Source organism: Procambarus clarkii, chromosome 91, assembly GCF_040958095.1.
Source record: "Procambarus clarkii isolate CNS0578487 chromosome 91, FALCON_Pclarkii_2.0, whole genome shotgun sequence".
Classification (NCBI taxonomy): domain Eukaryota; kingdom Metazoa; phylum Arthropoda; class Malacostraca; order Decapoda; family Cambaridae; genus Procambarus; species Procambarus clarkii.
Genome location: NC_091240.1, coordinates 1756348 through 1828436, shown reverse-complemented (window position 1 = coordinate 1828436; position 72089 = coordinate 1756348). Strand labels below are relative to the sequence as shown.

The window sequence follows — 72089 nt, the reverse complement described above, 5'->3', positions numbered from 1 at the left end:
TACTCAACACCTTCCACTTGCTTATTATCTGCACTATTTATAGATACTTGTATCTCTCTTGCTCATCGGTGTTTTCAACTCCCACCTGTGCCCTTTCGCTTTATTTCTTCCCTTGTCTGGAAAAGTAACATGTGGACAAGGACATCAGTGAGGAAGAAATTATACTGCTCAAACAGTTTCAGATATTTTGTATAAATGAAGTATTGCTCTCTTTAGACAGCCAAGGTTTTATGTAAAGAATTTTATTGCTATAGTGTTGGTCTGATGCACTCACAAAGTCGTGCTCAGAGTATTTGTGATCGATGTCAGTATTCATGCTTGTTATTTCACATAAATTATTGTATCTTGCAAATCTGTTTTATTCTTTAATATTAGATATCACTATAGTATATAAACAATTATTAATTTTTTGATGAGTTATTCATTATGGTCATGTTAATACCTAAAAAAAAAAGTAGGGGATTTTTACAGTAGCTTAAATAAATACCAGAGCCATATAATTAGTTATCAAGATAATTTTGGCAATGTGCATTAACATTTATCATGAAATTTATTGGGTTTAAATATATTTTTCAGGTGTATGGAATCATCACAGGCTTTAGATAAGCCTACGTGTGAGCAAACTTTACCTTTGTGCTCGGCAATTCCGCGAAGTAGCACACCCATTGAAGACTCCTCAAGATTGGATTGTTTTACTGCAGATACTACTGTGAAAGATTCAACTACAGAGTGTGAAGCAGACTCATCGGTTGAGTTTTCTAACACGTGCGTATCGGACAACAATGAGGAGGAGGATGATGGCAGTGATGATGGTGATGTTTCAGGAGAGAGTGGGGGTGAGGCCACATCACCACCACAAAGTAGGAAAAGCTACTGCATGGTAATGTAGAATTGCTGAAGTTGACATAATCATTTGGTTTATAAAAGTATTGCTAAGGATATAGTTTTTCCCTAGTTGGGGCTTGATTTTTAGAAGGTTCAGGCAATCCTCTCTCACCCCCAAGCATATATCTTTTCATAGAAAATGTATTCCTTTAGAGGTGAAATAAGTTAACATTTATCTTAATGAAGGTATTTAAGAGTGCCCCTCACTAAGTGCTCAACATGAATATGTTGAATGAGGCTTTGTTTACTCATACCATGCCGTCCATTCATGACAACACTTGCCATTAAAATTATAAATACTATTTTATTTGCATTTTGACGAGTTGAAGTATCATGCGTGTCATAAGTTGAGCTATGTATTGATTCAACATGTGGCTTGGCCATCAGTCTACTGGATACAAGGGGCAATTTGATCTCATTATTGGAAGACAGGAGTAAGAGTTACTGTAACAGTTCACCTCATCAATGTAAACTGAGCATATATATACTGGGAGCTGTTATATGCAGTAGTGCCCAACTACTTGGGGCTGGACGGTAGAAAGACGGTCTCGCTTCTTGCAGGTCGGCATTCAATCCCGGACCGTCCATGTGGTTGGGCACCATTCCTTTTCCCTCATCCTATCATAAATGTTTATACTGATCCCTTTCAAGTGCTATATAGTTGTAATGGCTTGGCACTTTCTCCTGATAGTTCCCTTCTATGCAGTAGTTCAAGAATATGGTTATAATAATTACCATTTTCATGTGGTAAGTTTTCTAAATCTGTATAATAGACTTAAGGTCTCACAAGACAAGCCTGGTGCCAGTGGGTAGAAGAACTCCCAGAACCCCCATCCAGGTATAATATTATACTCCAAATTAGTTTTTTTTTTTTTGTATGGCATAAATCACATTAGGAGGTTCCCAACTTAAGTAGTTGCTCTTTTTGTCATGGATGTTTGTGATTCTTTTTATTTTTATTTATTTTTCATTTTGTTTTATATATTTATATATACAAGAGTTCTTACATTCTTGTACAAAAGTGTGCATATTATTTATAGTGGATTGTTTTCATCTTATTTCACTTATATAATACAATAGGGGTCAGTTTTAATTTAATTTTCACAAGCATTGCAGATTTGTATACAAAAACTATCAGTTTTGAAATTCATTGCAGGGAAAAAGAAAGAAGCTTGCATATCATTCTCCATTTTTAATTGTCTGGAAAAAAATTTAACTTTTATTTTGTGCTTGTAAAACAAGTTCACATTTTCTTACGTGAAATGAGCAGCAACTTTTAGATGGGCAGAAATGGCATATGGTAGCCTGAAACTGTAGTTGTGAAGTAATGTTTTTAGATTATATCTTTATTGTAGTTTTAAATGGATCCATTGGTCATATTAGGTGACAATTTTTCTGTCACCGGATAATTTTCTAAAATATTAAATGTGAAAGGACTGCACAAAGTGCTAACTGAAGTTTTTGTTATTTTCATCAATACATTTATTAAATTGTCTTTTTCCTGTCTGGGGAGTAAAAGAAATGGCTGTTGCCAACAGTGTTTATTCTGCAAAAACAAAAATGAGAATTCTTATCATATATTAGCTTGACTAGTGCTGTATGTTTAAATTCTTGCAGCAACATTTTCTGTGTCCAAATGGCCCATTTATAATTTTTAGTATGCAATGTACAATTGCTATAGTTATGTATGGAAAAGTTATTGATGTCGGAGTCCATTAGTCTTGTTTGGCCATAATTGTTAGTGACATTTGACTTATTGCATTTAGGTTTTTTGTAATGGGTCCTTAATCACAAATGCCTAGTTTTAGAGATGAGAGATGCTCTGGATGGAAGTTATCACTGAAGTTACTGCACATCTCTTGATAATCACAAAATAGCCGATAGCATACATTGGGGAAGATTTTTTTTTCTGGCTAAAGGAATTACGTATTACGTAAGTAAATGTACTGTTGCCTACTGTCCAAATCTTAGTCTGTGTACAGTTATTTAAGTTTAAATCATGCCTAACATTATCCAAGAATATTTAAATTGTTTAGAACAAGTTGGCCCATGACATTTATCTATTTAATATTTTTGGTAATTGTTTTTTGTGGATAAGCGAGTTCAAAGACGGCTTGTGCCCATGGATCCATTACTGTTGAAGTAAACCAAGGCATCTCGTTCATGGTTGATGGTTCCATACTTGGAATACAATTACACTGCAGGGTTACTTGGTGTCCCCATTTAGTGGAGAACCATATTGCCTTCTCAACAAAATCTACTGTAGTTAAGTAGAGATACTAGTGATAAACTTGTAAATATGTAAATGTTAGGTCAGGAGAAGAGCTTATGATGACAATGTACCTGTAAGGACTTCACAGTTGAATTGTAATTACTGTCATTCATGCCTTCCTAAGGATGGTAATTTCCCATAGAGAAAAAGGCATCAATGAATTTATGTACAAATACTGTATTTATGCTTGATCATTGTCACAATCATTATAACTCAAACTAAACTAAGGTCAGATTTTTGGTTGTCATATTGGAGGTGCTTTTATCATCTGAGTAAATGATTTAGTAGTAAGTACTATAGACTATTGAAATGTTGTTGATGCTGGCACATATAAACATGTGACACAATAAAATACACCAACATTTTATGTGCAGTGTACTCTACTTGCTTCAATATTTTATGGGTTTTGTTTTTTACTGCTGATGGCACGCATCTTGGATATTTTGTAGTTGTCTTACGGTTTCCTGTGTGTTTGTAGGGGATATGCTCCAGCTCTTACCCAGTCACTTAGCTATTAGTTTTCTGGTTAGATGACTCGGGTCTTTTATGCTCTGTCATAACTACATTTTGAAGTTTGTCACTACCTCCACAATAAAGAAATTCCTCTTTATGAATCTGTGGAATGATGGTTTTGCAGTGACTGCAATTGCATGCAACATCCCCAATTTACGTGTGAAGAATGGCTCAACAAAGCTGTTGATGCCTTGTTATCAAGGCAAACCATTTACAAGAGCAGCTGTACCCCGACCAGAACACAGCTAGTCGAATGTGGGATCCAATATAGGTATCCTTTCTCAGACAGGTGTGAACCCTAGTTATGATCCACTGGGTTGTTAGTCTCTTCAGTGTAATGAGCAATCTAGAGGACTTCTCACAGGTCCATACATTATTAACTATAATTTTAATGTGATTAGAGACTTCTTGGGGGTTTGGAATACCCCTGAACTAAGGCAGTGCTTTAATGCAAGTAAGAGTAGCAGTACTTTGGGTGATTTGGCATAAACATGTGCATAAATGTGAACAGTGGTTTACACTTAACACTAAGTACAAGACACAGGATTACTTTAATAAAAAGTATCACATCAATAGCTATGCACCCACACACAGCATGAATCATTTCCCACTGTGCTGGTATGATGAGACTGCAGAGTCAGTCATATCACTTGCCTATTAAAAATGCAGTCACACAACTAGTATATTAACCACTCTTACTTTCGATACAACACATTCCCACAACAAGCCTAATCTGATGTGTTTAATCAGTCAATTGTGGGCTGTATCAGGGGGGGGGGTTGTAGTTCTATTATCAGTGGCCCCCCCCCTTCCCCCAATAAAATAAAATAAATACTTTACTATTCCCTGCTACTACTTTCACCAGTGTAGCACACACGAGTCACCCTGTAAAGATCTTACATGTGAAGAAGGGGTTCAACGTCACCTTATTTGGAGAATCGGCTCAAATCTGGCCCATTGTCAAGAGTACACATTCCGCTGAGCCACTATGACTCAACCTCTCTCCTTGCTTTGGGATGACCTCCTTCCAGTTCCCCTTTATGATATTATGTCTGCTGTTGAATCACCTGCACCTGTTTCTCTCGTTCTAGAAATTGTCACCAGGACAAATGCAAAAACAAATTCTCTACAAATATTTATTACAAAAATACAAAGAAAGAAATAACAGCACATTACCATCAGGTCCAACAAACTAGCATCACGCTTATAAAATACCAGTGCGCCAACTAATAAAGTACACTAGGATTCTACTTAATCTTCGCCAACAACCTCCCCCCCCTTTCCCTAGCTGTTTGGGCTAGGCAACGTGTATATAATTTAACTCGAACAAGATAAAATGAACGTTCTCACCTTGCACTGCATCATTCATAACATATGAATTCATGCACTCCCTCAAATAATAATGATGTCCATATAACTCTCTCCATTACGCCTTGAAAATCATTCTTAGGGGGGGGGGGGGTCCATCTACACATGGGTCCTCGAATTAAGTAGGTACTCTTGGAAGCTCCTATGTTGCTGCTTCCTTCATTAGCGACGACTCCCATTGTAAGATATTTTTCTACGCCTACCTCCCTTAGGAGGTGGACTACAAGTTTAAAGTCTGCTCACGGCAGTTAAGCATGAGTCCAGTAGAAAAAAGAAAAGCGGGAGCAAACCGCCAGGCCTCCACCACCAAGGGTGAAAACCTGTCCACAATAGGCCGCTGGCTCCTCCTAGTTAAACAGGACGTTAAAACTAATAAAGGGTAACCGACGGGTTCTCACAATCAAATATTTATATTTGATGTGGCGCTATGAATTGGAATTCGAATTCCCAAGAACAGCCGCCTTATCAAGATCACATCAACATTTAATAATATGCAGAAATATGGTGGAATAATATGGTTGAAGGGTTGACATCAAAAACCGTTTTCTACAACATAACAATTTATTAATAACAAGAGACTAAACTACTACATTACCGAGTTTACGTTACGTTAATGTCAATCCAGTGGCACGATAACAAACAGCTAAATAGCAACCCTTGCTGTGAGGCTGCATACTGAACTAACCTGAACACAGGTGTGCCCACTGATGACGCAATATTGCAAAACAAAGAAAAATATCACAGACTAAGTTACACCACAGCGAATGGTTACGTTATTGTACATCAAGTGGCATTTGCAACACAGCTATTCAACAGCCCCTCGAGAAGTGACAGCAGGCTCCATCTTGCTGACACTTCGGGCTGACAACATGAACTAACTGAACAAATGAAGGATATCCACTGAAGACAAAGACACAAGCAGGCAATCAATAGTGTCTCGGTTTCCCTGACAGCTACTATAATCACAAACTTAGGGGTCCTCCCGCCCCCCAGGAGAGACCCACGTAACTAGGCGGGAGTCCAACAGTGACTCCCCCCTATCACAACCCAGTGTGGATACTCTTTGCAACTCCCCAGTAACAAAGACAGGCAAGGCGGGATTCTGGGACACAGCTCCACAGATCCCTAGATGACTCTACTCTCGTCACCAGACGACAACCAAAAGAACTTGCCTTAAGTGATTAATTACGTTAATTGACTGATCGCAGCAGTCAGCAACAAAGTACTACGGTAATCACAAACAATTGTCTCACACTAGACAACAACAGGATGATACTCTACGTTAATCTTTAACACTTGTCTCTCTCTTGTTAACAATAACTCAACATATTGCACCACACTTGACTCCTTGCAAGTATTCAGTGAGTAATTCTCAATTAAGGTCAAATGGACCACTAATTACATCCCCATTGAGTTACGTTAACTAAGCCTACCCTAACTTGGTAGCTTCTCCACAGTCTGTGTCAAAAAATTACTAGTGAGTGTTAATTACCCTAATTAAGTCCCTAATTACTTCTGAGCCATTAATTAACTGTCACCAGGACCGATAATTAATCATCCATAAATACATCTCACTCCGCACTGCCTAAGCAGGTCTCATCAAACACTGTGAATTCACGGGAAAGGAGTTAATTACCCTAATTAACAAGATGTGCCAATAATCCACTGTCCTCAGACAGGATATAATTAATACAACGATTTATGCTAGCTCCATGACCTCGCTTTACCGAGTCACCGGAGCTCTCCAATGTTAATTACTCCACTGATTAACCTGAGCCACTAATTGCTATACCCCTGAAAGGTAATTAGTCTCGAGCATATTACGTTAACACAAGTACTGACAGATCCTCTCCCACTACGTGAATTCATGATGAGAAGGCTAATTACATAATTAGCTAGAGTGGTCAATTAGTTGTCACATGGACAATTAATTGCTCCCGAGACGTATCTCATTCTCGCTCAACACTGTTCTTTCATTACAGCCCTCACTCACTCCACAATACTAAGTGTGCACCCCTTATCCAGTTAATTACCCCTTACTTAACTCACTGAATCCTTAAGTCCTCAACACAACTTAAAGAAACAAAGTAACCCCAGCGTTACATAAGTCACACTATAATGGCATGCAACATCATACAAGCACTGCCCACATATGGTTGCGGCTACTGCAACTCGCTAATTACTGTGCCCACACAATAATGACACACGGTTGTGCAACACACAAAAGTATACTAATATTACTGCCCCCCTCTTTTTCTTGCACCCGATTGCAAAGGAATACTGTGAACACGCACACATACCTCAGCCAGGCAATTAACCCATCAATTGCCTGCTCTCATTAAGTACTGAGAATTCCCCTGAATAATCCTAGAGGTCCCTTAAACCCTCAACACAGTTCCTGGGGCAATAATATTGTATAAACTGAAACAATACTGCACAAACCTGCAACACAATGATGCCGTCAGCATACCCCACATGCTAATGACATCATTAGGCAATACAGCTGTCACTCAGCTGCTTTTCTAGCCTGGCGAGGCTCTGAGATAACTCTTGCCGGGAATTTCCACCGGTACCCATCACACTGTAATAGTATTCATTTCTACTGCCCTCTTTCCCTTATCTTTCCTCATTTCCCAAGTTACTACCACACTAGCTGACAACACTTAGCTGGCTTGCTCCTCATGCGTCGACAAGATGTGGCCCTAGGCTGTCCCGGGAAAGTGGCCAAGGCATGTGGCCACAGCGCCCCTCCCGAGCTGAGAGAGGGGGGTGGGTGGCCTGGCGCGCGGGCAGGCGGCTGGGTGGCCTGGGGTGGCCACGGGTAGCGCATGACGTCATAGCACCCCACCGGCTGAGCTGGCGGGCGGGGTGGGGGTAGGGTTTGGCCGATCGGGTGGCCGCGGGCTGGCAGGCTGCCGCCCACAGGAGTACCCACGCAGCTGGGGCTAATTACATCCCCATTGAGCTAGAACCTGCCTTGTTCTACACTGGGGTGACAATGGCCGGCGGCGTCCCCACACTGACGCAGCCTGGCGGAATGCAAAGTCCAACCTGGGCCTGTAATATCACACTCACTTACACTGCCCAACATCAATTGTCCATTGCCACTAGACAGGATACTCGGCCCACCTGTTACACCATGAGGCTCTGCCAGCCTGCCTCATGGGTTCACACAGTCAACCATCTCTTAGCTTTTTACTGTTTCTTCCGTAAATCCTTGTCCCCAATTCACTTTATTGGGCCTTGACACAACCCCTGATGGCAGGAGTGCCACCAATCGAGTAATTTGGACGACAGAAGCGATTAACAGGGGGTGGAGGTGGCCGGCGTGCCACCCCCACCAAACACTCCTTCCTTCCCTGGCCGCCCAATTCAAACTGAAACTCTGGCGGGCGGGAAAACTCAAATACCCCTACCTCCTCCCTACCTTGCCTAGACCAATCAGCTTGAAGCCGGCACGGCTCCTCGTGCCTCAACCAGTCACAGGCCTCCGTTGCCCTCGGGCGTCCTGTGACGTCACAAGGAGGGAGAGGCCTATGACAGTGGCCTACTGTCTCACATGGTGGGGGGGGGGGAAGGCAACGTTCACCCCACTGTCCCTCCCCTCCCCCTGTAAAACCGTTGGGAGAGTCAAGTACCTCCCTACACCACTTCACTCTCAACTCCCATCCTATTTCACAGAAACAGGAAAATTTCTGTAATTCTCTCTACAGAGCAATCACAGACTTCTAACTACTCACAAATGATAGTTCGTAACATAAGCTTTCATTCAACACCCAACAAGCATATGTTATTTTGAAAGCTTCAGTTTCTAGAGTGACTAGCCTAATCTAGAAACTAGGAAAACTAGCTGAGGGATCTAGATCCCTCACAAGTTACACCACAGCGAATGGTTACGTTATTGTCCATCAAGTGGCATTTGCAACACAGCTATTCAACAGCCCCTCGAGAAGCGACAGCAGAATCCATCTTGCTGACACTTCGGGCTGACAACATGAACTAACTGAACAAATGAAGGATATCCACTGAAGACACAAGCATGCAATCAATAGTGTCACGGTTTCCCTGACAGCTACTATAATCACAAGCTTAGGGGTCCTCCCGCCCCACAGGAGAGACCCACGTAACTAGGCGGGTAGTCCAACAGTGACTCCCCCTATCACAACCCAGTGTGAACTCTTTGCAACTCCCTACAAGGAGTTGCACTGTACGGTTTCTGTACATCCCCAGTCATCCCTGGCCAATAGAACGATGACTGAATTCGTTCACTGGTCTTAGCATGTCCCATGTGACCCCCCATTACTCCCTCATGACCGAGAGTAAACACAGCTAGGCGGTGCTCTTTGGGGACCAGTAATTGTTCCCAAGTGTCCTGGGGTGTTTCCACCCTGCGCACTAGCTTACCCTTAACCTCCAAGTATTTATACTTGCGCTTATTCATGGTGAAGACCCTACCCTCTGCGGCATGCTCTCTCATTTTCCTGAGTGTGGGGTCTTCCCTTTGGGCTTCCTGGAATTCTTTAGCACTTACTCCTTTCAAAGAATGTAGTTTCAGCGGCTGGACCACTTTGGTGGGTTGCGCACTCATTGCGCGTGTGGTCACCGCGGCTACTAAAGCCTTGTTCCCCCTGGGAGCAACAGTGACACCCTCAGTCACCAGGGGTCTTCCCCCTCTCCTCTTATCTACCTCCGAGACGGTGACCCTTGCCCACCCCCGGGGTTGGCGGGACCTGGCTGGATCAGCTGATCGAGCCCCCACCCACCTTGAGTTTCTTCCCATTTTCTGTTGGCAGAAAGGAGCAGGCTTTCCCCATTTTCCTTGCGCCTGCTGCCTCTGTTCCTTAGCTGGGGAGGCAGCCATGGCTTGGCTACCAGCTGACTGGCGCGTGACGTCACCTCCAGCTGGTGTGAGTCCCGTTCTCTGTGAGTCACTTCCACAGGACCGACTCTTACTATTTGACACTCTAGGGGCGTTGCCTGTCTCGTTCCCAGGCTCGACAAGGCTCTCTCAGACCATATGAGTAGTAGCTCCCCTGTCTCGAAAGACCTTGGTCCACTTACCATTAACTAAATCTTTTGCTGTCTCCAGGGTGTGCTCCAGAGGATCACCTCCCTCGTGGGCACCCAGACCAGCAATTTGTGCGTGTGTTCCCCCCTTTTCTGCACGCTTGCTCTTCTTACACTGTGCTGCCTTGTGACCTGGTTGGCCGCAAGTAAAACAGCGGGGTCCACTGACCTTGTGTGGCTTATGGCTTATCTCATTCTCCTTGAGTTTAGCACGGAGCGCAGGTTCCACTGCCTCCAAGAACTGTTCCCTAGTCATCAGTTCAAACAACGTATTGTCTTCCGGAACGACGGCGTTGTTCAACTCAAGATAGCGCTTGAGGCTCGACTGCAGCCTCTGCAACATTGCCCGGTACGTTTCCCCTTGACGTACTCTAATCTGACGGAATGCCCTCATCATTCCATCGGCCGAAATGCCATAGCCTTTCATTAAGGCTCGCTTCAGGGCATCATAATCGTTGCACATGGGAGTTCCCAAACCCTGGTATATACTTAATGCCCTTCCCTTCAACAATGAAGCTAGCGCTTGGGCCCAAGTTGACCTACTCCACTTCCCTTCCGTTGCTCTGCGTTCGAAGCAGTCAATGTATGCATCCATTGAATCCACTTGCTCATCGAAAGCTATAAGATTAGGCATTTTTATCTTAACAACTGGCCCCTCTGGGCCGGGCTCTGTGGGTTGGGTTTGGCTTCCCTTCCCAGCTGTGGCTTGCACCCTTGCAATCTCCAACTGGTTCTCTCTCTCCCGATGGGTATTCCACATTTCCATCACAAACTTAGACATCCCAGTTGCTGAGAGACCCATTAACCTAGCTTGTTCTCGCAGCATGTCTACAGTGAATCCCGCCTGGGGTTGTACAGTCCCCATTCTGGCCATTCTTTTGATAACCTGTCAAGGAAATAAAATCTCACAGTTCTGGCGAAATTTTCCCTGCTCTCTCGTGCACTGAATTAAGTACGAAATTGCATAGTGCACCGTGATTCAACTTTCTGAATATAACTTTTCCACAGTCGTGTTGGGTGTCGTTGGACAGCCCATGACATTTGCTAGCCATTGATGTCATTCTGATCGCTGTATCAGGTCTGTGAAGGAAATTACAGGAGGGAGTTGATTTCAGGGAATTTTTGTACAAGTCAAGTGTAGAGAGGGAGGTATGGGGGTTAACGGCCGTAGACCATCCCCCCTATCACGTGTCCACCTCGTGTGAGGGGGGGTAGCGTCATGGGGCAGGTGCGCGATTGGCTGAGGGTCTGGGGCCTCAGAAATGCTGAACCGTGATTGGCCAAGACGCTGAGGGGTACCGCATTGTACTCCCAGGCATGATATTGGCGGGAAGGACATTCTTACCTAAGACGTTGCTGCCTGAGGACAGGACATTTCCCGTGCTAGGCCAAGCATCGGGAAATACCGCCTGCAACGTTACCAAAGTCACGCCTACATCTTGCTATCTTTCCGTGTGCCGTGCGTAAGAATCCGGTAATCGGAAAGGGGCTTGTATTGAGCCGTGTGAACTTGTCATCTAGCCGCGTAATTGTGGGTCGCCATCTTAGAGGAAGTGGACAGAGTGTGAGGCGTTAATTATCGGGCTACAAAAACGACATCCGCCGTCGATCATATCTGTGCTTGAAGATACTGCTGTGAGACGTGCCAGAAAAGGTTTCAGTGTTATGAGAGAAACCTTAAATGTTATAATTCTGAGGAACAGTGAAGGACTCTCTCGGGTCTCGTGTACCGTGTAACACCGTGTACCGTCGTATCCTGGGGTACCATGTCAAGTGGAAAGGGCGTGGTACCGCATCCCTGCTGTTGTGCGCAACCCTGGCTTGCCTAAGCCGGTGTGTCTGCGCCATCCTGGTCTCTGTGTGTGTGTAGAGCTAACCCCGTGGTCTAGGACCCTGTGCTCCACCTGACCACGTGTAGGAAGTGAGGACGCCTACGTCATCATCCAGCAGCAGCAGTGGGAGTGTGATTGACGTGTATGTGTGAGTGAAAGAGGGGCCCCACATCATTGATGTAAGTACACTGTTTCAGTTTGGGTAATAAAACTCTGAAGCTGGGTTCGCCCCCAGTGGTCCGTCTGTCCTCTGTCCCTGGGACAACCTGGGGAGGTGAATGGGAATTGGAGACGTGTGAGTCTACCCTGTTTGTCATCAAGTTGAGGATTGGGCCCAACTGTGATTTTTGACGTGTGTGAAGACACCTAGTGACACATTCAGAGGTAAAGTGAGTTATTTACTTCTATTTTTTTTCCTATGTGCCGTGTATGTATTCGCTGTAATTTGATTCCCTTTTTCAGCAGTGAAAAGTGGTAACAGGGAGATTTCCCTTGGTTATATATTTTACTGTTGTGTTGTGGTAAAGTGTGAATTATTGGTGGATAAGTTACTGGGGTAAGTCATTTACAAGTTTTGCCGTGAGTGGCAAGGATGTACTGTGTTGTACCGTGTGTAAACCGTAGACAAGTTTGACCTTGGTGGAAGGCGTTGTGCACTGTGAAGGATTCCGTGAGAATTAAAGTCAGTTAACGTCACCGGGGGTCACGATTTACTTAACGAGGTCACTTGTTCGTTGAACATTGTTGTGATTAACGTAGGGACGTGTAAAGGCAACAGTCACAGTGAAGTTCACGCAGTGGAGGAATTGTCAAGTGAAGACTAACGTAGTGTTAACGAGTTAACGAGCTGTCGTTAATTGAGTAATTAACGTAAGGGGTTGACGGTCTGTGATGATCGGAGTCAATTGCGCTGTAATTAAGCTGTTGTAATTCGTTGGACTGATCAGCTCTGTCGGCGGACAGGGTGATTAAGCACTCGTAGCTAATTAAAGATAATTAGTAATCGCCACTTAGTGAATTCACCAGGTGTTGATGTTGTTGTTTACACGGAGTATTGGAACATTGTGTGTGGTACAGTAGTCTACCCTCGTTAAGGTAATCTTGTCGTAAGACCGGAAGTGAACTGTCAGTTGAGAGACAGTAGGCTTTATCAATACTCGTCTGAATTAATAGGCTGTTGTATTCAGTAATTAATTGGGAATTACTCACCGAATGCTTGACTTTCAAGTTGATGTAATTAATTGATTTACGAGTTATTGATGCCATTTAAGTGTCGTTGAGACACGTGTGTGTTAACATAATTGTTTAAATTCAATTAGAGTAACTTTTGTTTTGTTTGTCCTGAGAGACAAGTGTTAACGTAAGATTTTTTTTATAAGGGGTTATCATTCTTGGATTAACCGCCTTGTTACTTGGTACCTCGTTGTGGGCAGCGAGTGCCAGTCAAGTCTTTGTGATTATAGTATTGGTCACCGTGAAGCCGTGACAATATTGATTGCAAGCTTGCGTCACCAGTGGGCACCACTTTGTTCAGTTAGTGTCATTGTTCAGTCAGCGACGACGGGATAAGGAGACCGTGGGTCCATCAGGCTGTTGATTAGCTGTACTTTAATGTGCCACTGGAGTGACAGTAAAGTAACGTAAATTCACTGTGTAGTAGTTTTAGTTCTTGTTTTGTGAATAAATTGTTTTGTTATAGAAACAGTCGTTTACGTCAAACCTTCCAATATTACTACCCCACATTTCATGTTCTGCAACGCTTTGCCTGCTTATGTTCATATTAAGTCTGTATCTAAAGCTCGAGTTCATTGCACAGCACCACACTTCTATAAATAAGAGGTGAGAATCCGTCGGCTACCCTTTATTAGTTTGTTAACTAGGAGGAGCCAGCGACCTAAGTGACAGGTGTTACCCGTGTGGTTTCGCCTGGCGGTTTGCTCCCGCGGTCCTATGATCTTAGGCTTTAAGATTAAATATCTGCCACTGGCAGCTCTTGCTGTTTAAGGTCTGCCTCTCTTGCGAGGTAGTTGCGATTAACGTAACATCAATAGGACTCAATTCTTTTGATAACCTGTCAAAGAATAAAAATCTCAGTTCTGGCGCCCAACGTGGGGCTGTGTCACTTGGGTTCGAGCCCATGCACGGACTTTTGATCATTAAAGTAAAAAGTCTCAAATTGCAGAACATTGTGGAACAGTATTGTTGGGGGTGTGTTGTCACAGTTGTCACAAGTAGGTACACACACCAACACACACTGTCAGTATGTCTGTGGATTACAGGAAATAGTACGTGTATCTGTATGTGTCTGTCCATGGCAGGATGCCAGATGATGCGGTTAGTAAGACGGAGAGGGAATGCCGTCAGTACGTGATGGGACACAGGGCCCGGGTGGAGGAGATATGCCAGGCATGGGTCGGTCAGGAGTTGCCAGCACTCCGTAACACTAGGGACACGTCAGAGAGAGAAGCGTCACCTGAAAGGCTTAACGCTAGTTACGCTTCGGCGAACGAAACGCCGGCCAGTGATTTAGGGGATGAGGAAAATCCCCTAGCCGACTTTCGTGTAGTGGACGTGGTAGGAGGCGATAGAAGTAGTACGCCTCAGGATCTTAGTGGGAGGTCGCGCCCTCACCAAAGAATTCCAATAGAAACCTTCGTGGAAGGTAATGTTGCATCAGCAGGTAGGTTGATGCAGGAATCGCCGGCCAGAATGGGGACTGTACAACCCCAGGCGGGATTCACTTTAGACATGCTGCGAGAACAAGCTAGGCTAATGGGTCTCTCAGCAGATGGGATGTCTAAGTTTGTGATGGAAATGTGGAATACCCATCAGGAGAGAGAGTACCAGTTGGAGATTGCAAAGGTGCAATCCACAGCTGGGAAGGGAAGCCAAACCCAACCCGCAGAGCCCGGCCCAGAGGGGCCAGTTGTTAAGATAAAAATGCCTAATCTTATAGCTTTCGATGAGTAAGTGGATTCAATGGATGCATACATTGACCGCTTCGAACGCAGAGCAACGGAAGGGAAGTGGAGTAGGTCAACTTGGGCCCAAGCGCTAGCTTCATTGTTGAAGGGAAGGGCATTAAGTATATACCAGGGTTTAGGAACTCCCATGTGCAACGATTATGATGCCCTGAAACGAGCCTTAATGAAAGGCTATGGCATTTCGGCCGATGGAATGATGAGGGCATTCCGTCAGATTAGAGTACGTCAAGGGGAAACGTACCGGGCAATGTTGCAGAGGCTGCAGTCGAGCCTCAAGCGCTATCTTGAGTTGAACAACGCCGTCGTTCCGGAAGACAATACGTTGTTTGAGCTGATGACTAGAGAACAGTTCTTGGAGGCAGTGGAACCTGCGCTCCAGGCTAAACTCAAGGAGAATGAGATAGTCTCTAATGAGGCTATGGCAGAATGTGCCGACAGGTGGGCTGAGGCACACAGACCTAGACAAGGAGGTTCATCTGTGAACCGACGTCATGACCAAGCCTCAGGGAGTGGGGCTAGGCCTAAAGAGAGTAAGTCTAGAGTAAGCCATAAGCCACACAAGGTCAGTGGACCTTGCTGTTTTACTTGCGGCCAGCCAGGTCACAAGGCAGCACAGTGTAAGAAGAGCAGCGTGCAGAAAAGGGGGGAACACACGCACAAATTGCTGGTCTGGGTGCCCACGAGGGAGGTGATCCTCTGGAGCACACCCTGGAGACAGAAAAAGGTTTAGTTAATGGTAAGTGGACCAAGGTCTTTCGAGACAGGGGAGCTACTACTCATATGGTCCGAGAGAGCCTTGTCGAGCCTGGGAACGAGACAGGCAGAACCATTCATGTAAGATACTCTGATGGTACACAGATAGATATGATCGAGGTATCCCTGACTGTTGACACACCATATGTAAAAGGTAAAATACGAGCGGTGAAATGCAAGGACGCTGTATACGGGTTGTTGTTGGGAAACGCCCCTGGAGTGTCAAATAGTAAGAGTCGGTCCTGTGGAAGTGACTCACAGAGAACGGGACTCACACCAGCTGGAGGTGACGTCACTCGCCAGTCAGCTGGTAGCCAAGCCATGGCTGCCTCCCCAGCTAAGGAACAGAGGCAGCAGGCGCAAGGAAAACGGGGAAAGCCTGCCCCTTTCTGCCAACAGAAAACGGGAAGAAACTCAAGGAGGTGGGTGGGGGCTCGATCAGCTGATCCAGCCAGGTCCCGCTAACCCCGGGGGTGGGCAAGGGTCACCGCCTCGGAGGTAGATAAGAGGAGAGGGGGAAGACCCCTGGTGACTGAGGGTGTCACTGCTGCTCCCAGGGGGAACAAGGCTTTAGTAGCCGCGGTGACCACACGCGCAATGAGTGCGCAACCCACCAGAATAAGCGCAAGTATAAGTACTTGGAGGTTAAGGGTAAGCTAGTGCGCAGGGTGGAAACACCCCAGGACACTTGGGAACAATTACTGGTCCCCAAAGAGCATCGCCTAGCTGTGTTTACTCTCGGTCATGAGGGAGTAATGGGGGGCCACATGGGACATGCTAAGACCAGTGAACGAATTCAGTCATCGTTCTATTGGCCAGGGATGACTGGGGACGTACAGCGGTACACTCGGTCGTGTGACGCCTGTCAACGCACCGCTGACAGAGGTAAGGTGCAGCCAGGGAAGCTGAAGCCTTTCCCCATCATTGATCAACCATTTAAGATGGTCAGTGTAGATATAATTGGCCCGATTGAGCCGAGGGCATCAGACGGCAGTAGATATATCCTGACCATGGTAGATCATGCTACTCGGTATCCAGAGGCGGCACCTTTGAAGAATATCGAGACCGTCACATTGGCGGAAGCATTGGTCGGATTCTTCAGTCGCTTAGGTATACCGGAGAAGATACACAGCGACAGGGGGGCACAGTTCACCAGTGAGATGATGGCGGAAGTAGCTAGGCTACTCATGTTGCAGCCATCATTCACCACACCTTATCATGCTATGGGAAATGGGTTGGTGGAACGGTTTAATGGTACCCTAAGAGAATGCTCAGGAAGATGTGCATAGAGCAACCCAAGGAGTGGCCAAGGTACATTAACCCGGTACTGTTTGCCTACAGGGAAGTACCCCAGGCAAGTACCCGGTTCTCGCCGTTCGAGCTCCTGTATGGCCGCACGGTAAAGGGACCGCTGCATGTGTTGAAGAATCTATGGGAGGAGGAAGACTGTACCCAAGAAACCAAGACGACGTATGAGTACGTCATAGATTTGAGGAACCGTCTAGAAGAGACGTGTAAGTGGGCCAGGGAGGAACTCGCCAAGGCTAAGGAGTACCAGAAGAGCAGGTACGACCAGAAGACCAGGGAGAGGAAGTTTAAGGTGGGAGATAAAGTACTCCTACTCCTCCCTACAAGCAGGAACAAGCTCCTGCTGCAGTGGAAGGGACCCTTCACCATCACTGAGTGCAGTCACTCATTGACGTACGTCGTATGCGTAAGGGGGGTCAATAAGAAGTACCATGTTAACATGTTAAAACGCTATGAGGAACGCGAGGATGCGTCATCAAGGTCGGAGGAGAGTGAAGATAGTGTCTCTCCGGGTAGTCCATCCCAGGGTGTTGCTAGTGTGTCCGGTATGACACAGACTGAAGCCGGAGCTGCAGAGCTTGGGGTTCAGCTTAGCTTCGAGGCGTCGAGCCGGCTAGAGCCTGGCCCTGGAGCCGAGCACTCTGCACCTAAGTCAGGTAACACTACCCAGGACGAATCAGAGGAGTCACCCCAAGTCTCTCAGGGCGACGACGCATAGAAAACGGAGTCTCCACCCACCACTACCCAGCCGGAAGTGAGCTGTCAGTGTGTGTGACAGCTCGTGCACAGTGCACCATCGAGCTGGTAAAATGGTGGGGTGTATTTCGCTTCCAGTGAAATAAACCCTTAGTGGGAGGTTGATGTCAGGAGACATATTTTCCCTGCTCTCTCGTGCACTGAATTAAGTATGAAATTGCATAGTGCACCGGTGATGTGCACCGTGATTCAACTTTCTGAATATAACTTTTCCACAGTCGTGTTGGGTGTCGTTGGACAGCCCATGACATTTGCTAGCCATTGATGTCATTCTGATCGCTGTATCAGGTCTGTGAAGGAAATTACAGGAGGGAGTTGATTTCAGGGAATTTTCTCAATTCTTTTGATAACCTGTCAAAGAATAAAAATCTCACAGTTCTCACTTGTCTCTCAGGACAAACAAAACAAAAGTTACTCTAATTGAATTTAAACAATTATGTTAACACACACGTGTCTCAACGACACTTAAATGGCATCAATAACTCGTAAATCAATTAATTACATCAACTTGAAAGTCAAGCATTCGGTGAGTAATTCCCAATTAATTACTGAATACAACAGCCTATTAATTCAGACGAGTATTGACAAAGCCTACTGTCTCTCAACTGACAGTTCACTTCCCGTCTTACGACAAGATTACCTTAACGAGGGTAGACTACTGTACCACACACAATGTTCCAATACTCCGTGTAAAAAACAACATCAACACCTGGTGAATTCACTAAGTGGCGATTACTAATTATCTTTAATTAGCTACGAGTGCTTAATCACTCTGTCCGCAGACAGAGCTGATCAGTCCAACGAATTACAACAGCTTAATTACAGCGCAATTGACTCCGATCATAACAGACTGTCAACCCCTTACGTTAATCCCTCAATTAACGACAGCTCGTTAAATCGTTAACACTACGTTAGTCTTCACTTGACAATTCCTCCACTGCGTGAACTTCACTGTGACTGTTGCCTTTACACGTCCCTACGTTAATCACAACAATGTTCAACGAACAAGTGACCTCGTTAAGTAAATCGTGACCCCCGGTGACGTTAACTGATTTTAATTCTCACGGAATCCTTCACAGTACACAACGCCTTCCACCAAGGTCAAACTTGTCTACGGTTTACACACGGTACAACACAGTACATCACAGTACAACACAGTACATCCTTGCCACTCACGGCAAAACTTGTAAATGACTTCCCTCAGTAAATTATCCACCAATAATTCATACTTTACCACAACACAACAGTAAAATATATAACCAAGGGAAATCTCCCTGTTACCACTTTTCACTGCTGAAAAAAAGGGAATCAAATTACAGCGAATACATACACGACACATAGAAAAATAATAGAAGTAAATAACTCACTTTACCTCTGAATGTGTCACTAGGTGTCTTCACACACGTCAAAAATCACAGTTGGGCCCAATCCTCAACTTGATGACAAACAGGGTAGACTCACACGTCTCCAATTCCCATTCACCTCCCCAGGTTGTCCCAGGGACAGAGGACAGACGGACCACTGGGGGCGAACCCAGCTTCAGAGTTTTATTACCCAAACTGAAACAGTGTACTTACATCAATGATGTGGGGCCCCTCTTTCACTCACACATACACGTCAATCACACTCCCACTGCTGCTGCTGGATGATGACGTAGGCGTCCTCACTTCCTACACGTGGTCAGGTGGAGCACAGGGTCCTAGACCACGGGGTTAGCTCTACACACACACAGAGACCAGGATGGCGCAGACACACCGGCTTAGGCAAGCCAGGGTTGCGCACAACAGCAGGGATGCGGTACCACGCCCTTTCCACTTGACATGGTACCCCAGGATACGACGGTACACGGTGTTACACGGTACACGAGATGGAGTCCTTCACTGTTCCTCAGAATTATAACATTTAAGGTTTCTCTCATAACACTGAAACCTTTTCTGGCACGTCTCACAGCAGTATCTTCAAGCACAGATACGATCGACGGCGGATGTCGTTTTTGTAGCCCGATAATTAACGCCTCACACTCAGTCCAGTTCCTCTAAGATGGCGTCCCACAATTACGCGGCTAGATGACAAGTTCACACGGCTCGATACAAGCCCCTTTCCGATTACCGGATTCTTACGCACGGCACACGGGAAGATAGCAAGATGTAGGCGTGACTTTGGTAACGTTGCAGGCGGTATTTCCCGATGCTTGGCCTAGCACGGGAAATGTCCTGTCCTCAGGCAGCAACGTCTTAGGTAAGAATGTCCTTCCCGCCAATATCATGCCTGGGGTACCCATGCGGTACCCCTCAGCGTCTTGGCCAATCACGGTTCAGCATTTCTGAGGCCCCAGGCCCTCAGCCAATCGCGCACCTGCCCCATGATGCTACCCCCCCCCCCCCCCCCCCCCACACGAGGTGGACACGTGATAGGGGGGGTGGTCCGGCCGTTAACCCCCATACCTCCCTCTCTACACTTGACTTGTACAAAAATTCCCTGAAATCAACTCCCTCCTGTAATTTCCTTCACAGACCTGATACAGCGATCAGAATGACATCAATGGCTAGCAAATGTCATGGGCTGTCCAACGACACCCAACACGACTGTGGAAAAGTTATATTCAGAAAGTTGAATCACGGTGCACATCACCGGTGCACTATGCTATTTCGTACTTTATTCAGTGCACAAGAGAGCAGGGAAAATATGTCTCCTGACACCTCTCATCCTATTTCACAGAAACAGGAAATTTTCTGTAGTTCTCTCTACAGAGCAATCACAGACCTCTAACCAGTCCCAACCGACAGTCCTTAACATAAGCTTTCATTCAACACCCCACAAGTATATGTTAGTTTGAAAGCTTCAGTTTCTAGAGTCCCTAGAGCGACTAGCCTAATCTAGAAACTAGGAAAACTAGCTGATGGAATCTAGATTCCCTCACACCCATCAATCAGGTACCACTGCTACTTCAGTTCCACTACATAGGCTTCTTCATACATATGAAGTTCCTCTACACAGGCTTCACAATACATATGTAGGGTCCACTACACAAGCTTCACAATACACATGTAGGTCCACTGTACAAACCTCACCATACATGTGGACTTCTGCTGTACAAACCTGTAATCCCATTACCACACAATAAAAACATATTCTATCAAAACATAAATAACATTATATGTAATTTTCACCTTCTGGTGTCTTACTCTGCGTGCTGGTCCTACTGCAGGGAAGGGGGTCCTCCCCAGTTTTTGGGTGCATTCAACCCGCATTTCTCCTAACTTCCCTCAGTCAGTCTCTGACCCCGGGCGAGCGAACATGTCACTCTCGCCTCCATAATGACAAATCATCTCAAACTTATTATACACTATCATCTCATTATTTTCATTATCTCTGACCTACATTCACAAATGTCCTATACGATTGCTGGGCACATGATCAAACTATAACAAGCAATATTAAGTGTTTTGGTTGTGGTCGTAGCTTGCTTGTCAGTGGGAAGGAATGGCGTACCAAACACCTGTGGTCTTTTCTTTACTAACTTAAATATAATATACGCTGGGCCACGTAACAACTATTGTGAGTGTGTGTAGGGAGAACAAAGGCTCGCACTGAACTCCCCATGGAGTGTGGTCCTCTGCCGTACCTCGAACTCACATAGGCAACGAGCATCTGGTTGATGAACTTCTTGGTTGTGTCCCTAACTGACATTCATGTACAGTGTGACTTTATTTATAGTGGCCTTAAACAAGCTTTGAGATGTCTAACGCCATCTCGGACATGCAAAAATATAGCGTACATGGTATAAATGCAATTCTAAGACTAAGCTATCCATGGAGCATCATGACTAACTAAATGTCTGCACATACTAGAGGCAATAGGTCCACATCCAGGTAGAGGCAGAGTAGTCGTAGGATGTAGAGGCAGTGGACCAGAAGCTTTGCACAAGGATCATGATGTTCAGTCACAGTGTTACCTGTTAAGCAGATTATAAATGGTAGACTCTAACATAGGCATGATATAGTATATAGTATAAGTGACATTACTAAAGAATGGAGTGCACAGATGTGGCAGAAACACGAGGACCTAAACAGTGAATGTAAGAGACGTGATAAAATTGAAAATATGAACTAAGGTTAACTATAAGTATATCATTATATACATTTGAGGCACATGAAAGAACAGATGTATAAAATCTACTGAGAAAGGTAATGAACATATCAGTTTTATTTTCTCGTAAAATCCCAATGGATATGCTGTGGGAATGTTTAATAAAAGTGTCTAGCACATATAATGGTTGGGTACTCATTCAGGACTAGCTCCCTCGTAAAATATTAACTAAAGTTAGTTGGAAACTGTAAAAGTTAGTAGGCATAAGTTTGTTACTTGGTCTATAATATTGTAAGCATTGGCCTTATAGCTAGATGTAAAATCTATGAGTGTTAGTTGCTAGTTCTTCAGAAACATAGTCATCCTCTGCTACATACTGACAAGTCCGGAAATGGGTAGCTAATATAACGCATCCATTGTCCTTTACAGTCTGGAACACCAGTCACACAACTGTGCACAGACTTTTGTTGGTGTACTGTCGAGATAACGGGTCTGGCCCAAAGGTTGTAAATGTGAGTACCAGGTGTTGTGGTACCATTGTTCGTGTCTGTGACTGGAGTGGGTGTCACAGTGATAGGGTCAGTCACTATATTGTCACTTGCAGGTACTGGGTTGTCATTGTCAACAGCCAGTTGAGCTAATTTCAGGTGATTGAGATGTTCATTTACATTCTCATCTGTAGCTAGGTTTTCCATTTTGTACTTGTTACCTGTGATATGCTCAAAAACTCTGTAGGGTACAAGAAACTTTTCAGTCAGCTTGTACATGGGACCATCTCTTCGCTGGTTGAGGATCATTATTAGAGATCCCGGTCTTATTTTTATAGGTTTAGCATGAGCGTTTTGTAATCGAATGAAATCGTCGGTAGCTTTAGATGGGCGTTCCTTGACTCTGGAATACCAATTGAGTGTGTCTTTGTTTTACTGTAACATAATCATCATAGTTGTAAAGTGGCACAGGAGACGAGGATATGAGAGCGTTAGGAGATCTCGTGTCTGTCCCAAAAAACACAAAGTGAAGTGTATCTCCTATTGTGGAGTTGACAAAGGAGTTTATCGAGCTTTGGACGACGGGCATAAGTTCATCCCATTTGTAACTGTCCCAATTGACTGTGAGTGCATCAAGGACTTTATTATTTGTTCTTTCAGCAAGGCCATTGCTAACTTGTTGATAAGGCATTATGTTACACTTTTCAATGTTGTACAGTTTAGCCAGTTGTTCCAGAACAGAATTATTGAATTCCGAGCCGTAATCAGTAAGTATAACCCTAGGTGGACCATACCTGCTAATTATATTATCATAAAATGCACTAGCTATTGTTTCTACAGTTTTATTTGGAATTGGACCAGTTCACAGTATCTAGAAAAGTTATCTATCATAACTAGATGTTTATTGCCTCTGGAAATTTCAGCAAAGTTCATTAGCAAGTCCATAGAAATGCAATCCCAAGGTGCATAAGTCGTAGGGTGAGTCTGAATCGGGTTTGGGCCAGCAACATGGCCTCTGTGAGCTAGGTAGGTTAGACATTGATCCACATCAATGGATCAATCTGTTTTGGCATTTTGGGCCAGTAGTACTTGGGGCGAGTCTGCTTTATGGTGCGGTTCTTGCCAGAATGCACACTGTGTGGGGCATCATGGGCAAGCTTCAACACGATAGGTACTATCGACACAGGAATAACAAGTTGATGTATCATTCTGACAGAAGAGTCAAGCATAACCTTGCAGTGGAGCACATGATTTAAGAGTACTAGTTCCCTGAGTGGCACGGGAGGCTTGACTGTAAGAGTCCTGTTCGGATTCATCAGAAAGCTTATGATCGGTGCCCACATTGGATCTTGCAAATCTAATAATGGGTATTCAACATGAATAGAAGCGGCATAGCGGTAGTGGGCATCAGCAACTAGTTGTGTGTTCTCGGGCAATTCACAGGCTAACAGCTCTAAGTTACTCTCGGAATGTGAGTAAGGCCATAGGGGCAGCTGTGTGAGCGAGACCTAAGTGATCCAAGACGATATCAGTAGTCCATAAGCCACTGAAAGTTTATATTGTGCCCATAGTAGTCTACAGTTTATTCTACTAAACAAATAACAAAGGGTACTTAACTACAGCTGAAGACTGATGGTGCTGCAATCAATTTAACGAGGTGGGGATTTACCTACAAAAAAAAAAGTAAAATTTAATAGTTCATTTAGGAAACTACCAAGCCTGTAGAATAAAAATAATATCAACTAAAGTCAAGATGCTCCTCAGCACCATTAAATTTTGTACAGTTTAGGCAACCCAGTGGTCCCTAAGGGTTACACGTCCTCCCAGGGCTCAACCAGCTGTCGGCCCTCACTAGAGTTCACGTAGCCGCACACGTCACATCTCGGTGTCTGCGAGGCACAACCTGCCTCGCAGACAGGATAAGTAAGTTACTAAGCTCAAGCCGGTACACATGATGAACCCAACCCCCCAAAGTCTCCCCACACTAGTAATGTTCAATGCTAGTGAGAGATTGACTATAGTCACATGTCTGACACAGACAAATGTACACACAGGTGGTGGTGTACATACACAGGAGGCTCTTGTTTATAGGTTCACACATGGTCACTCATTGTATCACTGTTTAACCACACATGGTTCATAAACTGATGACACAGAGTTACGCAAGCCATAAAATAACTGCCTCTCGCTCAACGCATGAGTCTTGAAATACTGATTTAGGCACTAGGGGAGACCACAAAACAGGTCTCTGTATACACACAGTGTGTGTTTACTTTGTGTATTGGGGATGTGTTGTACTTTGTGGTTGTGCATACGAAGTATATACTTCACAAACAGAGTGGTAGACGGTTGGAACAAGTTAGGTGAGAAGGTGGTGGAGGCCAAGACCGTCAGTAGTTTCAAAGCGTTATATGACAGAGTGCTGGGAAGACGGGATACCACGAGCATAGCTCTCATCCTGTAACTACACTTAGGTAATTACACATTGCACAACAGTGGAGTCGGTTTTCCTACATCTGTCTGTCGGTATTTTTGCAGTACAGGTATGTTCCTCCAATCACCTGCAAATATCAGTCTTGGCACTTACAGATGGAAAAGGTACTGTAACTCCAAGGGAAGAGACCGTTAGTTACAAAGACACAGCCTCGCCCTTCAATCGTCACAGCCCGAATGATCTTATTGGAGCCATTGACATTGTTTTGGGTACTCCCTGATGTCATATGCCTGTCAGCCAACCAGAACCCTAAGCCTACTCAGCTTGGCTCTCCACTGGGCATGGCACTTGTACTCACTTTCTTCCCAGAGCTAGATACTGTACTGAGGTGTCTCACCAGATAACATCAGAGTTCCCTCTTGAGCCACAAGGCTCTGAAATGGAAAGTTGGGGGGTATTGTGGTCAAGGGGGAGAGAAGTCAGTAGGCTAAGTGCCTTCACTGACAACTGCTACCTTGTAGGTCAAAATATCCCCTTGCCCTTGTGTACACTACCCCCTGCTACAGTCTCTTCTCAGTTGATTGAAGCTCAATGAAATGATATAGGTCAACATAGACAGCATCATATCTAAATATTTTGATATGCACATTTCCAGAAGAGAAAATGATTACTGTTGTAAATTATAAAAGTTTCCATACTGAGGGATTGATGTTTGGGTAACAAATACTGTTGAGTATGTTCACATGCACCCCGACTATCCCTGCTACCGTTTTCTTCATGCCTTCTCTAAAAGGCAGACTAACTGTAATTGATGCGTAGTACAGTATAATGAGGTGACAACTGAACATTGGAGTGCAACATGTGATATGATTCATGCTACAAAGGTATCAGGCCATTCTCAGGTCTGTCTTATTATGCACATACTGCACTAAGCAAACGCTTGCTTGGTTTTTTCAAAATATTACTATTGTAAATTCATAGCTGTTATCAGTGGGAATTAAATATATTATCCAAGTATTTATGATTGACTTGTATATGTGATACTGTATTTGGATGATGATGATTGTTTGTTTGTTGTGGCTTGCTGCTGTGAACGTTGTCAACATTCACAAACCCAACCATCACTACACTTCTGACGATGCTTGGTAGTGTGTCAATATTGTAATACAGTACTTGCCTATATGCTTTCAATTTAAAGTTTACCTTGTATATTATTTGTGGATTTGAAAGGTGATAGAACAAAAAAAAGTACCTGAAATTTTTTAACTTTTTTTATTATTTTTTTTTATATATATATATACTGTATAGTTGAGTTTATTTTATATCTTAAGTAATTTTGCACTTGTTTAGTGCTGTACTTATAAAAGTAACATTTCGACTATGAAATAGTGAAGTATGAATAAATACTGTACAGACACGCACGTTTTATTCAGTGATCCTAATTACAGCCAAGCTGTTTAGTTTTGAATTTCATGGTATTGAGTTATGTATTTTTCCTCCTCCAGGTGATTGCTTTAATTTTCATTATACTGTTTATACAGTATGGAATTCGTAATACCTGTACTATAATTTCTTGACTACTTCTATTTAAAAGCAATTTTTTAATGATTAGTAGTTAGCCATTGAATGTAAACATTATTTCAGGTTTGATGATGTATTCTGGAAGTTCTAATCAAGTAAGATGTTAAAGAACCTTGATAAATTAAAAAAAAAAGATAAGTTTGTTAGTTGTTTTGCTTCTTCTAGAAACAAAATCAAGTACATGTATGTCAAACGTGTGTGCTGCAACCCTTCTATGCCTGAATGCTCTTGTTACTTCATCTGCACCCTGAGCACACATCTTTCACAGTTTAAGCTAAAAGTATTTCATGTCTATTGGCAAAATACTCAGCTTTTGTATGTTATTTACATTGAAGAAGTGCTTTCAGGTCCTTTTAGCGTAGGATGCTTGTGAATGTCAGTACAGTAGATATCTTTTATTTATAGTTCCAAGTAGACCGGAATAGGTTTAGATGTGTTTGGACATAACTGTAATGGGCTTTTTACTTGGGCATTCACCTACACAACACCCTTGCGGTTACCGTTCAATACCACTTTGAATTGTTAAGATGACATTTGGCAGTTATGCCCTAATAATTCTTGCTAGTGCAAGGTGTGACACAAAGGAATACAGTACCTCTACCTCAGTAATAAGTGTATTAAGTTTGGACATGGTGATGCAACTTATCAGTGAAGTGTTTCTTTACCCGTTATGTGTGCGGCAAATCCAGCCATACAAAGTCTCAGTGTTCTTTCCACACACTGCATTAACTAGGATATGTCTACCTTACCTTCTCGGTTTTGTATGCATTGTAAGTGTGAGCAGGCCATCCTCAACATAGACATCATGTCGAGCTTGGCCTCAGGCCGGGTTCGGGAAGTAGAAGAACTCCGGAGACCCTCTCCAGGTAAGATGTATTCTTTCCCCCAAGGCAAGATGCCAGGTCCATCATCTTAGTCTCAACATGACTTGTTCCTGTGTGGCACGTCAGGACCCTCCAGTCCACTTTCCTGATCTCTAGGTTCCGGCTTCTGCTGTGTCCAATGCAACGGCCCACCTTCCTCTACTGCTCCACCTCAGTCTGATGCTGTGAGTATTTCTCTTTATTTGTCCTTTCATTCCTTCCTTCTCTATCCTACACACCTAATGTTTCCTGACCTCTTCCCTCTTTTTGGCATCCGATGCAAGCCCCCCCTCAAACCCCAGTCCTCGTCCTTCTCGTTTGCCCTCTTCTTTGTCTTCTCATCCTACATGGACTCATTCAGGCCGATGACCCCCCTTGATTTTCCTGTTTGAAATGGAGGACATTGTGCAATTTACTGCATCTACCACTCTGTGCTTCTTTTTCTGGCCTGAAACAAGCCTGTTTCCTCCCACACTTTCTCCCGAAAGGGTAAGACTGCTTTGGTACTTGACCCACCCATTGCCACCACATACATTCCTGTGTCTGGTGCCTCTCTCACTTCAGAACCTGCTGCCATTTCCATCCTTGAACTACTTGCCCAATTGCACTACACTGCCACATTTTCTCTCACTGAACCCTGCCTGTGCTCTCTACCCTGCCCTAGACAGCCCATCACCAACATCCCTCTAATCTTGCTTTCTCTCTGATCTTTCTTGCTCAACTTTAAAAGTTTGTACCTTTAGGTCACTTGTCTCGAGATAGAATCCTTGGTGAATGTGATACCTTTTATGTAGCTTGCCTTGTGTCCTTTGGTTTTTGTATTTGCATCTTGAATGATCTTGAGTGCTGATATAAAGGGAAAATCAACACATTTAATTTGAATACAAATAATGGCTCTTGCCAAAGGATGTCATGTCCATAGGTACGATGAAGCTAGCTAGCTATGCCCACAATTATGAAATATGCAAATGGCCAATAACATGACAAAGTTTAAGAGTTCAAGCAGTCATTCCAAAAGCAGCTGTCAGTAATTAAAAGTTTTTATAGATATTGAGGCAGTAGTTAAGACAATCTATCAGATTATTCATGAAATAGCCATCTTGGAAGCCTTTCATGACATATAATAATGCATGTTGATGGCTTTAGAATTGATTTGCCAAGATAAAAAGTAAGCTTTTGGAAATATTTGATTTGCTTTGCCAAAGGGATCTGTAAATTATCAAAATATTAAGTAAATGCCTTTAAAACCTTTACTTAATTTTTTATTGTAATTGATAAAGTACAAATGAAATTGAAGCAGCAGTTTCATCTTTACTATATAGAAGATATACCGTACTGACTTTAATTTCCCCTAGACAGACTGCTCCATTTATCAGAATACATTCTTCATTGGTTTGAACAAGTACCAGAATTTCTTCAGCTAGAAATATTGCAATGAGTGTTTTAAAGGAAAAGTTTTTGAGTATGGATGTTGGCACACATCAATGTCTAGTACCAAATTATATAAGGATAATGTATCTTGACTCGAAGATTGCGATCATGATTGGAAGCACGAGAAAGGTAACAACTCTCTTTCTGCAATGCACATTAACAAATCTTGGCTTCGTTTTCAGCTTATGAACACCAGATTTCAATATTCAAGGTTATCTTGAGTTGATTTCGGGGCTTTTAGTGTCCCCACGGCCCGGTCCTTGACCAGGCCTCCACCCCCAGGAAGCAGCCCGTGACAGCTGACTAACACCCAGGTACCTATTTACTGCTAGGTAACAGGGGCATTCAGGGTGAAAGAAACTTTGCCCATTTGTTTCTGCCTCGTGGTGGAATCGAACCCGCGCCACAGAATTACGAGTCCTGCGCGCTATCCACCAGGCTACGAGGCCCCGGTTGCTGTAGCTCAGTGACTTGCTGCAAACTTTGTTGCAATGTCCCAGAGCAAGAGATACCAAGTGCCAGGAAGCAACAATACCAGGTAAAAGGTAAATGTTATTTTCTTTTAAGAGTGCTTTCCTCTTGCCCTTGGAGAAGAGAGGTCTTCCTTGTTGTGGCTTCATGGCATAGAATCATGAAATCTGGCCTGTGATAGCAAGTGAGTTTGACACCCCTCCCTGCCTTACAATGTTTTACTGGACATTAAACTGGAACATACAGTACTGCTTGCAGCTGGACATATTGTTTATGTCCAGCTGCAAGCTGTGTGCTAAAGACAATTACCACTCAACCTTGTGATTATAAATTATCTTATCAAGACTTCATAGGTGTAATTATAGGTTCTAGTTGCTTATATAATTTATTGCATGTGAGAAAGCAAATTATAGTGTTCAATATTCCTATTACAATATTATTATTTGATAAAATTAGAACACAAAAAATAGATATTTTATATCTATAAGGTACTCGAGTAAAATAAAAATAAGCCTCTTATTTACAAAGCATTGGGTAACAATCATATAAACCAATCAGTAATTCAAAATCCAAAAATAAGTTTTGTCGACAACAATAATTAATAGAGGAAAGAGTTCATAAAATAGAACAACTCTACACCAAACTGAGAATTGCAATTCCCAACTTAAAATCCATTTCAATCTGAAGTTCTGCTTCCTCTTCATTCCTAAAAATTTGATCATCATAAATTATTCCACAATTTGCTATTTAAAAATAAAATATGGGTTAAATTTATAACTAGACATTACAAAACATGGTGTAAACTAGATGGGAAAACTATTTTCTATGAAGATTAATTAGTACAATCAAAAATGTATTACTAGTATGTATCTGTCCTTACTGAAGAAACTATTGCCTGCATTTGAAGCTTAAATTTCCCAAGATTTCTGTAAGTACAGTACTAGTATTTCACAATCATTAGCAAATGAGTTTATTACCAACACTGCAAACTTTGTCAAAGAATACGTTCGGCATTTAATTATTTATGGAGGAAGGATGAGTACTTGATGAAACCGAGGTGATGGAGGACATAGAAGGATAGAAATGTAGAAGTAAGCATTATGAAAGCTACTAGACAGTACATAGATCAGACTACCTTGCACACTATATACCGGACTACAGTGTGGTAACTGCAAAAACAAAATAATTTCCCAATAACATAGTATTAACTTTAAAGTGTTCTGATATTTGTCAAACATTGATACTACATAATCTGTACTAATTGTTTTCTAAACAGATTTTACATTTCATCACCGATAAGTACAAATTAAATTTGCCGATCTTTCAATATTTGAATTATTCTAATTAAATATTTAAAATTGTTTTTTCACACCAGGGTATACAGTATTACAAAAGTAGAACTTAAACTAGTAAATTGGTGTAGAGTATTACCTAAGAACATGTTCGCCAAAAAAAAAAATATCCAAGTTCAACCTGCATAAAAAGTATCTCATTCAAGTTAATATTCATACATGTACTGGATTATTTACCAATTAATGGTGGGGATGAGACAAATTCATATTAATGTTGTGCAATAGGTACTACTTTGACAACAGACTGAGAAAGGCATAGTAGCGTAATTTATAAGTACTTGAATACTGCACTTTACTAAAGATCACAAGATATATTTTCCTAATATTGTGTATGACTACAATAAGTCAGTTCCTTAAATATATTAATTACTCCAATCTGAAGGGTCAACACATATATATAGTGACAAACTGTGATGACAACCTTAAACAACACTGGGATGTGTTCTATTGAACCTTCATTGATGACTGCTTAAACTGTCAGGTGCTGTACAGCAAATTGCCACCTTTGGATTAGCATCCTTACATGATTGTCTATTTATCTGTATCTCACATGCCCTATACTTCCTGAGGGAGCTGCCATACGTAGGCATTTCAAATTCTTAGTGTAAATTAAAGTTACACCCATAATATTTGTCAGTGTAATTCTAACAGTGACACTTGTACTCAAAAACAAGAATGTAAGACAGGGACAAGGGATGCCCTTGGCAAGCATATGCAAATGAGAGAGCAGAAGGGAAGACAAAGTTCCAAGGGGAAAATAATGGGGATGTAATTGTATGCAAGGGCAAAAGTGAAGCAAACTATAGAATGCAGCAAGTGTAGCCCAAGAGTAAGATACATCGAGAGAATGCTCTATAAATGTTTCATGTATGCTGGTCAACCAGTCTTACTACTAATCTGTTCTCTAATCAATATTTGATCACATAAGTTATGTGAGCAATTTCCCACCTGTTAACAGCAGGAGGAGGAAATCCATGGGGATAGGTCACATTTAATAGTACTGTAAAGTTTATTAGTACCCAGTAATACACAATCCTTTATCCCTCCAGTAATGGGGATCCATTTGTGAATGACAAGGTAGGAATCCATTTCTGGGAAATGGGACAGGTACATTTGGAGGGGGTATTCCCCCCCCCCCCCCAGCAATATGCATGGTCGTTAGAGGCAACACTAACATAGCAGGGGACCCAGCAAAGCTTGATTGACTTATATCTATTAAAGATAAGGGACAGCCAGTTCTGAATTTTAATCACCAAAAGGAAATGGTCAAGACTCCAGGGCAATGAGAGCACTGCAAGTCATCAATCAAGTGTTGGCACAGAAAAAAAAGTAACAGACAATGGATATAAGTTCTGCCAAGAAAATGCTCATCTCTTGAGAGATGGCTCATATAGGTCAGTCAGAAAAATAGTGGAGTAGCCAACATCAACAGACTTCGACCCTTCCGTAAACAGAAATGGCATTGAAAATACTAAAGAAAAAGGCATTTCATAACCGTAGGGAGATTATATAACTTTCCCAATAAGGGACAGACAGGTTTAAAAAAAATTCACAAGCGAGAGACTGCACAAAGGTAAGGTAGAAACAATACAAGGGGACACATTGCAGATGTGTGCCAAGAGAGAATCCGTAAAATGGCTATTCTTGCAGCAAAAAAGTGGACAAGAGAACAGGGCTCACAATAGGGGCAGCAGTCAAGGTACAGTGAAGTGTGAATGAGGGTGTTGGAGAGGATGAATGCAAAATATTGATGGAAATATGCACCCATTGTGGTAGTCTTTAAGTGATAGAAATCAAGTTTCTAGATACAAACTTCAGATGCCCAAAGAACAAAATGCCCCCCCAGATGTGAGAAAACTTTGAGTAAGGTAAGAGGCCCTGGAGCATTTATTTCAAAGGTTATGAACATGTAACAACTAGACAGATGAGTGTTAAGGCTCAACCCAAAGTTTTGTATTATCCTTTATACACAAGTTGACTCCCAAAGAGACAGAGGGATGAAAGACAACGTGCCGTTTAATAACAGTTGTAGTACTTTCGGTTGTAGAAAACTTGAAGCTGTATCCGATAGTCCAGGGCAGCATGTTATGTCACAAGCTGGAGTTGGCACTGAATATTGGAGAACTAATTTCTGTAATAGCAAATAATAGTCATCCGCATAAAGCTCCAGGCCGGAGAGAGCAGGAGACCATTAAAAGCCACTAAGAAAAAGAGTAGTGTATAAAAAACTACCTTTGGGGATGTCTTCAAATTTAAGACAAGAGACCAAGAGAAATGTCCAAAGTTGTACTTTAAATGTGTGGCTGAAGAGGAAACCTTGATGGAAGAGTGACAAAGGCCCATGAATGCAAGTGGGCTATTATATATATAGTGTATATATATATATCTTGGCATTGTCATAAGCATTCTCAAAAAGAACAGCTACAACAGTTGTTTGCAAAAAAAAAAAAAAAATAAAGACAACAGATATAAGCCTGGCTTGGCACTTTCTCCAGATAATTACCTTGTCTTATCTTGGGGTTGAACTGTTGAACAATTTCAGCGAGGATCCCAACTTGCATACCTGGACATGCGATTGTTCGTCTGTACTGTACTTACACCATGTTCACAGAAAACTAAGTGGTAATAATACAGTAAATAACTGATGCTGACATAGCTGTTAAGTATTTAAGGAATACAGGTATTCACTATTACTTGCTTAAAGCAATTCATAATAAGGTCATCAAATAGTTCATAGGGTCATCAACAAATATCAATCAACTATTTTAAGAGCCAGTCTGAAATACTTTTGTTAATTCTGTAGCTTAGGGAATTAACACTTTCGCGCTATCTGGACGCGCCGGCGCGTTCGGTTTCGTCTAACGTAAACGCATAGTGGACATAAAGTTATGTCAACTTTTAAAATATTTGTATAAAATTCAATTTTTATCCGATTTACTTTGGGTTTGTTTCAAACTGCGCGCTATGAGGCTCTCTTTCTCACCACTAGGCTGCATGGTACAATAAGTTCATGAAAGGTGTGGATAACGTCGATCAAATGGTATTTTGTCCCAAACGGGTTGCAGGTGGGTGACTTTAGCCGTTTATACTGGTAATTCTTCCCCCATATCATGTATTATATGCATATGTCTGTTTAGGGAATTTTATTCCGATCAATATACAACCAAAAATAACTGTGTGCAACAAGTATAATCTTGACAAACATAACAAAAGTAAAAATATTTCGTGTGTGTTTGACGCTCACTGATATGTTCCAGCGTTGTTTTATATTTGTCGCTATTCTAACTTACGCTTTGTTGATATTTTTTACCTATGGGCACATAGAACATTCTATTGCGAATACATTGACATGAAAATGAATGACGTACATAGAAAATTAATGTCATGAGAGTGAAATAAGTATAAACTTTCAAAGCGCTGTGCGTCGTCCCGTCACCGATACCGGGTAACAATTTCACCACTTCCCACACTCTTGCGGGCGGGCTGCATCAATATTCAACGCTTATATTCATATCACCGTGTTGGGAATTTCATTGCGAGTCCATTGATACCAAAATTAACGCTGTAGAACAAGTGTGGAGGTGATTATAATCCCAAGAGTAAAAACATTTTGTTGCTGATGGGCGCTCACGGCGAGTCATCTACGTAGTTATTTATTTGGTGCTGGTATCCCTATATGTTTCGTGACTTATTTTACTAATGTTCTTCTAGAGAATTTTATTGCAAACACGTTGGTGCCAAAATGAAATACGTAGCATGAGAACTAAGGTCAGGAGAGTAAAAAGAGTATACACATTTTTGTTTTTACGCTTAAGCGATAAAAACGCAGCGCGCACATTCGGTTGGCTGAGTGACCTTTACGGAGAGCGCGAAAGTGTTAAGTACAGTATGTCCTGCAGCATCACTTACAATTTAGTTCTCAATAGATTTAAATGTAGCATCCTTCAGTAACTAACAAAGTACTGTAATTTCCCACACATCAGTCATTACTGTAACAGACGCAGAACAGTCTACTTATGCAAAGTAATCCCTTTGCAATTACTTCGTGTGTACTGCTCATAATTAACTACTGTATTAGCTGTCTTTGTACTAACTCTTTTATGCAAATTCTACAGGCTAAGGTTTTTTCCTTTGTGCAACTTTAATAGAACAGATCCCTTGATGTATGAATATGGCTACAGGATAAATCTTGATCCAACAAGTGTCCATCAGTTCAAGATGCCTTAATATGCTGAACCATCCCAGAAAAGGCATACTCAGATTTTCATAATTTAATATTAATCATGCCTTTAGTATTTGCATAATACAGATTGTATGAAAATGTTTTGTTTGTGGAAAGGCCTGGCTAGTGTAGTGGATGTATCTAGCTATGCATATTTTCCCTCTACTGGGTCTGTATGACAACTCATTACAAGTACATTATTTTCATCCATTAGTCTTCAAATATTTCAATATCTGAGAATTGACAAGTTGTCTACCAGCAGTTTAGTCAGGAGCAACAGAAAGTACAGTATAGTACATATAATATGGAAGAAACTATTAAACTAATCAAGGGGAAGCCGACGCACCTGGGAACGAGATGCTGACAAGAGGAATTTGATGTATTTGGTATTAAAATAAATTACTACTACTGTAGGAAAATCCTTGTTGTACAATATACTGTACACTTAGTTTTTTATATTTTCTTTCTTTGTATCTTATAGCACTGTATTAATAAAATGCAGTGTTTGTTTTGTTTGTCTAAATATACACAAAGTTGTGTTTTATAATTTTCTGTAACAAAATTTGCAACAGGCCTAGTGAAAAATAAAAAACCTTGATGTAGTACAATGGAAACCTTAAAGGTTCAATACGTGTGCGGGAACAATTAGTCCAGTCTATCAAGATTATACTGTACTATTAACTATTATATACTGAAATATGAAATGTTGACTAGAGATAAAAAGTCTGTGAATAATGAACTATTACCTTGAAACATTTGTAGCTGAAGAACTTATGTTCTCAGCACTACAGCAAAAGCTATATTTTACAATATAACACAAGAAATGGGTGAGGCTCTCTATTTACAAGTCATAAGTCATGGATTAAGCAGCAGGAAGGGCAAGTACTCTATAAAACGTGGCTGCTGGATTGAGGTTAGGGAGGATGGTCTACTGTGCACACAGCTTTTCTTACAAATTTAAATAAGCGACCTTTCTAGCATGTAAGGACATCATAATATAATAGTATCAAAGATCACAAAACAAAATTTATCTATAAAATTGCTTTTTCAAGCATCAATTGGTCACACTAACTTGACTTGCATAAATGCATTAAATTTAATATACAATTTAATGTATTGCATTGTACTTTATCAATCTCATTTTGTAATGGACAAGATAACCATATTTTCATACATCATAAACAATATTTTGAATATAAATTCCTCATTTCAAAGTCTGCAAGACAACTTCAAGCATCAAAGTTCATTTACAACTATATCAAGGTGGGACTGGGATGAGTCACTTTAAAGGCATAATGATGCTCAGATCATACTAAGGACACAATGGAGGTAGGAACACACTGAGGACATAATTAATTTAGGATCACTTATGACATAATGGTGCTTGGAGGAGTGTGGGAACAGGCATTACATAACCCTTCAGAAATTATAACTTCAGAGTTAATGGTATAACATGGGTCATTCTTGAAGGGAATAATGGATCTGAGGATGCACCTGCAATGATAGGCAGTGCAGAACTTGTAAATATATGCTACAAACACAGCTTATGACTGGGAATTCTGCAGTGGCAGTGCATACACTGCCTACACACTATGGGCAATAATAAACACAATCCATAAAGGAGTTAAATCATAGGTATTGGTCAGTGTTTATCAGATATTATTATGAACCTATAGATATGCTAAGGAAATAAAATTGACTCCTATCCAACCTAATCAAAGCCTCAGGCTCTCTGATTTCTGAATGGGCTGAACTTATTGCTCAAACAGCAGCAGCAAAAGTAGCAAATTTACTTCCTAAAATCTGTCATTCATTACACGTGTTAAATGTTACTAGCAAAAAGTTGCTATTAGAAAGATTTGTAATACACACCTTTACCTTTTACTTAATTTCAGTTTGACAAAGATCCAATAAACTGTCATATATTCAGGGGAAAATAAATTTGTATTTACCCTAGTGAGAAGGAGCCAAGGCTCTTGCATGTACTGAAGTTACAAGTTTACTACATAGCAGGCAAGTCATTTTGCTATTAAATTTTAACTGGCAATAAAGAATTGTACTTCCTGTAGGAAGTACAGTACAACACTTAGCAACAAAAGACTATACTATACATAATGTTAGATTAGTACGATGTACTGATAAGATTGGTCATAAACTGATCATTTGAAGAGTGCAGTGTCACTATTGTAATGCAGAATACAGTGCATTTAGTTATTAAAAAGTGCATTTATTTGCATATAACATAAAACTGGTGACATTTATTATTACTTGTAAACTATTTTGTGGGAAGTGTTATAAATATATGTACTGTATATATAATATTTTTCATTTACCTAATTATTTTTTCCTTTCACTGGCGATATTGGCTTTTTACTCACCAAGTCCTTGCTGCTCTTCTAGATGTCCAAGGTATATGTAAGAACTTAAAAATAAAGAATTTTCTTAATAGTATTTTAGAAAATATTTGCCAGTACTATCATCAGAATGCTTCACAAATTATATACACGTATGGTATAACAAAATCATGAGGTTGCACCACAGTCAACTTATCTTGCAAGGCCAATATAATGATCAACATTATCTGGCTCTTCTTCAAATACTTGAATTACCTTCCCTATTCCTTTTGTTGATCCTTGCCGGAAGAGAAGTCTTGCTCCATTTTGGACCAATTCAGGTTGCCGGAGGAAGCGGAATATCACCGAGCCACGATCGTTTGTATGCAATCCTCGGGATCCCAGAATTCCCTCAACTACAGCTGTCTGTCGAACATTTCCTATATGGACGGTAGCTTGGAACCCACGACATATACTGCTTGAGTGATGGAGAACTTGAGTTCTTGCCTAAAAGATATATAAATCAAATTCATAAATAAAAAAAAACTAATATCCATATCTTCAACTGACACGGTAACTTCCAAGTATAACAAATTATGAATTATTCTTTTTCATTTTTAGAATTACCAGTACTAACACCAATAAACCTTTACATTTGTTAATGGTCTAATGAAAGCAAAAATATGGCACTGAGTAAAAGAAAAGTTCCATTCTGAGCTGGCCCCCATGCTTGTATCCTGAGCCAGGGCCTCATTGTCCACCCAGGACAATTTATATTCCAGGCTCTAATTGATTAATACTCTTATCACAAGTAACCTTCCAAATGGTTTAGTCATGTATTTGGGGTGATGAATATTTCAGTTTACAACCAAGTGACTGCTTACTATAAGAAAAAGATCAAATCAATGCACATTTAACTTTCCCTATATCCAAGCACTGAAATCTCAAGAACAATTATCTCTAACTACTGGTCAGTAACTAGCTGCTACTCCAGTCATCACAAAAGGATTAGTGGAACCAGCAGCCTTCGCTTAATGCTCAGACCACCCAAGCATACAGTACTTGAGAACTCAGAATGAAAGCAACCAAGAGAGACTAGCTCGGAAAAAGAATCCTGGGAAGATGGAACACCACGAGTATAGTTCTAATCCGGTAACTACATTTAGGTAATTAAACTTAAATAATTATGAGAACCCTGAAACCAAGTTGAAGCAACACATCAATAGAAAGATAAAATATTGGCACCACAAAGTGAACACTAAAACCATTAAACCTCTTGCACTAAGACCAAAGTCTCAAGAAAAAACCAGTCTACTTAACTTAGGTGGCCTCTGCACAAAGGTAAACTGTCAGGTATTAACTAAGGATTCTCAGCTCCCTGACCCTCTTTTGGCAACCTGTGCTGTCGTCTGGTGATGATTTGCATAATGGCTAGTTACTAACCTGTAGTTAGCAGTGACAGCTGGTTTTCTTCATAATTACAATGTTCAATTGCAAGAGGAGTCAAGTGGATTGATTTCATCTTATGTCTTCAAGCAAGTGGTTGCTTGGTGGTAGGTTTAAATAAGACTTCATCCACTTCACCCCAAATATGACAAAACCATATGTACAGTTGCATGCTATGGTGGGTAACAGGCCAATTAGAGCCTAGCATGTGAACTGTGTCCTGGGTGAACTTTAAGGTTCTGACATGGAAAGCAACCAAGGGTCCTTAGCCTAGAAAATCCATGAAACGTTGAGAGAAATAATTTTAAACTAACCTGAAAATAAAAGCATGCTCTGGGCCTGGCTTCGGTGCTCATCAGTTTCATTCCTTTGCGTAAACTCAAACCTGGTCCCCTCAGTGACAGTGACGCCGACTGGCCAGCACACACCACTCTGCAGGGAACTTTGTTTCGGTGGATCGACCCAACAGTTACTGACACAAAGCTGCAGTTGTCCATTGGCCCTGTAAACAATAACTCCTTAGACTAATGTAAAAGTATCCAATGTATTGTATTATCTCCACAGAAAGACATGCAATGATACAGTCTGGGAATATAGGAAATGGGAAAATCATGAAATGATAGATTTGTTTGGAAGATTCTTTGCATACCTCCAGATGAATGATTTCATCTTGCTGAAATCACCGAGCAGTTGCCCTCTGCTGATTTAATAAGAAATCGTACCACAGTACAGAATTATGTACCTTAAGCTGCACAAAACTCACATAGACGATGGGAGTAACCTGCCCACAATGCACTCGTCATACATAGGAGATTGAGGGTCCCACACACGATGGCCCCCCCCCCCCCAGCTACACGGGGGTTCACATCAGCTTCCTCAGGGCTCTTGTAAACAGACACCATTAAAAAAAAATCGTGGGAAACATTCTCGGGTGTGAGATCCTCAGTACCGAGTGAGCAACCAAGGCTGGCGCACGCAGCATGAGCTAAGAGGACTGCTGTTCAGCTTGTGACCACAGCATCACCTAAAAAGTCAAAATATATATATGTAACTGCTATTATTTAGTGATGATCGTATTACAGAAGACCCGGCTGATGAAAATTACCAGGATTCTGATAATAGCAGGATTGTGGTGATAATTAGCACTGTGCATAGTATGGTGGGAGGAGTAATCTTGGTGTGGGAGGAAGGTTCTGGACTTACCATACCAGCTTAGTGGTTCGCTATGGTGAACACAAATGTAGATACTTATTACATTAATACACATGTTATATATAACAGCAAAGTAGTATGTGGGGAGGAACCATTTTGGTGAGGGAGGTGGCATTGTCTGCATGACTTGTGCTGTGTAGGGTGGCCACTATGCTCTTTGGGCACCATACCAGCTTAGTTATACCGTTATGGTGATTAAACATAGATACTTATATTTAACGTGTGTGTGTATAGTGCAATAACACCACAAACAGTATGGCTGGAAGAGGAATGTTGATGCGTCTGGTCTTTAACGAGTGAGGGAGAGAGGGGAGCAGCAGCTGTGTGTGGCAACCTCTCATTGTTTGAACTCACCATACCTGCTTAGTAGTACAGCTATGGTGAACAAAACATGTAGTTACTTATTACACTATATACACACACGTTATATATAAAATGAGTATAGCGATGATTCATACATTTTATTACAGGTACTGTATATAAACATAACACTTCACACTATTGAATAATATTACTGTAAAAAAAAATTAAGAAAAAAATCAGACACTGAAATAATTAGGTAATAACACACCGAAATCACAATAGCGTAGTGCATCAAATGAACAAATCCACAAGGATTTGATGTTCATTTGATGCATCACGCTATTGCGATTTGTGTGTAATGAAGTAAGGACGAAGAGGTAGAACGGCCTATTGACAGAGCTTGAGTGCATGGTGGGAATTGCGTAAAAATCCTGGTTTGTGTCTCGGAGAGACTGCAGTCTCCAAGTATGGACTGTAGAACTTCTGGTTGCAATTCTTTTAACCACGTCGTAGCGCAGTCGATTAAGGCAGCGTCTGGGATGCTCTCGGACGTAGGTTCGAACCTTGTGAATTTGATCATTTAATTAGGTAATAATATCCGTGTGGCAATTCCTGCCTGACAGCTCGGGTAGAGATGACCACCTCCAACGCTTGCTCTGTCAACGCCTACATTTTCCCAGACTTCCTCGCCCTACTGTAGCTAAAATATGTCACCTCCAATTCCCCCTCCCCCCATTAAAACCTTTTGTAAAACTACTTGCATGAATTAATGGAAAACATTTATACTTTATAAATGTTGCATATGAGATATAACATTTTATTATTTATATAAATAAAATATACATTTATATACATATACAGTACAAGTAAATAAATATATAAAATACTGCATATATGTAAATAAATATATACACAAATATATAAGTAAATATATAAACATACATACATATATTACATACATATATTACATACATATATTACATACATATATTACATACATATATTACATACATATATTACATACATATATTACATACATATATTACATACATATATTACATACATATATTACATACATATATTACATACATATATTACATACATATACTGTACAGTGGTACCTCCATTTACGAATTTAATCCGTTCCCAGAGATGGGTCGTAACTCAAAACAAATTTTCCCATACGAAATAATGTAAATTGACTTAATCTGTTCCACACTCCCCAAAATATTAACTTCAAAATACATTTCATACATACATACATATATATTTGATTAAATATTGCATGTATTTGATTAAACATTGTACAGTATATATTTTAGTCAATATATATTTATAAGAGAAATGCTAAATGTTCTTTCAAAATGCAAATTTACTGAATTTGCAACAATGGCAATTACAGTACATTAAAATAGTCAATTTCTTAACCATGAGGTTTAAGTCTCTGTGCAGTGTTTAACACTTGCAGCATGAAAAAGTGACAAATTTTTGTGGACGATTCTCAATGTAATTCGCCCTTTACAGGAGAGGAATTACCAGCGAAAAATGCATTAGAAAATTTATACTATATATATTAGGACAATTTTCTGACAATCTTACCAAGTAGCAATGTTGCTCCCTGCATGATGACACCTTTAGTGAGCAAGCCTCCTACAACTATACTGCGGTCCACATGGAACACTTCATCTATCTGAAACTCTGATGGTTCCTGGAATGTCACAAAAAAAAACAGCAGTGAATGCAATGAAACACAAATTTCTGGGCAAGCCTCAGTGGCTCCTTGAAGCCACTGAGATGGTACTATCTATTAGGTCATATTAGCCGTGGAGTTCAATTGGCCTACCGAAGGCCAGCACCAAAACCTGGCCCACACAAAGAGGCGCATGGAGCAGTGACATTTATTTTTGCTACCTCACCGGGGAAGGCAACCAAAAAGTTAGGGAATCAAAACAAATTACTGCTGGCTTCAAAAAGAGACCAACTTTTCAAAACCTGCTTAAAGAACTCTCCCAACTATGTAAACAAATTATTAAATTCTCTCGAACCTAACATGAGCTTGTTCACCCCACCTCCCCGACTCATTTGGGGGGAGGAGGGGAGGTAGCCCACCCCCAGCAGAATGATAAAAGGCAACAGTATTAGGCATGAGATTCCTATCAAGAAATAACAACTTAGACTGAAGAAAAATGATGGAGGGATATAAAAGGCAAAACACATGCCAAGCTAGTTCACACTTTTTGCCTCAAAGACAAACACAGGTGGGACACCAATAACCCAGCCACCTGCTCACCATTCAAATGATGAAATACAATTGTCAAAATCTAGATACAAAGATACAAGGAGAACGTTGAAACAGCTAAGTACATCACCGGGCTGATCTGCTGGCAAAGGCGGAGCTGCAGAAAAACATTCGGATTTGAACACTGGGCTAGAAGTGCTGGAAACCATAGCTGAGCTGCCCATCAAGGAGCCAGAATAACCAACCTCCCCAGGAATGATTCCAGACTGGAATCAATCTGGATCAATAAATGAACCAGGAGAAAAATGTAAATGAACTTCCACCTCAACCAATCCAGTCAAAATGCATCCACCATGAGAAACTGACACCTCCCTGCAAGTGTGGTTTGCCCTGCGTCTGTTCCTCCCCTTCCGATTCTGGCTCCGAAACATCCAAACAGAAGCAAGGCAAACGACACTCGCAGGGAAAAAGAGGAGGCATGGATGGAACAAAGATGGAATTCAACAACACCTCCAATTCTGGGTCCCTGATTCCGGGTCTCAATTCCAAATAAGCACAAAGCTGTTAATGCTGAACATGGGCAAATCTAGCCCACAATGTGGCAGCTGCCTGATAAGCCTTCACTTCAAAAGCCAGATCATATACAATAGATTCTAGGGGGTACAAACACCACAGGACTCATAGGTGTCACTGACCCAACAGGAAGCATGACAGGCAGAAAGAATTATCATCATATTACAAAGTTGACAAACCCCTCAAACTTGCACATATTGAGAGCTAGTATGATGGGCTGATCCATGGGAAAGCATGCCAAAACACCATATGGAAATTGCCAGGGCTTGAAGATAACTTGTCAAACAGGACACCCAAGCACTGGGGATGCTTGCTGAAAGAACACTCACATCACACAGCTACAAAATCAAGAGCTGTGCAGGGAATCCATGGCATGCCATATGTATTAGTGCATGATCCCCAGTGCATCCCAACCCAACCAAAAATGAATGCCCCCAACTGTGGACCTAAACAGAGGAGTCAAAGACTCTTGAAATGCCTAAGGTATTTGCCTATTTGCTCCAGCCCATTTGCCTGGTACTCAAAAGTGCAAAGACTCAAATACACATGAGAAGTAACTGTCAGTGCAGGAAAAGGGCACACAGGGAAGGAAACCCTGAACTTGTGGCAGCCCGAAGCACCAAAGTCAGTCTACAGAAACCAGATAGAGAACATGCTTGTGAAGCAAATGCCAAAAATTTAAACAATACAGAAGCAAATGGCCCCATAAGACAAAGTCCAAGGATGCGCAATTAGCTTAGAAACACGGAGACTTACCATTCCTAATGGCAAGCCAGAAACACTACAGTAGTACGCATAGCATTGCATCAGTGATAGAACTGATCTTGGAGGGTTGGCATGGGGAAGAAATAGTTTCTATTGTTTCAATCATTGATTTTAATTGTTTGGCAGTTTTGAAGCTTCATTTTTTGTGAAACTTGCCATTGTCTGTAATGCTTTGCTGACTTTGTAGATGCTTTCCAAGTGGAGTGATGGAATGTCAATTGCTCTATATCTCTGTGAAGGGTTAGGGGGTGGCCAGGTCCTGACTGAAGCCCCTGGTAGGCTAAACAGAACTCCTGCCACTGATGTGACCTAGTACTGTAGTTAGGAGCAATCTAGTAATCAACTCGTATGTTCATTACTAGATTGTTTACTCTAATACTGCTATGGTCTAACAATGCTATAACAACAGTGACATGTGTGGCTGCTACATCAAGACAACATGGCAGGCAATCTTAAATTGAATAATCATTGGTACAAACAAAAAAATTATTTTTTTATGTCTTCCAATGAAGACAACATGGCAGGCAAGCCTAATAGGGTAAGGCTTGACAAAAGATAATGGAAATAAAAGGTCTAAGCTTGTTAACAGGAGTCAGAAATTGTCTACTCAAGTACTCACCTGAACAAAACAATCAATGCCAGAGGATGACTTACATGTGACCTGTCTTAAACTATAAGAAGGAACCAGGCAAAAATACAGTAACAAAGGTTTACATACTTGTTCCAGTTTCTCACGCTCTTTGTTGCTCATCCTTGGTGGCAGAACAAACAAGAATTTTTTGAGAAGTACTAATCCATCCCCAGTGACACTTGAGGCACAAAATATGGGCACAATGTTATTGTCCAGCTGATTGCTGCCTGCTGTAATAGCATCATCCTCATTTTCAATTATAAGGGGCACCTGCAAAAAATTAGTAACTTAGGTTTGTGGTCAATGAATACAGTACAACAATGTATTTTTCCCTGCTGCTGCCTCAAGCTCTGGGACTAGCCTGGTGTGGTTTTGTGGGGGGGTAGGGATTGGTTATGACTTTGCTGTTTAGGTTATTTAAAGCAGCCTGTAAGTTAAGGTCATAAACAAATCTCAAACCCCACAAAACTACACCAAGCTAGTTCTTAGTAAAATTAAAATTTCAACATAAAGTTGCAAATACAGGGAGACTGCATATAGAGTGTGCCAAACCTGATTGTACATACCCGTTTATACCCTGGTTGTGTGAGGAATTGCTTGAGATCATTAATTGCTCTCTGAATCTGTTGAGGTGATGCTAGATCCGTCTTGGTGATAACAATAACAATGGGCACATCTAAGGCCCGAGCGAGGCTGAGGTGTTCCTCAGTCATTGGAGCCACACCAGAAAATGCACTGTTGAAAAATATCATGCCTCAAAATCACACAATGGCCAAAAAATATTTACCCACAGTATTACAGTAACTCCATGAGTAATTAATGAACTTTGCTTTTCATAGACCTAAAACAAAAGATTTGTTTGTAAAATATTACCACTAAAAAGCTTTGTAACCCACGAAGCACTCAAAATCATGAAGCTAAATTCTAAGCAGCTTCATGTGTAATGCACAATCTCATTAAAGACAGAATTAAAGATAAGGGCAAATAGTATCTACATAACTCAAACACAAATATGATGAATGTCAGGAATCCTACATATAAATTTATATAATATACACCTGTACTAAAATAAATAATAATTCTGCTAGTTGAATTTAGACAAATGTGTACCAAACTTGATGACCAGAAATTTGAAACCAATACAATTTCTAGTAAGATCATAAGCTACAATTTTCTCTCAAATCATGAATAAATATATAAAGCTTAATATCTCACTATCCTTTTTTAGGAGAGTGCCTCCCCAGCCCATGCAAATGGAAAATGGGGCAATGATGTTGATAATCAAAAATATATATTACCTTACTACCAAAACAGCATAATGTGGAGAATAGCCTGAGAGTCCAAACACAGTTGTTTTCAAATATTTCTGGTCTCCAGCAAGATCTATAAAGTTTATTATTTTGATTGACTGACTGCAGATGTCTTCGTCATCATAATCTCGACTTCTAGTACACGTCTGGTCAATCACATTGCCCTGTTCAAACCAGAACAAAATAATCTTGTACTCACTCTCAATTGTATATATTGTATATATTGAAGTGATTATATGAAGTGATTCATTATTAAACAAAATTCATAATCAAATATACCTGAGAGTCGAATCCCATCAACTGCAGAGATATAGATGAGGTCTTTCCAGAACAGACCTCATGTCGGTGACGAAAAACATTGAGCCTGGCACAACCTCTTCCGTTGTCCAGTTCCCCCCGGGTCAACACTCCTAGCAGTGTAGATTTGCCTACATCAGAATTGCCAAGTACTGCTATCCTTAACTCTATGCTATACTGATCATCAGGTACCTGTTGTAAACCAAATTATTCATTATATTACTCTGTATTCGGTGACAAATAATTATGATATAGTATTATTTAGATAATAAAATATGCTTCATATTTATACATGTAAGCTTGTACACATTATATATACATATATACAGTATTGTACAGTAATGAACAAAAAATAATTATTTATGAAAAAATCTGGATATAAAGTTTGAAGACTAATTTTTTAAATACAAAATAACTTTTAAAATGAACTGTCAAAGAAATCCATTGTAGAAACCATAGTAACATACTTTTCTGACTAGAACTTCTGCAGCTTTGCGTGTCTGCCCATTGTGGCCCGATATGGTTTTTTCGCGTATAACTGTTAGTGATGCCCCAAGTTGTTTAGCCATGCGGCGTAACGTTTTCATTGAAGCTTCCAGTTCCTCTTGTGTTAGACCAAGTAGAACCCCAGAATCCTCAACTCCAATTTCATATATAGCTTCACCTAGCCCTTCGCGTAATCTCCACTGCATCTGAAAGTATATATATTGGTTGATGTAAATACTTTACAGTGAAGCTTAAATATCTACCACTGAACTAACCAAAACCATTAAGAAATCACACATTGTTGTGGTGGGGGAAACAGTTATATAAGAGTGAATGTGATAGCTTGTGGTGGAGGAACAGCTGTGAGAGTGAGTGTGTGTAGTGGATTAAGAGTTATAAGAGTAATAGCTTGTGGTGGAGGAAGAGATGTGATATCGAGTGATAGCTTGTGGTGGAGGAAGAGTTGTGATATCGAGTGAGAGCTTGTGGTGGAGGAAGTGTTATAAGAGCATGAATGATAGCTTGCAACTCTTAACCTCCACCTCAAACATGCTTTACTGTTTAAATAAATACAACACTTGTAAAGTATATGTTTATTATAACTCAGATTATAATACCAATTTTAAGACATTGTTGAGAGCACAAACACACAAATGGTTCACAACAATAACAACAATGCAAAGCATCCATATGCTCATTATTTCATTCAAATTCAGTTTGTGGTTCCTTTGTTCAAATTTGTTAGTTGTTCAAATTTAGTTGTTCTTTTGCATTCTATTCTTCAACTGCCTTCTTAGAATAAAATACTTATTTGTGAGCCAGTGATGTAACATCCCTAAAATTTGGACTATAGCACACACACACACACACACACACTAAACATCAAATATTTTCAGTCAAAATCAACACATTTAAAAATGTGTAGAGTTGAGGTGAATGACAAAATCCTAATACAGTGCAATATTGTAGCCTGCTAAAATTTCAAAATTGTCAAATTTATTTAGAATATTTTGAGCAATATACAGTAGACACAGCTGTATTTTGAATAGGAATAAGCATCATTTATGTTACTACCAGGTACCTATCCAATGTGATTGTGATTAAACAAAATATCCCTCAACTCACCTGTGATACAAGTCTCTTAAATCTCTCATGATTTGGATTGACAAGCTTTAACTTGTATTCAATATTTCCCTCCTGTGGCTCCGAGGGCAGCTGGTCAGGAAGTATGGCTACGCTTGGACCTCGTCGGACCCCACCCAGGGTGCCTCTACGCCCCTTGTACTGCACATCGCCGTGATTCACATTTCCATTTAGTTCATCAATATCTTGTGTTGTCTCGTTTTCCACGGTCGGATCAAATAAGCCGAGAAAGGTATCCATTGTGTCCTGAAATATGTACAGTACTGTAATTAGAAATGTATAAACCTGTACATGTAATGACGGTAAACATTACTTAGCAAAATAAATAAATAAAAAAATAAAATATAAATAAAAAATAAATAAATAAATAAATAAATAAATAAATAAAAAATAAATGAAAAATAAATAAAAAATAAATAAATAAATAAATAAATAAAACAAGTAAACAAATAAACAAAATTTATATATATATATATATATATATATATATATATATATATATATATATATATATATATATATATATATATATATATATATATATATATATATATATATATATATATATATATATATAAATATATATATATATATATATATATATATATATATATATATATATATATATATATATATATATATATATATATATATATATATATGAATGAAAACTCACACCCCAGAAGTGACTCGAACCCATACTCCCAGAAGCAACGCAACTGGTAACTACAGGGCGCCTTAATCCGCTTGACCATCACGGCCGTCAAAAGGAAGTGATAGCCGAGGCTATTTGAGCCACTTCCCCGACGGCAACTCGGATGGTAATCTTGGGCATAGCATTTCACCAAATCACCTCATTCTTTGGGGCACACGTGAGGAACACAAATGCGAACAAGCCTGAATGGTCCCCAGGACTATTATGCCCAAGATTACCATCCGAGTTGCCGTCGGGGAAGTGGCTCAAATAGCCTCGGCTATCACTTCCTTTTGACGGCCGTGATGGTCAAGCGGATTAAGGCGCCCTGTAGTTACCAGTTGCGTTGCTTCTGGGAGTATGGGTTCGAGTCACTTCTGGGGTGTGAGTTTTCATTCGCATATAGTCCTGGGGACCATTCAGGCTTGTTCGCATTTGTGTTCCTCACGTGTGCCCCAAAGAATGAGGTGATTTGGTGAAATGCTATGCCCAAGATTACCATCCGAGTTGCCGTCGGGGAAGTGGCTCAAATAGCCTCGGCTATCACTTCCTTTTGACGGCCGTGATGGTCAAGCGGATTAAGGCGCCCTGTAGTTACCAGTTGCGTTGCTTCTGGGAGTATGGGTTCGAGTCACTTCTGGGGTGTGAGTTTTCATTCGCATATAGTCCTGGGGACCATTCAGGCTTGTTCGCATATATATATATATATATATATATATATATATATATATATATATATATATATATATATATATATATATATAATATATATATATATTTATTTTTATATACATATATATAGATAGATAGATAGATAGATAGCACAAGTGAACGAATGAGATGCATGCAGACAACCTGACAGACTGATTGACTGACAGACTGATTGACTGAAAGACTTACACTGATTGACTGACACTGATTGACTGACACTGACAGTCAGTAAGACACTGACTGACTGGCTGACACTAACAGACTGACTGACTGGCTGGGTGACACTGACTGGCTGACACCGACTGACGATGACAGACTGACATTGACAGAGACTTACACTGACAGACTGACTAACATTGACAGAGACTTACACTGACTGACATGTACTGAGTGAAACTGACTGACTGATTGTGATTGACTGACACTGACTCGCTGACAGAGACTAACTGACACTGATGGTCAGACACTGACTGGTTGACACTGACTGACTAACTAATTACTGACTGACTGACACTGACTGGCTGGCTGGCTGAGATTGGCTGGCGTTGAGAGAGCCAGAATCAGTGTATGCAGGCATTCTAGTTCATGTGTGTTCATGTGCAATAATGTAAGTGTACATGTAGGGCTATGTAGGCTATACAAACACATTTGTATATAAATTAACACAAGAAATATGTAGAAAACAACAAGAATAGAGTTCGATCCACTATGACTAGTTACAAGGTCACGAAGCCAGCCTTGAATACAGGGAGTCATGAAGACTTTCACTTTCTTTAGTAACTGGTTTGCAACTCTAAACCGACGCGTGATATGTTTACGTAATACTTCTTCAACTAGGCACCTCTTTTATATAAACTATGTTTATCCTCACTAGGTCTACCATTATTGCCTTGTCTCTCACTTGTTTCTCATGATGTGGGTTGTACATATAAAGCAGCCTATAGAGTATAATTATCATTCAGCTCTCACTTAAGCACATATACTAAATACAGTATTACGCTAAATGAAACTTAATTTAGTATTAATATATTCATCTTTTAGGCAGCACTAATAGATACTACAGTATTGTATAACCAAGAATCACAGTTTATATAAAAACTTAGATGGCAGCAAAATGTGAGGTAGGGAAGAATTATGACAGGATGTGGTTATAAGACAACCCCCTCCCCCACCCCCCAAGATGTTCACCTTGAGAGCTCACTTGGTAAATGCAGGAAGAACTAGGTCACTTTTGCAACAGAAACTGAGCAGTAAAACCACAGTGTGAAGTGCAGTGCAGAAGCTTTGAGAGGAGTGCTAAGGATCGAAGTACTCAAACTGGGCTATGAATACCCCCGATACACTCTTTAGTGATTATACAGTATGTTACACTGTTGCTCTAATGTATATACATGGTATATATGTTCTAAGGCAGTTTTAGTGTATATATGTTCCAAGGTTGATCTAGTGTATATTTGCTCCAACCTTGCTTTAGTTAATAGACCAACCTTGGAACATATAAATAATAGAATACAGAAGGGGGAATACATATTCCTGTTTCATAACCCCTGCTTTAAGTAATGGTGGTAAAATATTTTAAAAGCAAAGATTGTATTTTCCAAGGACTTAAGATTCTCTCTAGTGTTAAATTCTTGAGAGAATCTTAATTCTATTCAGTCTCTAGTTTAGAGACAATTCTCTAGTGGAATTTACACTAGAGAATTCTCTCGTGTTAAAATACTTTTGATAACCAACAGAGAAAAATGTGTAGATCTTTTAAGTTACAGATGGGTTAAGGTAATTGCATTGTATCTGAGGGTTATATAACATTTTTACTGATATCAGTCACATAGCAGCAGTTATCAGTTCATAATACAGCAATAGATCTCTCTTCTAAAAATCGTACACAAGAAGTAATAAAATACAAAGGGAATATAAAATTTGTTAGATAAATAAGGCTAACATTTAATGTGTGTGAGGAACAAAGATGATATGAAGGGTCACGTTATGATTTGCAGTACACAGAATAAGGGAAGACATTGTAGCTAACAAGAAATTATATTTTCCACCAACCTTTACAGTAATCAAGATATTTTACACATATGACAGATATATGTAAACTTTTTTAATATATGATACAGCAAAGAATTTAAGTATAGAGTTGCACAAACTAATAATTAAAACAAAAACATGTAAAATAATATAAGAACCAAAATATTAAAAAAATAGAAAAAAAGGGGGTGATGATAATGAGGAATAATTAAAGAACTTCTTATTTTCACACTTTAGGCATCTCTTGTATACAGTACGGTATTTAACTTTTTAATAAGCCTACTACCTGCTTTATAACATTTTGCTAAATAACTAATTTAGCATGAAATATAAATAAGCTTAGAATAATTTATTACACATTTAACATGTGTAATATGTTTACACATTTAACATGTGTAATATGTTAAATATGAAATAAATTGCATGCAATGTGTATAAACTTATTGGCATGCAAAATGTATAAAAGTTTATACTCATCACATCCCAATCACTCATTACATCCCAATCAGATGACTGGCATGCAACAAGTATTAACTGATTGGCATACAATAAGTATTAACTGTTTGGCATGCAATTTTAGTAGGCATCCATCAGTCTTAAGTAATTGGCATTAAATAACTAGGCTTACCAAATGGCTGAAACTAAGTACCGACTGACAGGAAATGACTGACTGACTGGCAAGATATAACTATGAGTTATGGCATTTTCCCTGATGCGTTATAAAAGTAAACAGCAAAGGCATTGAACTTCTCATTGTTGACTATCTGCCAAAACTGGTTCCATCATAACTCCAGAAAATTAAGACATGTATTTCTTTCTTATCTCAATAAACATACTTGAACTTGAAGACAAAATTTAAACTAACCCCACACACACAACTCAAGAATAAATACTACAAATGCACTAAAATAGCAAATTAAAGTTGTCAAATCAAGTTCAAAACTGTACTGTACCTGTATCCCGAGTGACCTAACTATTTATTAGTTCAGGGGTTATTAGGTTGTTACACATTTGACTTTTTTAAGACAAAGTAATAACTTTAATAAATAATGCTTACTAATGGTTTGTTATTGTAATTAAACACAGCACTGCCACAATTATTGAATAGCCTCCTTACAACTGCTTTGGAATTTATGATCAAGATCCAAACTCTGAATGTTGATAGCTAGGCCTATCTACCACTGTCAGATTATTAAGCATATTTGGATTGCCTTATGAATTAATGATCTATGCAATGATATCTATAAATTTTACACTCACATGTAAATAAGAGTTTAAATTTAAAGCTCTGCAAATGTCAATTTTCCGATTAGAGATGCGGGCGGAAAATCAGCGCTTGGAAATATTGACCGTGATAAATGCCATTCAGATCAATGTAGCAACACCTTGAACAAGTATGGCTTTGGATATGTAAATAGCAATTGATAATTGCACTGTACTTACACCCACAAGTATTGCATTGCCCAACACAACGTATCGGACGTATCCCTTAGCTTGTTATATATGCCCTGAAGCGCTCACAGCCCACACACCCAAGTGGCAACTACCCTACTGACATATATGACAAAAAAGCTGGTTTAATCACCCTGCATGATGCCCAGAGGCACAAAACTCACCGTAATGTATGCATAAATGGAGAAATATACATGTAAGAGTCCAGAAGAAAAGTGAACCGCCCACTTCCCTCCACTGTTTACAAACGAACTAACCCCAGCTGTTGAGAGATAGCAACCCAGGCGCTGGTGCCAAGTCGTCGCCCGATACTTTATCTATACACGCACTTACACCCGAATTGTTTATTGCCAAAAAGAATGATCATCCTTTTTAAGTCATATATATATACTTCCTTATCCAATACAAGAAGAAATATAATTTGTTTTATTTTTTTTTACCAATAGGAGTGACATTTAGCATCCCTGTACTTACGTCAGAGATTGCGCGCGCCCAATTCACATTTTCCTTTATTCGTAAGATACATTGAACTGGGAACAATGGCTTTCCTTCCTCCCCGAAGTGTGATGAATAATACAAGTACAGAAAGGTGACTTAACCATTAGCATATCGTTTGTCGGCAGTTCTCTATTATAACAAAGTTTTCTTATTATGTATGCTAAATCAAATTAAAAATATGGGGATAATAATAATATATATATGGGGGGGGGGGTTTACCGGACGGTACCTGGGATAGTTGTTTCTCTATCCCCCCCCCCCTCCATTCCATCCCCATTTTCCCCTTTCACATCCCCCCTTCAACCCCCCCTCCCCCCTTTACCGCACATTCCCCCTCCCCCTTTACTTCCTCTCCCTACTTACCCCTCATTTAGTCTCCGTGGTGTAGTGGTAAGACACTCGCCTGGCGTTCCGCGAGCGCTTTGTTATGGGTTCGTATCCTGGCCCGGGAGGATTTACTGGGCGTAAATTCTTAACTGTAGCCTCTGTTCAACTCAACAGTAAAATGTGTACTTGGTTGTAACAACGATTCTTCGCGGCGGGGATCGTATTCCAGGGACCTGCCCGAAACGCTACGCGTACTAGTGGCTGTACAAGAATGTAACAACCTCTGCTCTTTCGGCCCGCCTCTCAACTGTCACTACCTTTACCTTACTACCTTTTTTCACACACTCTCACACACACACACACAGGAAGCAGCCCGTAACAGCTGTCTAACTCCCAGGTACCTATTTACTGCTAGGTAACAGGGACATCAGGGTGAAAGAAACTCTGCCCATCTGTTTCCGCCGGTGGCCGGGATCGAACCCTGACCCTGGGTTTACGAGTCCCAATTGCAAGCGCTGTCCATTTAGCCATGACCCCCGTTGTGTAGATGTACTCACCTAATTGTACACATCTATTGTGCTTGCGAGGGTTGAGCTTTGGCTCTTTGGTCCCGCCTCTCAACTGTCAATCAACTGATGTACAGATTCCTGAGCCTACTGGGCTCTATCAGATCTACATTTGAAACGGTGTGTGGAGTCAGCCTCCACCACATCACTGCCTAATGCATTCCATCTGTTAACTACTCTGATACTGAAAAAGTTCTTTCTAACGTCCCTGTGGCTCATTTGGGTGCTCAGTTTCCACCTGTGTCCCCTTGTTCGCGTACCACCCGTGTTAAACAGTTTATCCTTATCTACCCTGTAAATTCCTCTGAGAATTTTGTAGGTTGTGATCATATCTCCCTTACTCTTCTGTCTTCTAGTGTCGTGAGGTGCATTTCTCGCAGCCTTTCTTTGTAACTCATGCCTCTTAGTTTTGGGATTAGTCTAGTAGCATATCTCTGATTTTTTTCAAGCTTCGCCTTGTGCTTGACAATGCTATAAAGTCGCAATGGCTTGGCGCTTCCCCTGATAATTTCCTTCTCTTCCCTTCCCTTGTGCTTGACAAGATACGGGCTCCATGCTGGGGCCGCTGATGTGTGTATGTATGTATGTATATGTGTATATATATATATATATATATATATATATATATATATATATATATATATATATATATATATATATATATATATATATATATATGTGGGTGTGTGTGTGTGTGTGCGTGTGAATCACTCAACAGGAAGTTCTAGGTCTTCACAATACAACCAGAGACCAGAGAAGTGTTACTGAGCTGAGGGATTAGAGCCAAACCAAGCAACACTGGAGGATTTTGTGATAACTAGAGACGAATTAAAAAAATACCTGGTGGAGCTAACGCCCGGCTATGACTGTGGGATCAGATAAGATGTCACCATGGATACTAAGAGAAGCGCACAAGCCTTGTGCTGGCTGATTACGATGATATATCTTATATATAATGCCACTGGAAACAGACAGGAGGCATTAAATTACAGAACTGCGCTCCTTACTTGCATATCATGCAAGGTGATGGAAAATATCATAAGAGGCTAGTAGATTTTTTATTATATTATATTTATATATATATATATATATTATATTTATATATATATATAATATATTTATATATATATAATATATTGTAGTAGGTATAAAATATATATATATATATATAATATATTGTAGGTATAATATATATATATATATATATTATATATATATATATATATATATATATATATATATATATATATATAATATATATATATATATATATATAACATAATATATATATATTATACATATATATTATTATATATAATATAATATAATATATATATATATATATATATATATATATATATATATATATATATATATATATATATAATATATATGGGTGACTGAGATCAGACAAGGTGGAGAAGGGTGGATAGGTTGTATATTTTTGGACTGTCAGAAATCCTTCAACACAGTACCCAGCAAGAGACTAAAGCACAAAATGGAGAAACAAGTGACCAGGTGATCTTCCCAGGTGACTGCGAAGGTAATCCAGTGGATAAAGGAAACAAAGAGTCACAGTGAGAGGAGAGGCAACAGAGTAGGGGAATCTTAATAGTGGTGTTCCACAAGGATCAGTTCTAGAGCCGATTCTGTTCCTAATCTATGTGAACGGCCTACCTGAGGGGGCAGATTCCTTCCTGTCAATGTTTGCTAATGATGCAAAAAATTATGAGAAGGATACATACGTTGGAGGATTGCATAAAACTATAAGAGGATCCGGACAAAATGGAATTACTGTATGGTCTCTCAAGTCGCTACTTAAGAGTTCAATTCTAGCAAGTGCAAAGTAATGACGCTAGGTACAGGGAACCTAACTAAATGAATTATGGGATTCAGTTCCTGAGTCATTACATGTGCATCTAACCTTCCCATTACAATTCACCGCCAGGATCTGGGTATTAGGTGCTTAATAAATTAACTAAACTAACACATGTTAAGGCTGAATGCCCACGCGTTGTGATTTGTTGATCAAAGTGGCTCTGTTAACACGTACAGGACACTAGCCCTGAAGAAGTGACAGTCACACATACCTCTCCAGTCTGCTCTGGACTCGCAGAACCATTTCTCCTTCGCTGTTTCTTCTTCTGTTTCTTAATTCTCTTGTCGTTCCTGTTGTTCTTGTGGGACTGTTGTGGCTCGTCAGGACCAAACAGACTGATAATTTCTGCATCGTTCTCTCCCTCTTGCGACATTTCAGCGTTTTCCCAGCGACCGTTTAATTAATGGTCGTACATCACTTCAGTGATCGTACACCCACTACACTGGCCGTATACTGGCAACAATGGTCGTACACTGAGCACAGTGGTCGCACGCTCACTACATTGGTCGTCCACCCACCCTGCACATTGGCCGTACACTCGCCACGTAAGTTGTCGTACGCCCACTATATTTGTCGTACACCTACCACAGTGGTCGCACGCCCACTATATTGACTGTACACCTACCACAGTGGTCACATATACACCACAATGATCGTGGAACTATATGTGACTCAAATTACTAAACATACCAATCGTAGCAATGGATATATATAAACCGTGAATTGCTATTTTCTTAGTCCTTCTTGAGACCAACAGTCAACCTGCAACAAATTATTAAATTAATTAATTTAATTATTATGTTAGTCTGTTTATAACATACTGTTATTAAAATTCGATGACATCACAGATTTTGTGAACAAATAAAAATTGCGTGTACTACGCTATGAATCATATTAATTCTGGCTTTTACAAACAGAGATGCTAGGCATTTAAAAGGCTTTGGAACATGCTCTTGCTGAACACCGACAACATGTTATCATACATATAGATTCGAGAACTGCCATTGAAATCTTGCAACAAGAACACATATGTGATAACATCCATCTGATCACAAATGTCATATCATTAATGCAAACACTCAAACTTCAAGACCGTCGGGACTTATCAACTGAGTGCCAAGTCATGTGGGAATAATAGAAAATGATATTGTAGACGAAGCTGCAAAACTTGCAACTAAGATAAAAATGTAGATATTTACATACCACAGAATCTATCACAGATTAAGAAAGTATTTAGAAACAGAGCAATGCAGAAGATGTACAGTGACCACAACACAGCAGTTGCAACATTAGAATCTGCGGATTGGTACAAGAATTCAACTAACTACGAACCACTTAGTTTGATCACACACAGAGATCACACTAACGTGCTGCACCAAATAAACAAATCCACAAGGGCCGTGACGAGGATTCGAACCTGCGTCCGGGAGCATCCCAGACACTGCCTTAATCGACTGAGCTACGACAGGGTAAAAGGGTTGAAACCGAAGTTCTACTGAACTTACTGGATCCCGTAGCCTCTCCGAGGCACAAACCTCGGAGAGGCTACGGGATCCAGTAAGTTCAGTAGAACTTCGGTTTCAACCCTTTTACCCTGTCGTAGCTCAGTCGATTAAGGCAGTCTGGGATGCTCCCAGACGCAGGTTCGAATCCTCGTCACGGCCCTTGTGGATTTGTTCACTTAGTTTGATGAAAGGGAGCAGTAGATCAACAGAAGTACACTTACATTGCATTAGGCTTGGATACACATGTGCATGGGAAATAGGCTTACAGGTTCCGGAAGATGAGAGGAAATGTCAACACTGGAGAAATGCCCAACAGACCACTGGAACATTATTTTTTATCTAACACAGTGCACAGTTACAAACCCATTAAAATTTCAACTAAGATTCAACAGAGCAGAAGTTGTTAAACACATGGGACAATATCTTACTAAAGCGACCATACGAGTCATTAATACTCATACTCCGCCCAAGTAAAACAGAAACAAGCAACACTTAGTGGGCCAGCCAGAGGCTTAGGGCCCGCGCAGGAATATCCCTGTATAAAAAAAAAAAAAACTGGCTGTTATACTTTTCTTGCACTGAATGATAAACATGTATATTTCGTTTAAGCTGAAAGGTTATCATTCAGCTTAAACGTTCTGAATGATAACAATTTGACGTGAACTTGATAACAATATGACGTGAACTTTTACGCTACGAGAACAGAGATTTTTAAACACTGAGTTGTTTTAATTAAAAAAAAATTAAACACAGCATCACAACGTTTTATAAACGACAAACACATATGACAGTTTACGACTTAAGACTCCATTTCTCACCGATCTTACTAGATACGATTAAAGTTACAGAAAACGCTAATTAATAGTAACCATTCACATACCTTTCGTCACTATGTCATTTAATATGAACAAATCATAAAATTTAGGGAGAATTTTAATCACAACTGTTCAAGAAATGTGTTTTAAGTACTTTATTCAAAATGACATACTACCAGAAATCTTAGTGAAATATCCAAAATAATTCTTAGTTAAACTTTACTTACTAACCTTCTGGACAGGTTTGGGATGGCATGATAAGCAAATCAAATTATGTGTAACATTTTTTTATATACGGTATATGTGATTAAACACGTATAACTAGATTATTAAGGCTGTAATTAACTTGCTTAGCCATATGCGTTTTGGTGTTCAGTTCCTGAGCCCATTATGTGCCTCAAATTTGATTTACTGCCACCCACGTACAAGGGTGGCATAATAAATGAGGTGCATAATAAATGAACCACACTAACACATGATCGAGATGCCTGTTAAACCACTTGACAATACCGGTGCAAGTGATATCTAATTGTCACCAACGCTGGTAATTACATCTGCCATAAAAATACAAAACACACGTAAGATTCGGGATCAAGTTGCAGGCATTAAGTAGCAACTTGAGACACACACACTGCAGTGGGACATTAGCGCTCCCAACTACAATGTACAGGTTGAATCCTCACAGAGAACAGTAAGACTTGAAGGTGTGGAGGGAGTGGTACAAGTGTTGAGGAGGCTCAACAGGTCGCCGTGGAGAGAGAACAACTGTGTGAGCGTCAACTTGGCGCGCACGCTCGCATGATGTAAATAGACAGCATCACCTCGCCAAATTCTCATCCAGCCCACCTTGCCTTTCATCTTAGCCAGCAGCAATTAATATTTACTACCAGCCTTCTACTATATGTTGATGTCTATTCTGAATCAGAATAGATTATTTATGGTCTTTTCTTAACGGCAAAATTTACATATATAATGGTGTATAAGATATCGATAGTTACGAAGGAAGATTAGTGTTACCTCCCCAGCCCCTCAAAGAATTTGGATGCAGTGAAAGACATTCCTGACGCTGGGTTTGTTCCCAAGTTGTGTGTGTGTTGCCAGCTGCAGCCCCCATCTACCCGCAGGCAACACCACTGTCAGCATCATGTTCTGATAGCGAGCCGCCAAAGCTTTCTCGAGGTCTCACCAAGGTCGAACTACTGACCCTTCACAGGATGCAACCCCGCAACAGTTGCCTAACTCCCGGGTACCTATTTACTGCTAGGTGAAAGGAACTATGCTCAACCATTTATGTCTCCACCCAGGATCCCCGATTGTGAGTGGAGAACGAAGCCATCTATAGTAGAGAGCCCGTCCTCAGAGCAAATTCATTACCTCGAGCAACAAACTTCCCTATCAAACCACTTGGATAGTTATCTAGATATTTGTAATGGTCTGAAAGCATATTACGATTCCAGTAATAGTCTTCTTGCAAACTGGCAAGTGATTCTTTGTCCAAAACAAAGATTATTCTCAAGTTATAACTTTATTGTATCATAAACTGTTGGTTTAAGCTATAAAAATATATGCTAAAAAGTTTTCTCTGAAACGGTCTGAAAAAAATTGTTTTTCAGTAAACAAAATTCAAGCGTACAATTAAATAGTTTTCGAATTTCATATTTCACATTAGGGTCAATATTACACCATATTAACATAACCAAACGTAATGAAACCTAACCTAAACAAACCTATCTAACAATGGATTGAGAGTAAATCCATGCTCAGCACTACTTACGTAGTCGCTCTGAATCCATTACCGTGTGGATTAAGAGGACAGGTTGATACTACGACACTGTTAATAGCATGATCTGTGTCACCCATTACCGTACGATGCTCGTACCCCGAGGTCTACCACACGTACCCCCACGACTTCTGCATCACGCGTACTCCATACATTTTTTTTAAATTTGCCCCAAAGACCGAATCTATTGGACAGTTCACTCATCCTGAAAATACATCATCCATCGTGTAGCAAGTGCCACATGAGTGCGTGTACTCCATGACACTTGACACGTGCTGATCTGTGTCACTCGTATGACACCTTAGTATGACACACCCACCGTGTTAGACTCAGAGTCCTGCCAGATGTAGCCTATCCTAATGCTTCATTAATTGTTGCCACCGGAGGTGAGTAATTTGCTGTGCCCCCCATATTCATCCTGTGAGCCGTAGCACAAGAAAAGAATTACCGAAGGGCACACTCAGGCCTCAGCAGAAATTGTATACAGTACAAACAAATCTACTAATGCCAAAAGCTTTTCAGACAAAATAATTGTTAAATCATTTATGGGTTCAATGTGGTTAATACTTAATAACAAACGAGAAGTATGCTAACATTTTGGAGGTCATTGATGTAAATGAGAGGAGTGGAGGAGAGAAGAGAAGTATTTCAAAAGCCTAACTCAGGTCAACAAATAAGCCTATATTGAGGAGCTCATTTTCGTCAAGAGCTGCATGTATCAAGTCAAGGGTAAGAATCAAAGCATCGTTGGTGCGACAGCAGTCGTGGATACTATTAGATAATCGTATACCTAAATCAAAATTAACATCACATAAAGTTCGTATCCTGGCCGGGGTAGAACTGACTGGGCACTAATCCTTCCTCTCCACCTGTCTCCCTCTCTCTCCTACCGGTCTTTTCAAATATTCCCCTTCTTGTTTCTCTCTCTTCAACTCGTCTTTCTCTGTGTCTCCCTGTCTCTACCTCTGTTCGTCTGTTTGTCTCTGTCAGTCTTTCTGTCTGTCTGCATGTCTGTATTTGTCAATATGTCAGTCATCATGACTATAACTTGCTTAGCTAAATGAATTATGTGGTTCAGTCCCTGAGCCCATTATGTGCCTCTGTAACCCTTTCCACTACCCCCCTGGTGTTAAAAAAATAGTAGTAACAGTTGATTGACAGCCGAGAGGCGGGCCGAAAGAGCAGAGCTCAACCCCCGCAAGCATAACTATAACTACCCCCTCCCCCCCCCCCACAAGATGGGTATGGGGTGCATAATAAGTGAACTAAACTAAAACTGCTGAGTGCATCTGTCACGTCTAGATTCTAGCCCTAACACACGCAGTCAGCACCACGGTAGAAACCCCCCCCCCCCAATATCATATGCCATCTTCCAACAATTACAACACCTGTGGATGGAATGTACACAACTTGAACTGTTGTATATCTAAAGGGAAAGGAAATATCAAGAGAAAGCGTCAAGCCATTACGACTATATAGCACTGGGAAGGGGTCAGGATAAGGATTTGAGATGGGACGAGGGAAAGGAATGGTGCCCAACCACTTGGACGGTCCGGGAATGAACGCCGACCTGCATGAAGCGAGACCGTCGCTCTACCGCCCAGCCCAAGTGGTTGGGCGATTGTATACCTAAATCAAAATTAACATTCTGTACTCTTTTAATTCTAAAGAGCACATACAAAATTCAACAACCTAACCATAAACTTAATCTGACGGGCCTAAAGGCTTAAATAAGCAGTCAAGGGTGCACGCAATCAAGGGTGAACGCAGGTCTTATGTGTGTGTGTATATATATATATATATATATATATATATATATATATATATATATATATATATATATATATATATATATATATATATATATATATATATATATATATATATATATACATACACTAGGCTTGTATCGAGGTTGCCAGGTAGAGCGACTCCCCTGGAAGCAACCCCAGAACAGGAAACATGTCCAACTATTTGTGTCCCGCCCGGGAATCGAACCTGGGATCCCCCGATTGTGACTCGAGAATGGAGTGCGGTGTGTGGACACAGATCAGCTAAACAGCTGTTCAAGCATTCGTAAGGACTAAATATGATGAGGCTTCGAAACTGGTGAGAGTTGGGCGTGGAGGGTTGAGTGAGGGGAGAGAGGAAGGGGTGAGTGAGGGGAGAGAGGAAGGGGTGAGTAAGGGGAGAGAAGAAGGGGTGAATGAGGGGAAGGAGGTAGGGGTGAGTGAGTTGAAGGAGGAAGGGGGATATATAGATATAAAAATAAAACACATAATCATTAAACAATTACGGTGGCTAAATCTCAACATTAAAAGTATTAAAACACTATAACTATTATAAATCCTATAAATGAAGCCTACATATCACCGATATAAAGTAACATTAGCTTGTCTTACCTGCTGGTGGGAGGGTGGGGGGGTGGGCAATGGTGACGAAAGTCTTATATAAACTTCTATAGCTTGGACATCTTATCTCAAGACATTCTTGTATTCGAAATGGTGACGTGTTACGGAGAGTGTGGTTATAATGCCAGTCACGCCATTGTCACTACTGAACATGATAAAACACTAATAGTAAATATTGGAAGCGCCAGTCACGCTCTTCGATGCTCACTCCTATATACCTCCCACAAGCGCGCATGGTGCCACATAACTTCCTTGCTGATATTTAATCATAAAGAAAATATTTGAATAAATGCATACAAATCATTTGATTAAACACAAATATATATATTTTTGGTATAAATATTGCAGCCAACTGATAATATAAAGGAGACTTGGTTTTAGTAATAATTATCTAAAGCAATTGGCACCTGAGCAGTAAGATTTCATCAGGTATAGAAATAGCTGCTTCACCTGTTCTTCATTATTGATGTTTACATCATCTGCAATTTAAAAAATAAATAAACTTTATAAATTGATAGGTAAATATACACTAAATCTTGTCAAAAATATAACTCGTTATTCATAATTCTCTGTCAATAAATAAATAAATATATAAATAAATAATGGGTCCCTACACTTGCACCAGAGGTGGTACCCCTTCTAAATAAATAATATTAAATTATTATCTAAATAAATAATATTAATAAATAATTAATAAAATTATTTATTAATTAAAAATTAATAAATAATATATATATATATATATATATATATATATATATATATATATATATATATATATATATATATATATATATATATATATATATATATATATATATATATATCAGTTCGAGCTGGATCTCGCGTATATTGTTATATAGTTATAATTTCAATAATATTTAAATTCCAATTAACATTTAGTTATCATTATAGTGATTATAAGCGTTTCCATACCAATATAAGAACAGCTGAGGCGTCTATATATCACATTATAGTGCCAATTTGAATTAACCGTTTCTGAAGGTGCACAAAACAAATGAACTAATCTATGTATACTAAAGAATTAGTTCCATAACATGGACGAACGTGACCAATGTTAATTATATACATTTAGTTCAATTACATATTTTAGTTTTCGTTAATATAAATCGCTTAGTATCAAGTTTTGGCTAAAATAAAACACAAGAACAATGGCCATAGAGTGAGGCTATGTGTATTGTCATGAAGGCTCACGCCAGGCAAGGCGGCTGATGCAATAGTACTATTGTGTTAACCAAGAAATAATGTATTGTTTCACAACGTTACGTGTCCGCGTGTATGAAGTTCTCAAGAGTGCGAAGTATTTTTTTATATATTCATATTGGGAGATGACCACCCTGTATGTGCAAATGCTCTCGTCAGGTAGAATGAACACAACACTTGTAAATGAACACCTCAGGGTCAAATACCTCGACAGCCGCCATTAAATTTATATAAGCTTAAATCTCGCTCTATTATGTATCTTAAACGTGAAGGAGTACCGCCGGTTTTATCATATTGCAAAATAGTAGTAATAATAATAATAAAAGTCATAATGATATAGCAAAAGCTTTCGTGGGGGGGTCACTGGCACAGTGTCACATGGCACTACATTTTTTCTTTTATGCAAATCCCGACCCGTCCATGTTGAGCACGTACCCAACAGCAATTACCGGGAAAAATTGGGTGACGCCAACTCCAAGCCCCTGGCCACTGACCTCGGACAGACAAACAATTCCGTTTATAGAGATATCTTCCAGCCTCCTGTCATGACGTCACACATGTGATATCTTCCAGCCTCCTGTCATGACGTCACACGTGATATCTTCCAGCCTCCAGTCATGACGTCACACATGTGATATCTTCCAGCCTCCTGTCATGACGTCACACATGTGATATCTTCCAGCCTCCTGACATGACGTCAAACACGTGATATCTTCCAGCCTCCGGAAGGTGACTTCATACACATACCTTCCAAGTTCCAGAAGCAATGTACATTTCCAGCAACAGATAATTGACGTAAATACAAACAGTAAAGCAAATTAACATACTCAAAACAGTTTTTTTTATCCTCGAAACTTATAATTCGTATTAGCAAAATTATTATTACACAGCATCTATGTAATTATCCATTAAAATAGACTAGGCCTGGAAGACAATGTAACAAATTATACAGTTGTTAAAGATTCGCTACTTGGAATAAGCAGTTCTAAGTAGCACTGGCTATGGTGAGCCCGTGGGTACTTAAACAGAAGAAAACAAATTATATTAATAAATTCCACTGAGGACATTGTGACCGATACAAATACTGTATGTAAGATTAAACACAACTCACAAAGACATGTAACTTGGGGACAACAGTTCAATTTCATTTAATAATTAATATTTTCTCACGTAAAACAAAAAATAGTTTTTTATCCAAACAACTATTTTTTTAACATACATGTATATTAACTTACCATAACTTAGGTCAATAAATTCAATACAAAACAGCTAATGATACAAGAGGCGGGAAGACTTAAGAGGCAAGCCAGCCTATAGAGCGTTAAAAGTGCGCTTGGAGCAGAGCCATAGATATGGTGATCACCACATGATCACATATTGATCAATATTTGGGGGGGGGGGGTTATGGCCATCACGTTAGGGGTGGACGGTCGTGTTCCGGTGCAGGTGAAGCTGTTGTTGATCTCCGCCTTGCTCAAGCAACCCACTGCAATATCTAGGTCAACACAACTGTTTGCTCTATACCAGGGTTTTATACTATGTTTAGTATACCACGGGTTTATATTATGTTTAGTATACCAGGGTTTTATACTGTTTAGTATACCAGGGGTTTATACTATGTTCACTATACCAGGGTTTATACTATGTTTAGTATACCAGGGTTTACACTATGTTCACTCTACTAGGGTGTTACGGTATAGACACCATCGTCAGTGTGTAGAGTGGCAATTTCAGCGCCATCTATGGGTCTGCACTCCCACCCTCCTGGTATTGGACGCTATGTGGACAACTCCATCTGTTGGTGGTGGCGTGGCAGCGATGAATGGTTCCAGTTTCCTGCCCTAGTTAGAAGGAGAGGTCATGTGGATGACCTCAGGTGGGTATGTCACGATCAGCACCATCTAGGTTATGCTACGAGCATAATGTCATCTCCTCAGTGAACTAGTGTTACCCTATGGTTTCCTCAGTGTCCTGTCCATCTAATTAATGATGGTTTTTATGTCCACAGAAGTGACATGTGGATTGTGTTGAAGGTAGTTTACCTTGGGCAGTCCACGCACCCTTAGCCTGGTCCTGCAAGAAGACTAAGTACCTGCCATATATCAAAGCAGTGTGTGTTAGCTGTTAGTATATGCAGTATTGTTGAGGAGTGGCGTATCCCAAGATTGGCTAAAAAGGCTTACAGAAGACAGTGATGTGCCTACTGTGAAGTGCTGCTAGCAAGCTGCTAGAGGCTTCTGCCAGGGTGTTCGCTCCCCCTGTATGTGGTTACTTGAGACCCCTGTCAGCGTGTTGCTGAAGCCCTCTGCCAGTGAGTGCCTGGAGAGCGAAGGTGGGGTGTAGGCGCATCGTAATACTGTGTGGGTGGACTGGCCCATGTAAAGGGTGAACTCGCCTGTGTTGTCCAGTAAGAGGTGGATAAGGTACTGGGACTGTGAAAGCACTGGAGTTGAACACTGTTGAAGTATTGGTGTCTTGCATGAGGCATTTTACAAAACTGTAAATAAAGCTTAATTTAATATATATAGTAGTGAAGGGAATTGTGTATTGGTTATCCTCCCTCCTTTATTCATTGCATTACTACCGTTCTTGAAAGCATACTACAGACTTTGGGGTCGGATACTATAAGAGGTTATAACATTAAGAACCCGGTTACTGGCCCACAGTGGCCGTAACACATGGGTTTACACTTCAAACGCTTATTACATTACTTATTAAATCATACTCTATTCTGAAAACAACAAAGAGCAAATTACTGTAAAGGGTGAGATCAGTGTTCCAAGATGACACTGGCAGTCCCATAGGATTCAGTTCTCGGGCTTATCCGTTTTCTCCTGTGTACAAATTTTCCAGAAGGAATAGTCCTTTCACTGGTGCTGTACCGTCTTCAGTTTTGCTTCGTACTTGCTTTCCCTTTCAGAACGGAGATCTCTGAATTAGAGGGAATACAGAGAACATACGGCACGCATAGAAACGAGAACATCTAAATTATTGGGACCATCTCAAAACTCTCAATGTACCCTCTTAAGAGAAAGGTATCAAATAATGTACATGTTCAAACCGCATACCCCTAAGAAAAAAAAGAGGAAGAGATGCAGATTGGAACGGGAACGTCGTTCCCTATATAGGCGAAGAAAACGAATCGCGGAACTTGAGAGTCGCACCCTATCTCAAGAACGGCGAAGAAGGTTAGGTAGACAAATAGAAACAATTGAACGCAAGCTACAAGAATCATACAAAACCCAGGAGAGGCAAAGAGAGCAACAGGCCATCAGTGAAATAGAGAGAAATCCGAAATATTTTTTCTCCTATGCAAAATAAAGATAAAAAACCACATCTAGTATCGGACCCCTGCGAAAAGGAGATTGAACTTTCACCGATGACAACAAAGAAATGAGCGAGCTACTGAGGAAGCAGTACGACTCTGTTTTCAGTGAGCCATTAAACACACTAAAGATTGATAACCCAAATGAATTTTTTATGAATATGATACCAACATCAAATCATATATCAGACGTCACCCTATCCCCACTGGATTTTGAAGAAGCCATAAACAGTATGCCTATGCACTCTGCACCAGGCCCGGATTCTTGGAACTCCATATTCATCAAGAACTGTAAAACACCATTATCGCAGGCCCTCCACATTCTGTGGAGACAAAGCCTAGATACTGGCGTTATTCCTGATATACTAAAAACAGCAGAGATAGCACCACTTCATAAAGGAGGAAATAAGGCAGAGGCAAAAAATTAGACCGATAGCACTAACATCGCACATTATAAAAAAAATTTGAGAGAGTGCTAAGAAGTAAGATCACAAAATACATGGAATCACAGCATCTCCATAACCCCGGACAACATGGTTTCAGAACAGGGCGCTCTTGCCTGTCGCAGTTGCTGGACCACTATGATATGGCATTAGATGCTATGGAAGACAAACAAAACGCTGATGTAATTTACAGATTTGCAAAAGCTTTTGATAAATGTGACCATGGCGTTATTGCACATAAAATGCGTTCAAAAGGAATTACCGGAAAAATAGGCAGATGGATCTACAATTTCCTGACCAACAGAACCCAATGTGTAATAGTCAACAAAATAAAATCCAGCCCATCAACCGTGAAGAGCTCAGTCTCCCAGGGTACTGTGCTTGCTCCAGTACTTTTTCTCATCTTCATATCGGACATAGACAAGAACACAACCTATAGCACTGTGTCATCCTTTGCAGATGACACTAGGATCTTCATGAGAGTAGGCAACATAGAGGACACGGCAAACCTCCAGTCAGATGTCGATCAGGTCTTTCTATGGGCTACAGAAAATAATATGGTGTTTAACGAAGATAAGTTCCAGCTCATGCGCTATGGAAAAAATGAATATATAAAAACGGAAACCACGTACAAAACTCAGGCAAATCATAACATAGAACGTAAAGGCAATGAAAAGGACCTGGGTGTACTCATGTCGGAAGACCTTACCTTTAAAGAACACAATAAAGTATCCGTCACAACTGCAAGAAAAATGACAGGTTGGATAACAAGAACTTTTCACACTAGAAATGCTATACCGATGATGACACTTTTCAAAACGCTTGTGCTCTCTAGAGTGGAGTACTGCTGCACAATGACAGCCCCTTTCAAAGCTGGAGAAATTGCTGACCTGGAGAGCGTGCAGAGATCCTTTACTGCTAGAATCCACTCAGTAAAACACCTAAACTATAGGGACCGACTAAAGAGCCTAAATCTGTACTCCCTTGAGCGCAGGCGGGAGAGATACATAATAATTTACACGTGGAAAATATTAGAGGGGCTGGTCCCAAACCTGCACACAGAAATAACATCACATGAGACCAGAAGACATGGCAGGATGTGCAGAATACCCCTGATGAAAAGCGGAGGTGCAACTGGTACTCCGAGAGAGAACTCTATCAGCATCAGAGGCCCGAGACTGTTCAACACGCTTCCGCTACACATAAGGGGCATAACTGGCAATCCCCTCACAGTGTTCAAGAGAGAACTGGATAAGCACCTCCAAAGGATACCTGATCAACCAGGCTGTGACTCATACGTCAGGCTGCGAGCAGCCGCGTCCAACAGCCTGGTTGATCAGTCCAGCAACCAGGAGGCCTGGTCGACGACCGGGCCGCGGGGACGTTAAGCCCCGGAAGCACCTCAAGGTAACCTCAAGGTATGGTAGATACTGGAGGGCCAGGACCCAAATTTGCACAGTAAAATAAAATACTGGAGCGAAAGGTACGGAAGGAAATGCAGAATGGAGTGAGGAGTAAGATGCCATAGGCACAATCAGAGAGCAGTCTTAACATAAAGGGTCCATGGCTGTTGAATACCCTCTTGGCAAACATTAGAAATATTGCTAGAACGAAGATGGCTGTATTAAAGAGGCACTTTGACAGGTTCTTGTAAGAAGTGCTGGACCAACTAGTGGATATCTGAGCCTGCGGGGCCGCTCCAAGCAATAGCCTGTTGGACAAAGTTATCACAAGTCGGACTCGGAGTAGAACTCCCGAAACCCTCTCCAGGTATGCTCCAGGAGTCATTCCTGTGTCTACTGATGATGCAAAAAATACGAGGATTAAGACAGAGGCTATAAGAAGACCTGGACAAACTGAAAGAATGGTGCTACAAATGGCAACTAGAATTTACCCCGAGTAAATGTATGGTAATGAAACTAGGTGGAGGGAGCAGGAGGCTGGACATAAGGGTACCATATGAGATGATATCCCTCGTGATTCCTTTAAGTTGATATCACGCCAAACCCGTCTCGTCAGTAGCATTTGTTGGGCTAGCCGACATCAGAACTGCCTTCACAAATTTGAGTGAGGAATCATTCAGAACCTTGTATTTCACATGTCGGGCTAATCCTGGCGCATTCGGCTCCAGTCCACATCTAGCCACTCAAGACGAAATTGGAGAAGGTTCAAGGTTACACCATCGACTAGTCCCAGAAATAAGAGGTATAAGTTCCAAGTAAAGGTTACATGAATTGAATCTCATTCAGAGTAGTTAGCAAAGGGCCTCCACCACTATCACCACCACACCACCTCCACTCCACTGAAACCAGACTTCAGGAGAGGACATTATGGTGACCTTAGAAATTTTTTTAGTGAGTATAATTGGACAGACTTGATGCTAGGCAAGGAAGTGAATGAGATGTATGGCAAGTTTTGTGAAATATATGATAAAGGCACAAAAAAATTTATACCAAAACAGAGATGCAGGACCAGAAAACAGGATTGGTTCGACAGAAATTGTGAGAGGGCAAGAGACCAAAAGACACAAAAATGGAATCAGTATAGGAAGAGGCCAAACCCCCAAACATACCAGCGATACAAAGATGCGAGAAACAATTATACAGCAGTAAGGAGAGAGGCAGAAAGAAATTTTGAAAAAGGGATAGCAGATAAATGTAAAACAGAACCGGGCCTATTCTACAAATTCATAAACAACAAATTGCAGGTAAAGGATAATATCCAGAGGTTGGAAATGGGAAACAGATTCACGGAAAATGAAAAGGAAATGTGTGAAACATTAAATGAAAAGTTCCAAAGTGTGTTTGTACAAAATGAAATCTTCAGAGAACCAGACACAATAAGAATTCCAGAGAACAACATAGAGCGGATAGAGGTGTCTAGAGATGAAGTGGAAAATATGCTAAAGGAGCTCGGGAGGAACAAAGCAGCTGGACCAGATGGCGTTTCACCATGGGTTCTGAGAGAATGTGCATCTGAGCTCAGCATTCCACTTCACCTGATCTTTCAGGCATCCCTGTGTACAGGAATCGTAGCAGACGTGTGGAAACAGGCTAACATAGTTCCAATCTACAAAAGTGGCAGCAGGGAAGACCCCCTCAATTATAGACCTGTATCATTGACAAGTGTAATAGTGAAAGTATTGGAAAAGCTAATCAAAACTAAATGGGTAGAACACCTGGAGAGAAATGATATAATATCAGACAGACAGTATGGTTTTCGATCAGGAAGATCCTGTGTATCGAATTTACTCAGTTTCTATGATCGGGCCACAGAGATATTACAGGAAAGAGATGGCTGGGTTGACTGCATCTATCTGGACCTAAAAAAGGCTTTCGACAGAGTTCCACATAAGAGGTTGTTCTGGAAACTGGAAAATATTGGAGGGGTGACAGGTAAGCTTCTATCATGGATGAAAAATTTTCTGACTGATAGAAAAATGAGGGCAGTAATCAGAGGCAATGTATCGGAATGGAGAAATGTCACAAGTGGAGTACCACAGGGTTCAGTTCTTGCACCAGTGATGTTTATTGTGTACATAAATGATCTACCAGTTGGTATACAGAATTATATGAACATGTTTGCTGATGATGCTAAGATAATAGGAAGGATAAGAAATTTAGATGATTGTCATGCCCTTCAAGAAGACCTGGACAAAATAAGTATATGGAGCACCACTTGGCAAATGGAATTTAATGTTAATAAATGTCATGTTATGGAATGTGGAATAGGAGAACATAGACCCCACACAACCTATATATTATGTGAGAAATCTTTAAAGAATTCTGATAAAGAAAGAGATCTAGGAGTGGTTCTAGATAGAAAACTATCACCTGAGGACCACATTAAGAATATTGTGCAAGGAGCCTATGCAATGCTTTCTAACTTCAGAATTGCATTTAAATACATGGATGGCGATATACTAAAGAAGTTGTTCATGACTTTTGTTAGGCCAAAGCTAGAATATGCAGCTGTTGTGTGGTGCCCATATCTTAAGAAGCACATCAACAAACTGGAAAAGGTGCAAAGACATGCTACTAAGTGGCTCCCAGAACTGAAGGGCAAGAGCTACGAGGAGAGGTTAGAAGCATTAAATATGCCAAAACTAGAAGACAGAAGAAAAAGAGGTGATATGATCACTACGTACAAAATAGTAACAGGAATTGATAAAATCGACAGGGAAGACTTCCTGAGACCTGGAACTTCAAGAACAAGAGGCCATAGATTTAAACTAGCTAAACACAGATGCCGAAGAAATATAAGAAAATTCACCTTCGCAAATAGAGTGGTAGACGGTTGGAATAAGTTAAGTGAGAAGGTGGTGGAGGCCAAGACCGTCAGTAGTTTCAAAGCGTTATATGACAAAGAGTGCTGGGAAGACGGGACACCACGAGCGTAGCTCTCATCCTGTAACTACACTTAGGTAATTACACTTAGGTAATTACTATGATGTGGTGGAGGCAGACTCGGTGCAGTTTCAAATATAGATATGAGAGAGCCCAATAGATGCAGGAACCTGTATAACAGTTGGACAGTTGTGGGGTGGGCTTAGAGCCGAAGCTCATCCCTTGTAAGCACAATTAGGCAAGGAATACTACTATGTGCTGATACAATACAAGTTAAGGTAATTGTCAGGAGAAAATGCCAAGGCAGTATGACTAGCACTTAAAGGGGTTATGAGTCATACACTAGGCCTTATTTTGGTTTAAAAGCCGATTAATTTTAGATTTTTATATTCTTTACTTCCTATACAGTATTTCAAAATATATAGTATAAATGTGAGAAGATTGCACTCAATACAACTCTGATGTCACTTCTATTATGTGATGATTCTTAAGACAATGGGGACAAGTGAGGTGTAATCCAACTGGCTACTAACACTGAAAAATACAGGCATAATTTTCTGTGATTAGGTCAGCTTGTCAAGCACTTTAAAACACAACATAATAGATGCCAAGAATATTTTAACATTCACCAAAAACATAACTGATACAAAGAGCAAGAGTTCCAGACTGAATATT

The 72089-nt window shown here is 40.5% G+C and overlaps 2 protein-coding genes across 7 annotated transcripts in view; one reads left to right on the top strand and one right to left on the bottom strand.

Moving 5' to 3' along the window:
* LOC138359452 (serine/arginine repetitive matrix protein 1-like) overlaps positions 1–6208 on the top strand; it is a 20245-nt gene extending 14037 nt beyond the window's left edge. For all 5 annotated transcript variants that reach the window (XM_069318621.1, XM_069318619.1, XM_069318620.1 and 2 more), the window contains one exon: positions 577–6208. In XM_069318621.1, coding sequence (XP_069174722.1) covers positions 577–889 — 313 coding nt within the window. In that variant the 3' untranslated portion in view covers positions 890–6208. The remainder of the gene's footprint in view (positions 1–576) is intronic.
* Positions 6209–35078: 28870 nt separating this feature from the next.
* Positions 35079–62262, bottom strand: LOC138349568 (GTP-binding protein 2-like). Of its 2 annotated transcripts, XM_069318610.1 has the most exons (11): positions 62068–62262; positions 55777–56327; positions 47390–47653; positions 46246–46470; positions 45761–45970; positions 45470–45645; positions 44738–44906; positions 44259–44441; positions 41563–41671; positions 38763–38950; positions 35079–37509 (listed from the first exon to the last, which is right to left on the bottom strand). In XM_069318610.1, the coding sequence occupies exons 2-11, from the start codon at positions 55936–55938 to the stop codon at positions 37216–37218; spliced, it is 1980 nt and encodes a 659-aa protein (XP_069174711.1). In that variant the 5' UTR covers positions 55939–56327; positions 62068–62262; the 3' UTR covers positions 35079–37215. The 2 variants fall into 2 exon arrangements, with proteins under 2 accessions (XP_069174711.1, XP_069174712.1); XM_069318611.1 differs by lacking the exons at positions 55777–56327; positions 62068–62262 and adding an exon at positions 52287–52362.
* Positions 62263–72089: the final 9827 nt, after the last annotated feature.

Bases quoted from the DNA above. Each gene is read 5' to 3' on its own strand.
- LOC138349568 (XM_069318610.1), bottom strand. From the start codon at position 55,938: ATGTCGCAAGAGGGAGAGAACGATGCAGAAATTATCAGTCTGTTTGGT. The intron at 46,471-47,389 runs GTGAGTTGAGGG...ATATACTTTCAG, and splicing joins TTAAGAGACTTGTATCACAG to ATGCAGTGGAGATTACGCGA. The intron at 44,442-44,737 runs GTATGTACAATC...AATTTTTTGCAG, and splicing joins CACAACCAGGGTATAAACGG to GTGCCCCTTATAATTGAAAA.